This window comes from Malaclemys terrapin, chromosome 24 (genome assembly GCF_027887155.1).
Source record: "Malaclemys terrapin pileata isolate rMalTer1 chromosome 24, rMalTer1.hap1, whole genome shotgun sequence".
Classification (NCBI taxonomy): domain Eukaryota; kingdom Metazoa; phylum Chordata; order Testudines; family Emydidae; genus Malaclemys; species Malaclemys terrapin.
Window position 1 is genome coordinate 15,106,920 of NC_071528.1, and position 56,549 is coordinate 15,163,468.

Consider the following 56,549-nt stretch of genomic DNA (forward strand, 5'->3'; position numbering starts at 1 on the left):
GACTTTCACCAGCTAATTTACACACACTAACAAGGTTCTTTCTGGGAGTAGATGCATCTTCAGATCAGATAATTCAGGTGCTTGTTTCAAAGAAAGAGGAACAATTAATACTAAGCTTTTATCTAGTGCTTTTCATCCATAGATCTCCATGTTTAACAGAGACATAAGTATTTTCCCCATTTTACTGAGGCAGGAAGGTGAAGTGACTTACCCAAGGTCACAAAAGAAGTCAGAAGAGCTAGTAATAGACCCCAGGGTTTCTAGTCCCGTGTCCTAGCCAGCAGAGCATCTACATCACCAAATGGCATCTTTGACCAGATTCTACCTGTGATCAGGAAAACTATTTACTCATCTTCCTTTACCTGTACCCCATTCTATATGAAGTTTAATAACCGACACTGACCTCTCTACAGCAGTCTTTTGCTAAAGATATCTTGAAAATGGGCAATTCTTCCTAATATAGCTTTACAGCCGATTTTTCACTTTCAAGAACTCAACTATAGTTCTCAAATGATTAACAGTTTAATAGCAGTAATTCACTTACAACTAGTTGTTACTCTAGTTAATGACTGTTTTCTTACAGACTTAAGAGCCTCTGGCTTCACCTCAGGCTATTCAGAACCTTATAGTTATCTACTGAGGATGGCAGATCCTTCTGAAGTTATACTTTAACCCACATTTATTTGGGTTCTCCAACTTGTGCTATTTCATTTGTGTTGGCATCAGAGTTTAAAGTAGTCTTTAGCACAAGAAGTGTTACACCATCTAGCGCAGTTTATTTAAAGAAAGGTGTAGAGTCCTTTGCTACCCTGCTTTATCAGAACTTTGCTCAGTCTAACAGTAAGAGGCTGTGACCTCTGGAGCCTAAAGGCATGTGCTCTAATAGAGCTCTCATTAAGACTGTTTGGTCCATTTTACTTTAATAACACGACATTCTGCATGTCAAAGGTTAAGTGTAAAAAGCTAATATGGGAAGGTAAGCTGCCTAATCCTAACCAAAGAAATGACCCACAGCAATTGAAGAGAGTGCCTGGCTGCCCTATTCATGAAGTTATATCAGCACGACAGGCCTCGGTGCAGCTCTTGGTGAACAGGCTGCAGTAACACAAACAGAATTTGCCTGCATGTAAACTGGGATGTGTTAGGCAAACATCTAACTACTGATAACTACCCCTTGCAGCTCATCCACATGGACACTAATGATACTGCAAGGTACGATCCTGAGCAGATCTGTAGAGATAACAGGGGTCTGGGAGTGATTGTGAAGGACTCAGGGACACAGATTGTGTTCTCATCCATCCTCCCAGGATTCCCTTAGTCTCGTTGCTTCAGATGAATGGAGAGAGTGAAAGGGGACAGCCCAAAAACACATTGGGCAGTCCACCTCGCTTACAACACACTGAAACCTTGTATTATACAATCAAGGAAAGCATAGCCATGTTAGGAGAACCTTGTTAGCTTAGGCATCACCCAGGTTAACAGGCCCTAGAGTTGCCTTCATAATAAAGTTTTGTACCCAATTTTGAGCAGCTGCACCAGTGCTATTGTGTAAATGCCAGCATAGACCAGGCTCAGGCATTTTTAGCATCCTGTCATGAAACCCCAGGTTCACACCCTGAGACAGGAACCCTCAACAGCAGCAAAATGAGGGGCAGCATCACATTGAGCAGCCCTCCACCTCCACGCATAGTGCTGCTCTGGTCCTGCTCCCTGCATGCTGCCACATCACCTCTTTGCATGTACGGGGCTGGGGTCCTGCTGGGGCATGGCTCTCTGAACAGTGTTTTGTCCCAAAGCAGCCGCACCTTAAACAACTTTCAACAGCAGATCCTGAGGATGGGTTGAGTCACCACCTCCATAGAAGAGGCCTTAGTAGTCAGTTACCTACAACGAATGGAATTAGCATTTTACAAGTTACTAAAATTAAAGGTCAGATTAAACTTTATTAAAAATTCTTCTAATATAGAAAACGAGAGGAACCAAACGCAACAAACTAATGCCTAAAGTTACGTCTCCTTACATCAGTTACTGTATTTACAGTGTTAGATGAAAGTAGTAGTCCTGGTATTTAGGGAGAACTACAAACACAAATACATTGTACAAACCCAATCTATCATTAACATTTCACTGCAGCAAATAATTCGAATCACTTGCTCAGACAGACAGCAGAACAGCACAGACAAATAATACTTCACTTTGTTGTTTTCACCAAAGGTTTTTCTGTACAGACTGAAATACTGGTCAGCTCCCTGCTCCACCCCTCTGACACCAAAGGGCTTCCAGAATTGTGGCATGAATGCCATATATTAGAAATGCTAATCAGGTTAATTTAGTGTGAGATGTAGTTTTGTCAGCACCGCTGTACATTAAAGCAAGATGGTATACGAATCAGAATTTGTCATAAAAGAAAATTAACTATCCATTCTCTAGGTAAATTGAGAAACTGAAATCAAAGAGGTAAAACAACAGTGCTCAACTGCATATGTCTATAGATAGCATAACAACTTAAGGCTCTAACACTGTTGTACCATCATACATTTCTGCTTGTGTACACGCACACGCACACCCCAGGGGAATAAAGTTCCTATCTACTTTTTCAAGAAACCGTGAGCTAATTTAAATGGTCTTTCCCAAGTATGAAATTTATTAGCTGAAACCTCTCTGAAGTCTGTACTGCAGGAAATGAAAATAGAATAGGCAAACACTGTTTCAGATTGCGATGTCTATACATATTGAAGTTTTTACACTATCTACATGACAATGATTAAATGTTTCTTTATAAGTTTTACTACTCATTTAAAAATGCTAAAGAAACTGTACAGTTTTTTTAAGAAGTTCATAAAAACGACTTTGTGGATGTTTCATATAAAGGGAATTAAGGGACAGGAGTCTGAAGACTAGAAATACGCAGTGTTGATCAAATCAATTTAAAGTCCGATCAAGCATTTAACCAAAAAATATTTCTAAAATGTAAATCCCTAGTTTTCTGTTCATCTTGACGTACAGATGACCAAAGATACTATGCATTTTAAAATTAGGAAGAATTTAAGTTATGAGACCCTTATTTTAATCTGCGCTACATACAAAATGTATTGAAAAGCAAATATAACTATTAAATAATTTAATACACAAGTGTAGTCAAAAAGCATTGTACATTGTAGCAAATGTACATTGAGTTTCAGAGATACAAAATTACCAGGTTAATTCAAATTTACACAGTTTGTGAAATTCTGCGCACGGGAAGAAGGCAGGAGAAAGGGAAGGGAGTTTGAAGTCAACTAGAGGGACCTATGGTGGATGATAGGTCAGTTGTCAAAAGATATAAACAAGCATGCCATTCTGTCCAGAGAAGATTGGAAATGCAGCACCACCCTCCTATGTAGAAGCAAGTGTTGGCTAGTCAGGTAATAGGTGAAATTCCCATGATTATTTTCTATCGCTTTACAACAAGCTTTCTATAATTTCTACCGATAGAACAAATCAATCCATATGTGCCATGGTATTGCCAACAAGAAGCTAGAAAATCACCTCTGCAAACTGAAGAACTGCACAGAGGATAATACACGGCCTCTTCATCACCCATAGCCTTGAAAACCACTTTCAAGACTTTGGGGCACAATAACTTCCCCTGAAAGCTTGAAGGCAGTAATGCCACAGGAGGCAACGTACCTGTGTAGACTCAAGTAAACATGCCTGGCTTGTCTGGAGACCCTTCGTGTGAACCATCCCTAATGGTTTTGTTTCCTCCCCTCCACACTGCTTCACAGAAGAGGCATTTGACTAACATTTATAATGGATTTCTTTCAGTTGAATGGGAACATGATAGGTGAATAAAGAGCTTAGGGTAGATGACAAGAAGGCAGGCAAAGGAACAGTGCTTGTGAATAGGCCGATCTTTGAAGGGAATTATTTAAAAATATTTGTATTAATTTGAATATTACATTACAGAACAAGAATGTTCCCTATCAGCGAGAAACCAAGACAGAGAGAGAGACACTCCCACCCCATTTTGTAAAGGCTCCATTCTTTAACACACATCCAAATTATAAACACTTTTAAACCAAGATTCTTTCATAGGATTTTCAAATGACCAGCACCCAGAACTGGAGGCATATTTTTAAGACAAGTCAGCAACCAGAAGTTGAGAACCATGAGGGTGGGGTGGGGTGCTGACCACCACTGACAATATGGCCACTTTCCATAAGTGTTTCAATGGGAGGTGGTGTCTGTTCAGCACTTTTGGAAACCCGGCCATAGATGTATGAGAAAGACTAATTGCTTCATGCTCCAGAGTAAAGAAGGGATGTCCTAAGACAGGGGTCTGGATGGCACATGGAATATGGCACCATTCACCTGAACATCATGGGCTGAAATCCAAAGTGACTGCAGTGACAGCTGCTTGATTGCCAGCGTGAAAAGTCTACTGCGCCAGTGCCCTTCCTAGTGGCAGATATCCATACCACAATCTGGCACCTTTACTGGCAGTCCCATCAGAGGCCAGCGACAGAATCCACCTGTTGAGAACTGAGGCCACAATGGTACTGTGGTACAAGCTTGCAGTGGTCTTATGAGGAGAGAGGATTTCTGTCCCCAGAGCTGTCAATCTGGGACCCTTCATGGGAATGCTGCACTGTGCTAAGTGTCAGTGATATAATTCAAAGGAACTCAGCAAAGTATACTCTAGGTAGCATTCCTCATGATCAACTGGCACAACTCTTCTTGGGTACAAGAACGGCATTCCAGTCTGGGCCACAAAAAAACCAGACGACATACACTGGAGATAGTGTCTCTTCTTTTAAATCAACACAATCACAAATGTTGTTTCTATTTGTATAATGATGAGAAACAAGGGATGCTTGTTTGCATAAAAGTACCCATAAAGTCCTGTCAGCTCACAAAGATGCTGTTATCTTCCGAGTTCTGGAAAAAAACTAAGTTTATGCTGCATCAATTACTGCTCTGCAGGCCTGAAATTGAAGCATCTCCCCCCTATCAGTTTTGGAGACAACCATCTTCCCCCTACTGTGCATCTAACGAAGCCTAAAATTACCATGGCTTGTGCATCAGCACAGCTCTGAGAACAGAGGTTAAACAGCTGCAGTGCAGCAAGCAGAAGGATCACATAACCCCATCGTTACATGGACAAAACAAATTTTTGTCCCATTTTAAAAAAAAATACATATATCGCTCAATGATCAAGTAGTAGACTTTGATTTCTAGAAGGCAAGTAATATGCAATCAGGCAGATGCCAGATTGCTAAATAGGAGAACCACCACTCCAAGAGACAAGTTTCAAATACACTCCTGCTAGACTCAACAATTTTAAGGTCAGAAAGTTGCCCCAAACATAAGATTAGCATTTCTTTAAAAAAACCTACCAGTATTACTGGAATACCAGCAGTACTCCTTTGATTAGAAATCTTAAGTATTTTTCTCATAAATTTGCAGAATTAAATAGGTTTCAAAAAGAGGAAACACATTTAACCCTGTCTGATGACCTTTACACCACTCTGCACTTGACACGCTGGAATCCCCGCTCTGAGCTGTTGACACTGCTCCACAGAATTCACAACTGCCAAACTCGACTCTGCAAAATGGAAATGACTGAGTTGTGACATCTTTCCTATTTTGGCAGGCAGCTGGACAGCATACAGAGAAACACAGTAACTTCACAGCAGCAGGGTTCCAAAATTTGAGGTACAAAACAGAAAAGTTGCCCAGCAGATGGAAAATCATTTGGAAACGCAAGATTTCCCAGGTGCATGTGTTATTCTGTTGTAAGCCTCTTCTATGCAGATATTCATGTCAGATTTGGGAACTGTCTACCCTAAACCACACACTTTGTTTTGCTTCTCTCTTCAACAGTCTACCTAGTAAATGAGCTAATTTTTACCTTCATGATGGGATTCCAATACTTTTGCCATTCTCAAAGCCTTGATACAGAAGAAGAAGAAAAGATGCCACTTCATGAACCAACTTCTGAAGCTTGTTGTAACCTATGGCTAGTCATGATTCTATCCAATTATTCCCAGGGAGTGGAGAGCACAGAAAACAATAAAAGCAGACATGCATCATTTCAGGTAGGGTTTAAATATTTAGATTATGATCACTGCTCCAATCTGAATACATTCTTCATTTTCTGGTATTGTCTTTTTTAAAAACAAACATCTAGCCAATTTAAGGAACAAGTGTTCCTCTTTGTCTAAACCTTAATTCTGGACAAGAGGAAAACAAGTTAAAACCAGATTGTGAGTATACACACAAACTAGCTGTATGTTCACACAGGTTACATAAAAGCAGCTTAAAATGCCCTTCTCGCTTTGTAAGTCTATGAAATGTACATGATGTGATTATCAATCCATTTCCTACGAGGCCCTTGCTAGAAGAGGAATTTGCTTTTTCTTCTTTGCAGAAAAGGTTGTGGGAAAATGTTCTGTTCCCCCCGCATTTTGGCTACATTTTTTAAGCATTGTCCTGGTAGTTTCTCTTTCACAGGAGACTGGCCAGGCTGGTGGTGGGTCCATTCTGAGCCTGGAACTGTACAGGAGGCGGTCCATCTGTCCACTGAAAGATAACATACAATATGAAAAACCTATATTCACTACATGGGAGGGGGAAAAAATCACAGCAAGGTCAGAAATGAAGAGTTGGCCACATAATATTCACCACATTGAGATAATTAAAATCAGGGTATCAAAAGTAGTTGAGAACCAGAATGTTTGATTTTTTTTTATCAGCCAGAAGTCCATTACTAGAAAACACCACAGAAACAAAATGCTGCTATTCAAACTGCCAGTCATTCCTGAGTCCAATTTAATTTCAGACATTGGTCTCTTATTTCATTTGACCTAGGATTGACAGGCTACTGAGTGAATGCATTTCCTGTTCCTTCCCATAAGAATGTGAAGGTCCAATCCTGAAACCACTCACACAAGTACAGATTTGATGGATAGGGCCCCAAGTTGAGTTTGTCTGTACAAGTCAATTAAAATGTTCAAGCTACAACCAAAATTAAATTAAATAAAGGCCTGTTCCTCACCCATCTTAATACATTTGGGTGTTTTACATTTTACAAAGTCTGCTGAGACAGAAAATTCATTTTTGTAATACATTTTTTCCAATCCACACTATCTAGCCTATGCAATCAGAACATGGATTATGAAAAGCTCAGCAATGCAGGTCGACATCAAACTGAAGTCATTAGCACAGCACTATCACTGAAATCTGTGTCCTCTGGGATTGCAGGTTTTATACACATGCTCCTGGAAATCACACAATTGCTGTGGGCATCTTTGTAAACAAGAGGTTATATCTCAAGCATTCCCACCCCTGGGAAATCTCTAAAGGGACCTACTGCAGACTAAGCAATTAAATGATTTCTTTCCATTCTCCCTCTCATTTAGTCCCCAGAAAGTTAAGACATTTAAATTATTAATAATTAAAAAACAAATTGGATTGATTTCTTTACCTCTTCAAAACAATTCGAGTGTCAAAACATTTTGACACTGATACAGTCAAAGTTAGGGAGTCAGAGGTTAAGGTAATTATCTGGATTCCAAATTAAGACGCTGTATTTAGTTCTGTTAGAAGTGAATCTAAGTGGCTTCAGAAGATCAGCACATTCAAAGGGGTGAAAAAAAAAAATCAGTTTATGGCAAGGTCTGTCTAGATACAAAATGTGAAATTAAACCAAAGACATTTCTATTTAGGCACAGAAAATGTCAACAGTAGTGGATATTTCTTGCACTGTACAAGACAATATCACTCTCAGATTGAAGACCTGGGTGCACTACCGTAACCTAATATATCCAGAACATAAGTGGTTTCTTGCTTTTGAAAGCAAGAACTGTAAGTAAAATGAACCAGATGATGGGTTACAAAAACCACTTTGCTCATGCAATAATCATGCGACACTCAGGGAAAAGCACACTTGAGAAATAAAGACATCACCAACCTAACAGCCTGTACCAAAGTTAACTCATTAATTTGATCTCCATTTCTCTTTCCTGTTATCAGTCCATTATAAATATTAGGAAGCAGCCTGAAGTTTGGTGACTTACTGAGATGCTTGTGTGTTGGGGAAAGGGGTGGCAGACAAGAGAAGAGATCAGTGTGTTGCTTTACACACACCGCACGGTGGAAGAGGAAGACTACCTACCGTAATTAGGTTGTGTTCTGGAAGACTACAAGCTTCAATATGGTCCTGAAGAAGCTGCTGTGAAAAGTTCTGATGCATCTGTGCAGCCTCATGAGCATCCATTGCGTTTCCACAGGCTTTGTTCAAATCTGAAAGAGAAAAAAGTGGAGTGTGTCACATTTTTGTACTGAGAGAAAGATTAAATGGCTGACAGTTCGGGCAGATGGCATTTTTTAATTGCTTAAGAATGCCCCTTTGTATTGGCTGGAGGAAGAGGAGATCACTTGTGTAGCCCCATGTGGAACTTCCTTCCTGTCCCCTACTTTATAAAAAAAAAAAAGTCATTTTCAAGGGACACTGAATCCAAAGTTTTTTAAATTGATCATTCCCCCCCACCCCCAAAAAGTCTGCCCTTTAAATAGTATGCTCTGATACTTTTATAGCAACTCCTCAGAGAAGTTTAATGGTGTTTCCGCTACACTAGGGATGTTTATGAAGTTATTTTCAGCAAGGGAGAACAATGAAAATAATGACACAGGGTTAGTCTACACTAGAAATACTGCAGTGGCACCACTACGGCAGCACTGCCTTAGCACTTCAGTATTCACACTACCTACGCCAACGGGAAGGGTTCTCCTGTCAGCATAGGTAAACACCTCCCCGAGAGGCAGTAGTTAGGTTGAAAAAATAATTATTCCATTTACCTAGCACTGCCTACACTGGAGATTAGATCGGCTTAACTATGTCCCTCGGGGTATGGATTTTTCATACCCCTGAGTGATGTAGCTGGGTGGACCTAACTTTTAGTGTAGACCAGGCCAAAGGCTGGAATTTTCAAAGGGATCCAAGTGCTTTTACCTCAGCTACTTAATAGAAAGGCAAAATCAGACAGAACTGGACCAAAATGGCCAAAAGTTACATTTGGTGCTAACTTCTACCCTCACAGGCGCTCCCGCCCAGTGTCTTCAGTAGGAACTGCACACTTGCATCTGAGGGCAGATTAATCTTAGATATTGTATAAAATAAAAAATATTTAACAAAATATGCCTAAAATACTTGATGCTATTACACCAGCCACATCTCATATTCCCCACTATTGCACTGTTCTATTCTGCACAATGAGAGGGCAGAAGAAAGTTTCACTTTTGCTGAACGGTCTGTATCTTTCCCTGTTTCAAAACTTTTATTTGTGCTCAGCTCAACATTTATTCTCTTTTTATTTTCAACCTCTATGGACAATACGCCAGTAACTCCACAAGGACCAATAATTTTTACTTGAACAGAAAATATCTGCTTGTTGTCAACCTTTGACAGTGTGTCTAGGTTACAGTGCCATCTATTGGGAAAAAAAGCACGCTACTGCATGTCTTGGTAATTACAAGGAATTATATTAACCTGACAGTAGTGCTGATTTTAATAGAAGTTGAGTTATAATTTTCTATTACAAAACTCAAATTTTGTGGAGCTTTAAAACTGCGCTGTTTTAATTCACTACAGGCTGAAACTTGACATCACAGTCTTACCGTATGTAATGTTTGCTCATTTAAACTCGTTCATCCCTTTTTAGCTCAGACTTGCGCCAAAAGAGCCTCACAACACAATTCTCGCTCTCACATTATGAAGCGCTGTCTGGTGGAGGACAGTAGCACTTTGCATACAGGAGTCACAGTGCCTAGTGCCCCTTCTAGTAGCTTTGTCTCCCTCCACATTTGTCATTAACATCTTTTTGGCATTGCTTGGGGAAAGCAGTCATAGCTGCCTTCACTTCACATCCCAGGCATTACCCAGTTTGGATTCTGCCCTTCCCGAGATCAGTTTCTGCCAAAGATGCTTGCCAGTCTTCCCCTCAACCCCAAACAGCATACACAATCCGTTTGATTTTGCAGGCTGCTCTAATATTAGGTGACTGAAGAACTTAGTTTCAACACTAAATATCTCCATTTATACAGAAAATTCTTATCACTATGACACTCTTAAGCAGGATGGAAGTTGGTGCACACACAGAATAGGTTCTCAGTGTAGTGTTTCAATAGGTAGTTTCAGCTAAACCATATTCCACTTCCAAAGTTAAAATACATCTGAAGTTAACTGAATCTTTGTTCACAAGAGAAAAATATAAGTTTTCAAATGCAATTTGAAGACAGATGGAGAATCAGGGAAGCCCAAAAATACAGAATGGCTGTTCCCAATGTGAGGAACTGCAGTGAAGAAGGCTCTCACCCCAAACAGAGGTAACATCGTGAAAAGTGATGAAGAGGAGGCCCATGCTAGATAAGCTGAGGAAGTAGTGTAGAAAAAAAGGTCAAAGGTAGACAGGAGCACTGCAGTGTTAATAGTTGTGTGAAATTTCAAAACGCCATGCAGAGCAAAGTGGAAGGGACAGCTCTTAAGGGTGCCAATCTGCCCATAATACTTCCATTTTGCCAGGGTACTCTCAGTGACTAGTAGCCAAGTGCTTTTTCATCAGCAATTCTATGATGCGAACACAGGAGGAATTTATGAAGTAAAGTTGCATTTTTTTGTGGTCCAAAAGGGAAACCAGGGCTAAATAGGTAGCTATCATTATGCACAAATAATCTTCAGTTAAGCAAAAAGAAGAATTCTTATATCTTCTATTATCAGAAACCTGAAGCAGTGCTATCCTGCAGTGAATATGATACTTATTAGAAATCAAACTCTCCCTTAAGCATCTTGTTTAAAAAAAAAATAATAGTATTACCAGGATGACAGTGCCAAGATAAAGAGCCTCTGGTGTGGTGTATTTTGCCATCATACTGATTTGACTCCTAAATATTTTGTCACATTCTAGTGTACTAACGCAGGGCTGTTTTTTTAGTATGAGCAATTCCACAAACTGTCCATGTGCATGGCTCTCTCATCCCCCATTACTGAAGAGCTTTAATCTATTTCAAGGTGACTGCCATTTCCTTGAAAGAAACTTTATGAAAGACCTGTAATCACATACAAGAACTGCAGACAAGAGGAAAATCTTAATCCAGGTGACTAGTGTCTGACAAATGGTACTATCAGATGGCTGACTGTTCAGCAATCTATTTGCAGTAAATTAGTGGGTCACAGGCTAGTTACTAGTGGACAAGTAACCACATCAAGAAACAAGTGGACCTCTTGTAGGCAGTCCCAGCAGGTAACAGCCATTGAGACAGAGTTCCCCTCTCCACTCGAGGTCTCTCCAAGGCCTGGATAAGGCACATTGATGGGACAGTGTGGGGGAAGCTTATATTGCACCCGGACTGTGGATAAATCGAGGGTGTCGGTCTCCAGGGCTATCAATGCACCTCACACAAGAGCGACACTCACCTACAAATTAGAAAAATATTTCAATTGCCCAGAAGACATTTTTAACCAAAGCAGCAGGAAAACAGGAGAATGTAAGTCTGGCCTTTCTTGCCTGCAGCGCTTAATGTGCAGCACAGTTTTCGTAGTAACATGACTATTTATATTAAATTGAAGCTGCAGGGTAAGTCAACTGTAGCATTAACACTGTCTGCCAAGAAACTAGTCAACATAGAAAGCATCCTGGGTCTTGTGGGAGTCAAATTAAATGATATTTATGTATGATGTGGTATAACAGTCTCCCCCGCCCTATTTATGAACGCTCTGACAGCAGCAGAAACTATGAAGTGAAACAATCAATGCTTGCAGTATCCAGGACACAGGACAGGGTGAAGCACAGAGCATAATGTTGAAAAAGGGATACTTTGTGAGAGAATCAACTACATACAAGGAGAAAACATCCTCTAGAATCCTGCCTATTCATTCACCCTGGCAGCAGGCTAACCTGCCTTTCTAGTCAAGAACTAGATCAACCTCTCTGTGGATTAATTTAACGCTGCTCTTGTGCTAGCCACATGGGATTGCTAGAGAGCAATACAAGATTCTCTCCCACCCCTTTTGCAAGGTGTTCATGAAGAGACACTGAACTGCAGGCATTAGTGATTCTACTGCTGTAGCAAAACATGCAGGGATGACCTTGGCATCCAAAAAATCTGGGGCTGGTGTCAAGGTTAAAGATTCAATAGGCTCCCGGAACAGCCAGTAGCTACCATCTGGTATTTTCTTGGGGTTTCCTTTTTTTGTTTTCCCACTTGACCACCATCTCTCCCTCCAGGTTTAATTTCCTTTCCTTTCTTTCACCTTGAACCCTACTGCTGAACTAGAAAAGGTGACGTTAAGATTTGAGACTACCACTTCTGCTATCAGGCACTGAAAAGCCACTCAGCCATTTCCCCCCTCTTTTTCAGACTGCTGCACCGGCTCATAACTGTCCCCACTGTCAGCCAATGTATCCTGATCTTTTTCTCCTCTGGGAATCGCACCTCTTTAGTGACTAACAGGTGGTGTTATTACTAGGCAAACAAGATCAGCATACAAGTTGGCTGATAGTGGGAACAGTTAGGAGCTAGTGCATTAGTCTGAAAAAGTGGGAGAAAAATGTCTTAAAAATTACAGGCTTCCAATGATACACCAAAGGCCAAGGTTTAAAAAGTGACTAGTGATTTTGGGTGCCCACCTGAAGACACTATGTGGGGCTGATATTCAGAGGATGGTTCTCAGAACTTTCTGAAAGTCAAGCCCCTTTAAGGTGGCAAGTTGGACATTCAAAATCAATCTGTCCCTTTTGAAAATCTTGGCCAAGATCATTCTGCCCAAAATCAGGCCATCAAGTGTGCACAGCTGCAAATGAGAGGCGACATTAGCATATGCGAGTTGCTGCACAGCAAGACTGATAGTCAGGATTTTTGACACTCAAGTGACTGGAAGAAGCACCTGATTTCCACACACTTTAAATATAGCATATCTGGTCATAAAATTAACATTTCTTGTCTTCGAGACACACACACACACTCCTAAAAAAACTGAGTACATAAAATGTTTATGCCACTAGCTTCTTGGTAAGCATTAGAACCGAAAAGCATGGTCTTTTCCCTCTCCCCAATCCTGAGAACTCAACTTGCTACTTGTCTTGTACACAGACATATAGGAGCAACACTTTGACTAACTTACCTCGCAGCAGAGCTGAAGACCATAGTTGCACAGACATGTCTGGGATCTTGCTAGCAAGTTGCATGGCTGGTACCACCATGTTATTACTTTCCTAGTCAAGAATGCATATTAAGGTCAAACACTCATTGTAGCCACAGATATTTTTCTTTAAGGTATAAAAATGTCCCATAAAATGTACATAATAAGTGTCACAATGGAATGCTCACAGTCCCCCAGCTCTCCCCCCCCCACCCAAAGATATCCACTGCCAGATAGAATATCTAGCTAACTCTTAACCCAAACACTGTTCTCGTGTATTAGTTAAGATCTACTAAGCAATTTTCACCTATGCAGTAACATGACAGACAGCGTCACTCCTGGGCTATTAGAACCAATCTCATGTGAGATTATAATTCTTCTATATAACTCCAGTTTTGTTATTTCATCAGTTACTGGATCTGCTAAAGCAAACTAAAGCCAAGCACCAGATATCAGGATTTATTTGGAAGAGAGTACAAACACCTGAACACACAGTCTATACATTGTGTATGACAGATTGACAGAGTACATATAGGAAGTTCAAAATTAAAGTTTACTGCTCCCTTATGCATAAGAAAAGCAAAGGAGGACTGAGAGATGGCAGATGTAGAGAAGGGCTACACTATACAAGGGGCCAATTAAAACTAGTAACTTTAAAGCAAGTGACCTATTAAGGATTTTGTTTCAATATATGAATCACCAATAATTACAAATATTAAGTTATTGCTGAAATTGAAACAACTTTGATAACCACAGAATGGCTGCCATGTTCCAACCCAGGAGGTGGCTGTGTTTATGAGGTAGGACGGTAACCCCTAAAATACAGTCTAAAGTGGTCTAGGATCTTTCAACACAATTGGAATTGGAGTACATCTACTGGGCACATCAGGGAAAACATGCTGTGGCATGCATCAGCTTGTCACAGCATGAGGATTTAAAAAAAAAATGAGGATCTGAATTCAGAATCCTTTCCAAAATAATCCAGTTTAAACCATTTCTCCTCTACTTTCAAGTGATTTTAAACATTACAAAAATACAATCTTCTGAAATAGATTGCAAATGTCACTGCTTTGTCAATGTACCATTAAACATGCAAATCACAAATTGAAAAGTCAATACGCTTCCCACTTTAGGTAGGATACTGCAATGTATGGAACTCTTAAAACAGATTAGTTTTACAAAACCCACTGATTTTTTTTTTTTTTTTGGCAAATAGTAAGTAAAACAAGGGTCTCAGTAGTAATACTGAAGACTGTAAAAGCTTACCCTGTGATTCCCTAACACATAGAATATATGACCCAGGAGTACAAGAGAACATGCTGTTAATCGGTTCAAGTCTTCTGCATTTGACATTTTCAGTGTCTCTCGCAAAAATCGTCTACCAAAACAGAACAAAAATAAAACATTTTATAAAACATTCTCTTTTCCTTCTAATATGTAACAAACGTGTCATAACCATAATCCAGAACAGAAAGACTAACTGTGGAAGTCAAGAGGCAAATACTGGGACTCGGGAGACCTAAGATCTACTCCCAGCTCTGACACTGGCTGGTTGCGACACCTGGGGCATGTCACGTCCCCTCTGTGTGCCTCAGTTTCCCTATCTGTAAAATGGGGATTACAATACAGACATTTGTAAAACAGTTTTGAGATCTACCAATGAAGAGTGCTAGATATTGTCATTAGTAGAAATTCAAAGATGTAGAGAAGAAAATCTAAAGGGGAATTTCCCTAAACTGTTTGTCAATCCTATTTAGACAAACAGCAAGTATTAAAATCAGCCTGGACAAATTCAAGGGGAGAAGGATTCTGGTAGGCTTGGAAGAGGCCCCTTTCGCTCACCCCTTCCAAAAGGCACTGACTTTGCACTCACTTTGCTTCATTGTATCTGCCTTGGAAGAAGGAGAACAGTCCTCGGATGTAGAAAGCAGCTGCTCGGAGACAGTGAGAGCTGGGGAGAAAGCGATAAACTTAAATCCAGGAGTTTTACCATCATTAGGTGCGTGATACAGGGTGATAGATTCTAGGAATTTATTTGCCAACATTTCATAATCAAAGCACAAGTCTTTGCGCCAATGACTGAAAAAACGGTAAGACCCCTTCCTTGACATCAAAGCTGTTCATTTGCTTTTCGTGCTATGCTTTTTTTTATTTTAAGAATTTTACAAGGCAAACACACCCTTGCAAAAATAGCATTTAGAAGATATCCAGAATCCTTACCTTACAGGGAAGTTGTGGTCTGGATTTATCCTTTCCAATAAACTGTAAAGCTGTAGTCAAGAAACAGAAATGGAAAAAAATTGTTTCTAACAAGCATTAGCTTACAATATGGGATACCAATGTTTTCATGGGAACAGTACATTAAGCAGAATGCTGTAAGTTATACAAAAAATAAAGTTACTGGCCAGAACACAGGATGGAACATTCCAACATTGGAAGGGTACCATCAGCTCAATATTGGCCCTAAAAAGCGGGTTTATAAAGAACAATTTTCTATTTTTTTTTTAGACTTTGTAAGTGTTAGCATGAAACTTCAAATTTAACTGGAAAGACTTTTAATGGAAACATATGACTGGAGTGCTTGAAATCCAAAAGCTGAATCATCTTGCTAACTAACAAGAACCAGAACCTGACACTAGCCAAAAATTAAGTTGACGAATTTTCATTCTCCAACTTCCCTTTTTAACGTGCTTTGGGCTTTTGCTTGTTCAAATTGACAATGTACCATTTGTCCACAAAAGACTTAGCATAACATTTGAAAGTACAGTACTGTTTCTGAAAAGAAGCTAAAGAACCCAATCGTAAGTGCTAGAGAGAATACACAAATGCTGCTGTACAAAATGATAAATACTTGATAGTTGATGTAAACTTCTTTGGGAAGAGGGTTGGTTGATCAGTCCTCTGTGGGTAACAATTAACACCTGCAAATGTCCATTTCCAAACACTTTGCCATTATTTAATTAATTCTCATTAAACTCCATGTAATGTAGATATTGCCCTTAGATACAGAGGGAAACTGAAATGGACAACTTAAGTGACTGGCTCAAGATCACAGAGGGAGTCAGTGACAGGCCTGAGATTAGGACTCAAGTTCCTGACTCCCACTGCTGTGCTCAGACATCTAAATCACACCTCTCTGTAGGATCCAAAATGCTCGTTTCCTTTAATGGTCTGCACTGGGCCAACTCATACCCTCAAGCCCCTGTAAGTATTATTATTAATAAATGACACTACTTTGATCAGATGGGTGGTTGCCCAACAAAGCACTTGTGGCAAAGCACACCAAGAATGAATAATCAAAGTGCTGTCCTAAAATTTGTTCCTCTTGCAAATACGCACCTTGTAAAGCCACAGATCAGAAGCAGCCAGACACATACCTCTTGATGTCTGTTGCCTTCCCTGATGTACACACTGGCCAGGTTTGTCACAATAAATGCCCACAATTCCTGATGTGTGGTGAGCTAAAATAGAAGAATATAAAACACAGACTAAAACCAGAAATAGCTAGAGTGGTATTCGTTACTAACCAGCCTGTTTACAGCCCTCACAAGACAAAGAAATAGCCCAGCCCAGAAGATCCAAACCATCTAGACACTCAAAAGTGCATTCGTACACAGAACTCATTTCTGAGAAGCTAATAAATGTTAAACCCAACAGCAGTCTGTAAAAGTCTCTAAAGCAAAATACATGACAGGCAGCATTTAAACACCACATTCCTGTGGGGCGGCTTTTTTGTTTGGTTTCATTATTCCAAGCTCCTTAAGAATTTGCTGCTTCGTCTTCGTTTCTCTTCTGTCTCTTCATATTAAAGTGCTCTCAGTGTTGATGAGACAGAACTGCTAAGCCAGCCCTTTGAGCACAGTGTGCTCTGATATTGCCACATTGTAGTAAAGAGAGATTGTTGCGAGCACAAATGAGAATATTAAAGTACTCAGGCTCTGCACCCCCCAAATCCTCCCCCTCTCAACAGGAATAGTGGAATGAACCATTCATATGTTTCACTGGGTAAGATAGCTTTGCCTTACCCAAGGAGATGTAAAGCAATACACATGGCTGCTTCATAAAAGGTTACTAGAGGATAGACCCTAGAGAAATCGAAGGTAAGTCTATTCTGTGCCCACTTCTACATTTAATAGAGCTACAGCAAGTAGTTTTAGCATTAAATCTTACCCGCAATGCTGTAGTAAACTGTGCTTCTGCATTGTCCATGCAATTAACAGAAATGCAGTAAAGCCCCTGTAAAAGAAAGTGCGTTTTAGACTAAGCATTCTAGTAATTGTAGCAAAATTGCAATTCTGCAAGTAAAGGAGATGATCGCAAGTCTGATCCACTAAATCCTGAAGTTATGAGGCATTAACAGGAAAACAATTTAATGTGTTATGCCAGACACCACCAAGCCTCAGTTTTGTTTGGTTCACTTGAGAAGATCAAGTAATTCCTGTATTGCCAACTTCTCATCATATTATTGTAAAGTTCATTTCTTCTTACAATCTGTTTCATATAAAACATTAAAAATACAAATTCTACATACAGTGAATCATCTGATGCTTATTCTGTTACCAAAATGCATTCCCTAAAGCATACAATATACCTTGTGGATGTTCACTTGCAAAGCTCCCAGACTTAAATGTGCTGTATTTTTAAAGGAGAAGCGTTTAAATAGTTAACAGTTCTACGGCTATTACAAAATGCTTGGTGTTTGCTTCAAAGACAGATTGAGGCAATTCACAAGATTTCTAGAAAATGATTAAATGATCTTGCTTGGTGCAAGTCTAAAAAACGGGCTGAGGTTTGCATCACTATAACAGTTATCTGTAATGATGAAGGTGGAACTCTAGGTATGGTGCCCTGTGTAGGCCAAAATTCAACAGTAATAGTGTGTACTCACTAGGAGAGTATGCAGCTGTGCAGCATGATTAGAAAACAGTCTGGGAGATTGCTGGCAGAGTTGACAGACTTGTGAGATCTGTTAGAAGAAAATATTTTAAAAGGTTAAACCAATTATTTCTTTATTACATCTAGGCTGAGCCTGCCCCCACTTCCCAACTGCCTGACCTGTAAGAGCCATTCAGCTTATTGCTGTGCTTGACTCAAAATGAAGTTAAGCTGTGCCTTGCCCCTTTCAAGCAGAGCCCAGACACGCTGCAAGCTAAGCCTTACATAGACCGGTGTGCATACGCGCATCCCCATACTGGGATGCGTGCACCAGTTAGTTTTCAGAATTATTTGCTTTATGGTAGATTCTATCATGTGCTGGGCACTATCCACCAACATGAAGTCATGGGTCCTGTCCTGAAGAGCTCACAATCCAAGACAACATACAACAGACAAAAGATGGAAGAGAGGGACAAAACATTCAAAGGGTTAAAAAAAAAAACCACGCCATGAACTATCACCAACTGCTCCTTTATTTAGGCACTATTACTTGGCTAATTTTTTCTAAGCGCTGTGGTAGGCAGTGTTAAACAATTTGAAAGGTCAGTGGACCAATTCAGAAAGCATGTTTCATAAATAAGGGATGGAATGGAAGACAATGCCGACGTTTGGGGGAGGACTGGACAAAAGGGAAGCGGAGACCAGTATTACCATCAGAGGGGAGAAGGCGGTCGTGACTTAACAAGACAAAGATAAGTAGGGAAGGGCAGAGTTGTGAAGGGCTGGGAAAGCCTGTGCAATATGCCTGAGCTTGAGTCAAATAGAGAATGGGGAACCAGTGGAAGAATTCAAAAGGGGGATGACACATGATCAGAGGAACAAACAAGGAAAATGAATCTTCATCCTGATAGTTCATAAAAAATGCAGGTGGAGAGGAGAGCCTGGATGACAGTTTTAGCTGTCTGGATAGAAAGGAACAGTTGGATTTTATATATGCACAGTTTGAAGTGCCTCGTGGTGGACACTATGTGGAAGTAAGGGAAAGAAGAGTTGAAGACAACTCTAGTTATGGGTTTGAGTTAAGAGTGACAGAAAAGAGGATGAGGGGAAAAGTATCTGGAACTCAGCTCTGGCCACTAGCAAGCTATACTATTTTAAAACCCTGTGAGTAAAATCTCTGAAGTGCTCTCAAATGAGGTATGGATGGAAGTTTAATTTCAAGGCTTAAGAACCTTGTCAGTGTCTTAAGGATTCCCAGACACTGCTATGCATGTTAGTAGTTACACGAAGACTACTGGGATTCCAGTGAGGGTCTGAACATGTTATTTGGAAATTAAATTTCCATCTTTTTAAACTAACATTTATTGCCAAGACTCAAATATTCAGAAGATTAAACAAGCATGGAAAGACAGTTTTACCTCCTGCAGTGCTGTAGCTTTGTGCCCCGTGACAAGCCGACACATGATAATATGTTCCAACAAAATAACTTGGAAAGATGACAAAATAGGACTGCAGTCCAACACTAAGAGGGAAGCAAGGGTAGTTCAGGAAATAAAGTTATATAGCACTATAACATCCTAACCCCACAGCCTAGGCCCCAGATTTAAAAATTTTATTACGATGATGTTAAAATAAAAATAGTGAACAGAGTTTGAGCATAGAAGTTTCTGGTTATCAGGGAATAACACACCGATTATTGAGGGTGCAAAGTTTGGTTTAAGATAAGGTGGCATGAGGAATACATAATCTGCAATGTCCCCGATTGGGGGTAAAAAACTACTACAAAGCTAGCTTCCCTCATGCCAACGGTTCAACGTAACTTCAGCACAAAGACTTCTGAGCAGAAGTCTATATGAACTATGTGGCACTGGAGAAGCCTGCTTGCTCCCACCTACTGTTTCAGTTGCCACTGGAGAAGTGAGCCTATTTTTAAAACGAGACTTGTCTCTTGATCAGGGAAGAATGGCAATCCAAGCTTCACTTAGCGGAATCCCTGGGGATCATGACTTTGCTTCCAATAAGTGAGATCTTGAACAGTCCAGTGATTTGGATAGCCAAGATTCCACACATCAGTTTAAAAACTGCTAGAACTGATAAAGTAATCTTTTTGTACTCCCATAACTCAACAGGCTAACCAGTAAATATGTACGGGAAAGAATTCCTGTTCTGAACTCAGATCTTAATAAACCAACTTTCAGACCAGAGCAAAATTCTTACAGCTGAGCAGTAAATCCTCATACATAGGCTTATGGAAGTAACCCTGAACAGATCAATAGCATTAGAGGTGCCTGTTCTTGCAAGTAGATTGCATTTTTTGGTATTTTTATGTTAGCACCAGATAAAGGTGCCTTGCAGCTCATCAAAAGTTTTAACCCCCATACTTACTTTTTAGCTTTTCTAGCTGCATGAGTGCTTTGTCGGTGTACTTTTGTGCCTTCTCCAGGTACCCTGCTTGCATGGAATGCATCACTGTCACCTGCCACAGAACAGAAGAAAGAGGGTCTGAAAGTCTAGAGCCACACTCCAGAACCAAGGTCAAAACAATTTAAATCGTCAAACTGAAATCTAGTCTAGTTAAGTATTTTCAGGCACATGGAGTCATATCTCCTTGCTTTGTTAAAAACATAAGCTTCTGCCATGGTCAGTCATGAAGAACCAACATAGCTCTAGGAGAATGAACTGGATTCTACTTGGCTCATGTAACTATGTCATTGTTAACTAAGTTTCATTTTCAGGGCTTCTTGTACAACTCCTTTAAATGGTGCCGTTACTGAAGGGAATAAAAAGTTGCGTAGGTGTCACAGACCAGAATTTGAAGCTAATGGTAGAAGTACAACAAAGCAACACGCAGCCTGAAAAACCTTTATTACCAGTGATTATGGACAAGCTAGAAAAAACAGCGTGACTTTCAGATCCCAGGTTTAGTTGGCAGGGATCATTGATCTGGAAATTAACACAATGATCATGATGCCATCTTTACAAAGTCAATTTCTAGAGCAAAACTCCATAGATTATTAAACTTCCATGTAAATTAACTGCTCTTCCAAGCTGAGTCTCCCACAATATAGGGCATCCACTGCTATTTAAAAGACCTTGATTGCCAACTGCAGCTTACCACGTGGTGACTTGGCCCACTAGGAACTAAATTTGAGAGTACCAGATTCGTGCTTACTTGTGACCACTCTGGTCTCGAGAAGCAAAAGGCTATTCCATTAAAAAACACTATTTAAAACACACTACAACAGGGTGCAGAACGGCAAGCTCTCCTAGCCAATTCTTTCAGACCATGTTTGCCATCTGTCGGTTGTTTTAAGCCACCATACTCTGACCCCAGTAAGTTTGAACTTACAGGATGAACTGCATCTTTTTGATCCCCGTGGAGAGCAAGGGTCAAGCATTAGATGAGAAGAACTATGTACATGTGGGAGGGCAGAAGTAAAAACTCTTTGCTCTGTGCTGTGCATTCAGTCCATACATAACAACGGCAAATTCCACACCCATTTAAAGAATTAAAGTGCTTGTACACTGGATCATACTCCGGATACAAGGTTCATCCTGACATGAAATGAGCACATTTATCCCACACCTCATCAGTTAACAATGGCCGCTTAAGTAAAACAAAGCTTCTCACCAGGTAGACCAGCACACACATGTGCTCCTTCGGCAGCCAGTGAAAGAGATCTGCTGGGTTGCTGGGTAGAATTTCATCGTCATGAAGAGTCGATATGGTCTGAATGCACTGCTGCAGCTGCTTCAGACATGGTTTCACACTTTTCACCTGTGAAAGTTGATTCATATCAGACACAGGTCATGCCATCGGGGACAACACCTGAATACGTATATAGTTCAGTAAACATGCCAACCAGTTAACAGTCCTTGCCTTAAGGAGTTTAGTCTTCTTTAAGGCATAAGCTGATGCAGTAATTTCACAACACACCACAGCCTTTTGGACAGGAATCTTTCCATGATTCACAAACATACAACTTTGCAGAATTATCATTCACATACCTGCCCAGCATCCAGGTAATGAGTCACCTGCAGCACCAAGAAGAATACACGCAATGATTCTTTCTGGATGGGATTTCCTTGCCAATTTTCAACTATCTGTCCGCACAAAGTAAGGAGTGGGTGCACTTCCTGCAGTTTCCGTTCCATTAGAAGAAGCTATAAGAAAAGCATTTCATGTATAAACAGTGCAGAGCAAACAGCTGAAATGCTCAGTGAAGCTGAGTCGAAGCTGTTGAGTGCTCTTCCCTTTTAAATGTCGAGCCTCATTTATTCAAGTTCCTAAATGTAGACTTAAGATGTTAACTTTAAAGGCACCCTTTTTTAAAAAAGAATTGGTCATTATATGTTACTGGACCTTTTATCTTGCATCACAAAAGGGCTTCTTCATGGATTATAATCAACTTCGTTAATCTGAGATATGCCTAACTAATGGTGCTTGATTTCTTCATGAAATTACTTGTGTGTTATGTGTATTATGAGCAGGCAAGACATTGAACTACATAAGAATCCTGAATGCCAAAGAGCAGATTTCAGGTGTATTTCAAACATCATGCTTGCTTACGGAAATGAAGCAGAATATGTTTGGCACAAGGAAGGCACACAACACACATTCAAACCAGACATAATTTCAAGACCAATAGTCTTATTTTGTCCCTATAAAGTGTATGAACTGAAGTAATAGTATTAACTTATTTGTTACTCTTAAATATATCCAACTTACCATCCCTTTACTTAGCAGAAACAGTGCCCTGAAATAAAACAAAACCGTGTCACAGCTCTAAGAAGGTACAACACTGAACAAGATATACTCATGAGAGAAAACTCAGGGTAAGAGACTGCTGCAGATCTTTTCAGCACAGACTATACAAGGCCGGAGGAAACAAGCTATTGGTATAGGCATCACACTTATAATGCTTAGACTGCCTGGGATGCTGGATCAAAAGTCTAGTACAGGGGTCGGCAACCTTTCAGAAGTTGTGTGCCAAGTCTTCATTTATTCACTCTAATTTAAGGTTTCACATGCCAGTAATACATTTTAACATTTTTAGAAGGTCTCTTTCTATAAGTCTATAATATATAACTAAACTATTGTTGTATGTAAAGTAAATAAGGTTTTTAAAATGTTTAAGAAGCTTCATTTAAAATTAAATTAAAATGCAGAGCCCTTCGGACCGGTGGCCAGGACCTGGGCCGTGTGAGTGCCACTGAAAATCAGCTCACGTGCCAAAGGTTGCCTACCCCTGGCCTAATAGAACCAACTCAGACTTTCACCCTTTCATGGTAAATGAAGTCCATGCAATCTATCATCTGAGGACCTTTGAAATGAGAACTTCCTAAAAGAGGTCCTGCCTGCTCTGCAAGGCCATCATCCCATGGTCCTATTTATCACAGCACAGGTGTCCTTGGTCAAATTTTGCCCTCCCCCATTACTGTGCACCATGCTGTGTGCACTGGCTGGGTGCAAACACCCCAGTGGTGGCAGCACAGACTTTAGCGTACCTCTGACGTAAAAGACACAACATAAGGTAAATTATAAGACAATATGTGGGGTGGGAAAAGAGGGGTTTAATCAAATGTTTGCTGTTTATGAACCAAACCACAGAAAACACCCATTGTCCTCCACTCAAAGCAGCAATAAGGGTCCTGCCAGAGCTAGAAGAGGAAGGCAAGTTTAAAGTTGGAAAAAGGAGTCCAAATCACAGTGCCAGGGAATTAAAGAGTCTGAGGCTTTAGGTCTGTATCTAGGCCTTGGAAGGTCCCCATTTGCAGGGGAACCAAAGGCTAAAGCCTACATGTTGGGAAGATTTGAGTAGATGAGGAAGGCAAACAAAATTCTGTTCAAGAATAAGGCTCTCCAGAGCTTTGGTCCAGAGTGCTGGTATTTATTTTCTGCTAAAAGCAGCCTTGGATAGGCGAGAGCAAGAGATTCAGATTTGAGAGCGAGAATACATGAGAAGCACTGGTTTGATTATGATGGATTTACAGAAGCTCATTTGCAACCAGTGTCTATGTAAATTAGAATAAATTAGGAGAGGTAGATGAAGGAAACATACCTGGTATATTCTGATCCTACTACCCGGGCATATTCTGCTCCAACTCCTAGAAGGTCACATGCAGATACCAAATCTTTTTCAAGTGTGTGAAGTTGCTGAAGAGAAAAAAAAATGGTTAGTTTTCAAGCTAGTGTTTTTAATGACTCAAACTTCCAGTTATGGTTTTTGTTTTGTTTTTTCCTTTTTTGCTCTAGGAACATAGTCCTGTTACAATAATTGGATATTTTGTTATGAAATTAAAGTTTGATACAACTGCTTAATAGGAGTTCTTTACATGTCACCTAAACATAACAGAAGGCCTTTTCAGGAAACCTTTCCTATTTCTCTTCTGGAAAAAGTCTTCAACATTTCAAAGAAAATCCCCTTCTAAACATTTTTTTTTTAACACTTATCCAAGTTATCATAAAGTAGAGGTGGTCTATTCTACATACAGCCTAATCTAAACCAAACCAAAGTCAATAGCAGTGGTTCCTTTGGCAGGGAAGGCACTATCACAAAGTCAGTGAGCACCACCTGATATTCAATGCTCCAGGCCAGGGAAGAAGAGTGAAGTAGGGTTTTTTTTGTTTGTTTTTTGTGATGCAGCCTTAGTTTTTGAAATTGGAATTTTCCCAATCTCCAGCCAAAAAGCCAATTCATCTCAGTGAAATGTGCAACAGAATAAAGAATTCAGGCCTTTTGATCAGAAAGAAGCTAGAACGAAACATGCCACAATACCAACAACATATTTGGGGGTTGTAAGAAGAATCCTTCACAGATGCACAGAATATAACTGGAGGTTAAGCTTCCTATAAGTACACATACAACTCACTGATAGGTAAACATTTGTCCCTTAATTAACAGAAGTGCAAGGCTCTCAAAATCTCAACTCAAATTACACAAACAAGTCATTTTCAAGGAAATAAGTTGTTGCTATTTGCTTGAGCCTATACAGAACAGGGGAAGAAGAGGAGTAAAGGTGAATGTTAACACATCCTTCAAGAGAATAGTTTGGCAAGCTTCCTTTGAAAGAAAGTGCCTCTAAAGATCAATTCCCTCAATTCTTATCAAACAGCCTTCATTGTATTCTGCATACCTAACAGGGCTGCTGAGAAAAGGCATATCTTGGAAGAGATATGGCTGAACAGTGCTCTCTTGACTGTGCAGGTCCAGCAGAGAGCATGACCTGCCTCTCTCACTGCGTGGTTAGCCTGTAAACTCTTTGGATGATATGATGTGCTTCTAATCTTAACAGGCTGGGATACCCTATAGATAGGTTAAGAAGTATCCTCTGAACACATGGACAACAAAAGTAAGGACAAAATGTCAAGTGCACCTCCTAATTCCAAGATTGTTCTCAGATGATGCCTAAAAACCAGTACTGTGTTAAACTTTCAACTGAAGCCATGCCTAAGAACATTTACGAAACAGAGACATTAACATTTCTGATGTTGACCTGAAGCCTTTGTAGTAATTCCACTTTCTAACCCAGTTCTGCTGTGGATGTTAGGGCAAGTGGAAAACAGTGGAACCCACACTTCTATCACACTTTCCTCAGGTAGGAAACTCGCTATTCTATCCAGTCAGACTTTATGGGGAGATTTTTGTTTTATGTACATTTTGAAGGGGATTCTTCCACCTTTTCTCAGGATTCTGTGTCCCTGCTAGAATCCTGAGGATCCCGCCCTTCCTTCTCCTGCTAGCCACATCATCACCCATGCAGGCAAGGAGGCCTGTACTAGACTCCATTTGAAGTCTAGCACAATAGTACAACATGAAGCACTCTCGACAATTCAGTCTATCCACTAGTCCCAGCCACTGGATGAAGAGACAGACACCCAAGCCTTGCTGTGTCTGCAGTAATACAGAAGTATTCTCTCCTCGTTGCAAAAATCTAGAAATTTACAAGTGCATTATACTTTCTTCCTACCATTTTCACAGTCCTTTTATGTAGCTTTATAAGGCACCTGAATAATACTTACGGCAAGCTGAAAAAGTAGTCTACAGTGCCAGTATGGAGTCTGCTGTGAAATCTGGATGGCTTTACGCAACAAAGGCTTTGCTGCATCAACTGAATTCTGAAATAAAAATATGTACCTTAAATTCAACAGTAAAACCAACCTATATAAGGAATCTTCAGCACTAAAAGCAGTGAGATTTAATGAAAGATATTCTGGTTTGGTCCCAATTTAAAAGTCTTAAGGCAAGAAAACAAACAAAACTGAAAACAAACACTGACATGAGTAATCACATTTGCAGTCCTCTAAAGATGTGCTGAACAATATTAGTAAAATCCATCCGTACACTCATATAACCCTTCAGACACGCACAAAAATGCATACTAGAGATCACAAATGGGCTTGCTTGCAAAAACTGAAGACCCCTTTTAAAAAACTTTTAATAAATCTAATCCAAAATATTCAAGGCACATAACAAAAGTATCTCAGGCAACTCCAAAAAAGTTAGCCTGTCTTTTCCTCCATGACTAAAGGAATAAATAAGGATAGTAAACTTATTTTATCACATGCATCCGAAGAAGTGAGGTTTTTACTCACGAAAGCTTATGCCCAAATAAATCTGTTAGTCTTTAAGGTGCCACCAGACTCTTTGTTGTTATTTTATCACAGAATTTCTTAATTGTAACAGTAATTGCAACCAGCATAACATGATATATTGAAACACCTTGGGACTTCCATATTACTTCACCATAAATTAAGCTTCCCTGCACCAGAGATCACCCATAATCTGGAGTATGTTGTAATAATGTGTGCACGTGTGGTTCTAATAAAAAACATACATATGTAAATTGTCAAAAACCCTCCATCCCCTCGATAGGGCATTTATGATCAGCAAAGTACCATATTTTTTAGGAGCAGCCTCAATACGCTTACCTCTTGACAGTACAGTTCAGACAGAAGGCTTGCTGCTTCAAATTTAACATCTTCAAACTGTGGAATCTAGCAGCCTCAGAGTTAAGTAAATATTAAACTTTGTTGCAATAAGTATTAATCCACCAATCAATGCTCAATATGCCAAGTCAAAGCTTACAAATTTAAGCAAGAAGCCCATGTCTGGAAATTGGCGAGAACTACCTACAAAATACTGAAACAGATTCACTCTGGCCAGTTACGTTTGCCGAAATATGTCACATTAAATCCAGACTCTAAAAGTGAGTTTTCAGCTGTTCAAGTTCTACTGTCAGATGGTCAGGAAAGGATACTTGTTGTGAGATCAACCACTGTAAGAGAAGACAACAGATTGCAGTAGTTAGTGCAGAGTCAACAATACTAAGGGGTTAATTTAAGAAACTGTCCCATGGCCACCCATTCTCTCACGCCACAATTTCTTTGGGAAACAGAACACGGCTTATGGGCCTCAAGCAAGGAGTCGGCACGGTCTCCCGCCACGGCATGAAACCTTTCACTCTCCCCACCCAAACAATCTCCCCACCAGCCTGCCCCCCCGGCTCAGCAGGGCACCAAGTCACGAGCTGGCTGGGGCAGAGCAGCTGGTCACCAGTGCAGGGAGAGCTGGGGTCAGTGGCGGGCAGCCCCTGCCCCAAGGGTCCTCCCCCAGCCCCCCCCTCACTCCCTGCCTCCTCTGGTGCCCGCTACCCCCCGGCCGGCGCCGCCGCTCACCGCCTTCTCGAGGTGCCCGCGGGCCTGGTCCCCGTTGCGGGTGTGGTGGTAGAGCACGGAGCCCAGCTGCAGGTGGGTGCGGGCCTCCATGCGGGCCGGCGGCTTGCGGGGCAGCACGGCCTGCAGGCAGTGCACGCACAGCCGCACCTTGGGCGGGCTCGACGTGCGGAAGTGCTCGGCCAGGCCCAGCAGCGCCAGGTACCACGACTCGCCGCCGCCGCCGCCGGGCCCGGCCCCGCCGCCCGCGCCCGCCCCGGCCCCAGCGCCGCCCCCGCCGGCCTCCCCGGAGCCCGAGCCCGCCGCGCCCCCCGCCGCCTGCTGCGGCGGCGGCTGCTGCTGAGGGGCCGCGCCGGCCGCCGAGCCCGAACCACCCGCCGCTACCGCCGCCATCTCAGGGCCGCCGCCACAACGCGGGGGCGGGAGCGGCTGCCCGCGCAAGGGCGCCTGGGAGATGGAGTCGCTAGCCTGCCTCACAGGCCCGGGCGGCCCCCGGCGCGCGTAGGTCACGCGAGAACTCGGAGCAAATCCCGCGCGCGGGCGCAGGGGAGCTGCACTCACTTCCGAGGAGGGCCTATTCTCCGCGAACAGACTCATGGGAAATGTTCCTCTGAAACATGGGAAATGTTGTTGTTCTCCTGCCCCGCCAAATCGCGCGAGAACTGCGCGCTCTCAACGGGACTTCCCGCGCGCCGTCTCCTGGGAGTCGTAGTCCCTGGCTTGAGCCCTGCCCGGGTGGCCAAATCCGGCCGTTGGGGCGAGGGTGGGATCTTGGGCCACATACGGAAGCGAGCTGGCCTTTAATCCTTCCAGCGTCCCCACCCCATCCGCCTCCCGCTTTCTAGATTTAGGACTACAACTCCCAGGCGCCTTTGCGGCGCATTAGCCCTCCTCCCCCCTCGTTCCATCCCATAAGCCCAGGTAGCCGCGTTGCATTGTGGGATAACGACATCAAAATGGACAACTCCCGGGATGCTCCAGGTACCAGTGTTGTTTCCGCAGCCTAGGCCCCCTCCCCCCCCCCTGTCTGAGGGAGAGGCCCTCCCCCAGCCCGGCCCCGATCCCCAGGAGCGGGAGCGGCCCCGTCTCCCAGGCAGGGCCCGGCCCGTCGCAGGGGGCTTAACGCCTCGCCTAGCCCAGGGGGTTCAGCCCCATTCGTCTCTCCCCAGGCTGGAGCCCGGCATCACGTCTAAAGGGGCCGCCCCTGCAGACCCGGCCTCTCGGCAGCAGGGCTGGCGGGGTGCCTGCGGGGGGTCTGCCCCCTGTCCCAGCCCAGCCCTGGAAGCGAAAAGCCTTTCTCCCTACTCCCCGCTAAGCCGATCAGCAGCCACCTTCCCGCCCTCGGGCTGCAAAGCTGTCATTGTCCACATGAGGGTGACTTTTAAAAAGTGATATTTTAAATGTCTGATTGATACATGCACGGCCAAGCCCTTCAGCGTGGGAGACAGCGCGGTCATCTCGTCTGGGAGAGTCTCTAGCCGAATAGAATAATGCGCTGTTTTTCTGGAACACCTTTTGTTTGAGGATTTCTAAAGCACTCCCAAAATGTAGGTCAAGTCTCACGGTTGTGTCCTGTTAGAGGGAGCAAATCCAAGGATTTGTCTACACTACAAGCACTGCAGCAAGGCTGCTGTAGTGCAGCTACTCCAGTGATGGAAGGGGTTTCTCCATTGCTGTGGTAAATCCACCCCCTCAAAAGGCAGTAGCTAGATTGATGGAAGAATTCTTCTGCATCTACAGTGGGGTTTGGGTTGACCTAACCATGTTGTACAGGATGTGAAATTGTTCACAGTCCTGAGCAGTGTAGCTAGGTCAAATTAAGTTTTAGATGTAGACCAAGTCTGAGGTAGAGATTAAAGGACTTAACAAATGTCCCCTAATCAGATGATGTAAAAGTCAGGAATAGTAGAAGTGGGAACGTGGCTTGTTTGCTTTTTCTCTCATGCCCCTCCAGTTATTTATAAGCACTCTAATAATTCTCTAGATGATCTCATAAAGGGAAGAAAAGGGTTTTAATTTTGATCCCACTTTGTTTCTCCAGGAAAAGCTAGCAGATGGTTTGGCGTTACGCCATCTAAATCTGTGAAGATGAATATGAATATCCTTCATCAAGAGGAATTGATAGCACAAAAGAAGAAAGAAATAGAGGCCAAAATGGAGCAGCAGGCAAAACGGAATCACTTGGCCACCCAACAACCCCCTCGACTCAATGAGTGTGTAAGAATCATGGGGTTTTGTCACTAAATTTTGTTTCAGAAACCATTTACATACATGACTGTGATTTAAAAAAAAAAAACACTTTAGTACAATTAAACATCTTTTTATGCTAGGCAGTTTTCAGTGTCTTCTCTCCTTTCTAAAATATTGTCCATGGTTGAGCAGCTAACAACAACAATAAACATGATTGTTGCTAGCAGAGTTCTAGCATGTTTTCCCTGGGACTTTCTGCCTGATACTTGTATTATGTAAACCTTGTTTTGGAAACTACTGTGGGATTAGTCTCTAGCATGGTTTGGTTAGTGCAGTTCTCTGAACAAATGCTGCTCAGGGAAATGATACAGAAACTCCGCTAGCAGCAGCCCTGTTTTAGTAGGGTGGGGAGGGAACTACATGGGATGCACAGATAATTCCATAATAAGCAAATTCTGTGGCTGTGAAGCTTTAGAAAACTTAGGGGCATTTTGTACAGTGAGAGAGACATCGTCCAAGCACTCGACTGGGAGTCAGAAACACCTGAATTCTCACTCCAGCTCTGACCATGACTCATTGCAGGTTTAAGTGACTTACTCAACTTCCTGTTTCACTTTCCAATCCATTAAGTAGGATTACTAATACCTAACGGGGATGTTGTGTAGATTAATTAGTATCTAATGTTTTGAAAATGCTATGTGATCGGGAAGTACTAAGACAGGTGGTCCCTTTCCACCTTGAGAGATTAGCAATTACTGGCATTTTATTTTGCTCTCTGAGCTACAAGGAAGGACATGAAGCATCTAACCTCGTTCTCTTCTTTTTTTCTATTTAGAGATGAAAGTGGTGAAAGCGAAGCCTCTGTTTCCAACAAATTTGCCAACGACGGCAGCTTTCTCCAGCAGTTTCTTAAGCTGCAGAAGGAAAAATCAAGTACTGGTAAGTTGACTCTTGAGCAACAGGAAATCCTCCCTCTTCTCCTTTGTGACACCAGCAGCATGAGAGCTGCTCTGAAGGTGTATTTACGCTAAAGAGCCCAATGTTAGGGAGTGCAAACTGTTTGCTAACATTGGTTACTTTAAATACTGAAATAGAAGTAGTCCCTCTAAATTGAGTTGAAGTTGACTTGGTGAGGCAGTATGTTGTACAGAAACTTGCATTGCTACCATCTGTATTTAACAAGATGTGTTCTCCAACTTGAAATGCATTTTCTTAACGTTTCCGGGAGATCCTAGTCTTCCTTAAACTCAGCTGCCTGGCTGAGTTTGGTGTTTACCAACAAATATCTGTAAACCTAAAATTAAACACAATCCACTGTGGTAACCATATTGGTGCCCTATGCAAACTACTCAGTTAAATCAGAAAGGATACACTGATTATTTCCCCCCCCCCCTTCTTTTCTAAGAAGCTTCCCCAAGTTCTGGCAACGTTTCTGCAAACACCTCTGCTTCAAGCACCGGAAAGAAACCCATTCTGCTCGGGAAACGTTCCAGCTTGGGCACGAGCAGCATGGTGAACCAAGTGAAGAATTACTCCCATTCCAAACAGATGCCAGTTGCTAACCGCCTCAGTGTGTTTCAGTCACCAGATGACGATGAAGAAGAGGATTATGAGCAATGGTTGGAAATTAAAAGTAAGTTACATCCTATTAAACTGAAATTCACCTCTTATTTATTTTGCATGTAGGTTCAGTTAGCCTATTAGTAAGGGTTCAAATGGGAAACAGCTTGGTTTAATGCTTCTTCAGACTTCAGTTTACAGTCTTTCTCATGGGGAAAAGTTCTTGCTTGATGCTTTCTCATTGGAAAGATCTTACTTTCTCGTGTGCTGTGATTTGGTAGTTCTCAGCCCAGATCCCAATTGCCAGGTATCTGCATCACAAATTAGAAACACTATAATTGACACTGATTGGCCCTCTTGTTGCCAGCTTCATGACTGGGGCTGAGGATTGAATTACTGGACCATGGAGAGTGAACTCCCGCCACACTCTTAGATACTGTTCCTCCAGTTTGGGGCTGATACACATTTGTTAGCCAGAGTGGGGGAAGCTCCCGCTATCATTGCCTGTGCTGTGAATAGAGGACTCTCTTCTCCAGGGCTGTCAAGCCAGCACCTTTCACCATTACAAAATTCACACTCTCTAAGGAGTAGGGAGGGGAAGGATGTGTTCTAATCTTTCCTCTACTTAGTTGAGCTTGGTTAGATGGTGGTAGTAGGAGCGTGTCTGCCTTTCTGCAGCTGGAAAGCAGGCTGGATGGTGCACAATTCTTTTTTAAAAATGTGGTCGTGAGACACATCTGGTTTGTTTTAATTGTTGAAAATGAAAGGCTCCCTCTTCAGGAGTGGCTGTCTGAACACTAAGCATGTTATGGAGATCAGACAGAAGTGAAGCCCTCCCATCTTTCCAGAGTTTCATTAGGAAATCACCATTTCAGACATCTTGACTGTGAGCTTCTTTCCTTACCCTTTAAATCAAGCTTGGATCCTTTTTTCTAAAAGAGAAGCTCTAGGAATTATTTTGGGAAAGTTTATGGCCTGTGTTATACAGGGTGTCAGACTAGATGATCAAATGTCCCCTTCTGGCCTTGGGATCTATGGGCTTGTCTACATTACCCGCTGGTAGTGATCAGTCCAGCGGAGGTTGATTTATCGCGTCTAGACGCGATAAATCAACCACTGAGTGCTCTCCCGTCGACTCCGGTACTCCACCAGGGTAAGAGGCGCAGGCAGAATCAACGGGAGAGCATCAGCCGTCGACTTACCGCAGTGAAGATACCGCGGTAAGTAGATCTAAGTATGTCAACTTCAGCTATGTTATTCACATAGCTGACGTTGCGTAACTTAGATCGATCACACACACACCCACCCCGTAGACCAGGTCTATGACTTCTTGATTAGGTTGGAATATCAAAGAGAATAAAGAATGCGGCAGCATATCAAATAACAGAAAGTCTCATTTAAATTTGGGACCAAGATGATCTTAGAGAAACTTATTGAGCCCTGCTTCCCAGCTAGTACATTGAATTTCCATTCCTGATGTGCACTAATGGTTTAGAAGCAGAGTCAATCTGGGCATATTTACAGACCTTTTAACTAGGCTTCGTGTTATGTGATTACATAAACTGTGAAATGGTCTTGGTGATGCATTAGAAAGACGACTTTTTGCTCTCTGGGATCAGCCTTATTGCTATTTCCAGCAGAAACTTAAGCAAAAAGCTCAGGCAGATCTGCACGTAACTGTGTAGAAACCAAGGCAGGAATTAAACATCCCTACAACAAGTGTGGGAGACCAACTGGCTAATGGGATTGGTGCTAGGATAATGGAGCTTTTTGGTCATTGGGTCAAATCTAGTCTAGGTCAGTGCTGACAAATCTGATAGCTGTTCAGTGGCCTATGTGAAATTTGTTTGGTCTCTATCTAGTTCCCAGTGAACATGTGTCCTTTATTGGACTTACTGTGATACTTGAGATTAATTGGCCCCTTGTTGGCAGACTCAGCGGAGAGGCCAAAGGGTAACTTCTCAGAGAGTCCGCTGTAATGGTCCTTAAGGCACACTGGCAGGTGCAGTGTGAGAAAGCGCATGCTCCCACTGCCCAGACTGTGCCTGGTATGTGGATAAAGAGTGACCTCTCAGGAGCTGAAATCCGCGCCCCTTCATGAACAATACATTCTTTTTAAAAACAGCCACGTTGTCCCCACCCCTTCATGTGTGTGTTAGAAATTGTTAGTAGCTAATTACATAGCAAATTGCAATTGAACCCTAAATTGGAAGGAACCCAAATCTTATATTTTCTCTCATAAAAGGTTCTAGTCAGATCATTCCTTTCCCACTGGGAGGGTAAGGCCTGAGAGTAACTCAGCTTTGTAACTTGTGCAGCTGTGTAAGACTGGCTCCCCATTTCATCATTTTTCTCCTCATCCCCATCCCACTCTTGTCTTACCGCTGTGGTTCTTAGAAGTAATGTGCCTGTTGGGTGTGTGAGTTGAACCCCAGTACTGACAGCCTGCTTAAAGTTTTACCCCCAGAGGCTGCAGAGACCCGGAAAGTGGTGGAAAAGCTGGCTAGGTTCGTGGCCGAAGGGGGACCAGAATTAGAAAAGGTCGCTATGGAAGACTACAAGGATAATCCAGCATTTTCGTAAGTTTGGGGGCAACCTTCATTTGCTAAAGCAGCATATTATATCTCTAGGTGAAGAACCTAGGCCCTGCATGCATAGAGCGGGGACTTTGTGATCTTCTGGAAGGAGTGGGGTTGGATCTTTATGGTGTCATTTCCTTCATATGTTTTCACAAAATACCATAAGAATACTCTGTGCATCTGGAGAGCCTTCTAGCCATGGATCTCAAAGCGCTTTACAAACACCAGTCAGTTATGTCTCACTATCTCCTTTGAGCTAGCTGAGTGTTATTGGCCTTGTTTTATAGATGGGGAAACTGAGGTATAGAGAGGAGACAACGTTGCTGAAGACACGTAGCAAATCAGTAGCAGTTAGGAGGAGAACCCAGGAGCTCTGACTCTATGCTATTGTGATCTAGCGGTTAAGAGTACTGGGCTGGGAGTCAGGAGACCATAGGTTCTCTCCTCTCTGCCTGCTGGGTGATCATTTCCCCATCTGTAAAATGGGCTGATGTTGCTTAACTCCCTGAAGTGCTGTGAGGTTTACAGGTATAAAGTGTTATATGCCAGGGGTTCTCAACCTTTTCTTTCTGAATACCCCCTCCCCCAACATGCTATAAAAGCTCCACGGCCCCCCTGTGCCCCATAACTGGTTTTCTGCAGGGCTGATGTTTGGGGAGTAAGCAGGGCAACTGTCTGGGGCCACAGGGACCCCTCAAAGTTACATTGCTCAGGCTTTGACTTCAGCCCTGGGTGGCAGAGCTCAGGGTCCTGGGCTTCAGCCCCATGCTGTGGGGCTTTGGCTTTCTCCCCTGGGCCTCAGCAAGTCTAACATTGGCCCTGCTTGACAGACCCCCTGAAACCTGCTCGCAGTCGTTCTTCCTCCCTCCCCCGCCAGGGGGTGCCAGACTCCTGGTTGAGAACCACTGTTATATGCTACACAATTTATAAATGGAGTCATTTAAGGTGTTTTCAGAGTAGTTTATCTTCTGATTTTATCTAGTCTAGTCTTTTTTTGTTTTGTGCCAAGTGAGCAGAAACATTAACAGATCAAAACATGCTTTAGTGACTTTTTTTTCTCCCGTCCACTCCAGATTTTTACATGATAAGAACAGCAGGGAATTCCTCTACTACAGAAAGAAAGTAGCAGAGATGAAAAAAGAGAATCAGAGTTTGCAGACGTCCTCTTGTCAGAAAGGTAAATGAGGGGGTCGGGAGCACAACCTGCCCATCATGAAGTGTAGATCATAAAGTCTTTGTCGGTGCTCTCTATAACTGCTCGTTAGACATTTTAAGAACCAATCCAAGTGGAAGATGCAGCAAGTTTAGTCTTGCTGTTGGTCTCTTGCTGCCTGTAAGTAAAGCACTGTCACAAAGGGAGTTGTATGATGTTTCCTGGCATCAATCTCCGATGCCACTATATTCATTTCCTGGGTCCATAACAGAACCTGATCTGGGAGCTCTCCATGTATGAAAGTCCCATTGAAATCAGGGCGAGTCCAACACACTGAGCGCATGCAGGATTGCTTCCTGTGGAGGAAGAGAATCCTAGTATTTCCCAAACATCTTAAAGAAAATGAGCTAGAAGGAAGAAGATTCTGCATTGTTTGGTCCTGAAAATGATGTTCCAACTCTGAAAGACAATAGATTTAGAATCTGTCTTGCTGCTCGGTTACTCTCATTTGCTTTATAACTTCACTCTACGTGAGTTAAGATGGAAACAGGATCTTTGTTTCTTCAACATTTATTCCTCTGTTTCTGCTGCTTATTCCCCATTGAAAGCCATTACATTCTGCTTGCATCATAATTCCATAGCCAACAGATGAGTTCTTGCAAATTGGGAATTGTGGCTTTAGGTGGAAAAGCAGCGGGAGCAGATGATCTGCCAGTGAATTAATGTCCTGGGCAGTGAAATGCAAAAAATTAAATATTTTGGGAAGGAGGGAGTGGCCTGGTGAGCTAAGCATGATTTCTGGGTCAAGAACATCTGCTTCTAATCCAGCCTCTGGCACAGAATTCCTGTGTGTCCATGGCAAATCACTTAACCTCTCTTCTCCATTTCTTCATCTGTAAAGAAAGGGATTAAAGCTGTTTACCAGTGCAGGGTGTTGAAGGTTTATTAGTTAACACACAGTAGCAATGATTTTTATAGAGCTTTTTAGGTCCACAGTGCTTTGAAAACCCCAATTAATTAATCCTGGCAGCACCCTAATAGTTAAGTGGTATTATCCACCCTTTGCAGATGGGATATTGAGGCAAGGAAATGTTTTGACGTGCCCAAGCCCATACAGTGAGTCAGGTCGCCTGGACACCTACTCCTGTGCTCTAACCATTCGGCCTTGTTGCCATGGTGCTCTGAGGTTGGGAAGTACCGTATAAAGCAGTTGTATGTAAATAAAATACTTTGTGATTGTTCATAAGGGGGAATTGCTCTGACAATGTTCGCGGTCAGAGCTTTCTCTGTACCGTTGGACTAGCGCTGCAGTAGCTCGCTCCGCCAGGTAAGAGTGGGACCAAGGCTGTGTGCGGAGCACTGCTTTCCTCTTTTCCCCCAGACTGGCCAGCAGAAGCACAACAACGAGAGTAACACAAACCGCTCTCTCTCCCATCTGCCCTGCCACCCTCATTTCTGAGGGCTGCAATCCTGGCAAAGCGCCCACTGACTTCCAAAGTTGGGGCCTTCTCTAGAGATGACCGATTGCATTGGGCAAATACCCAGCACAGGAGAACAAAACTAGCTGCCTTCCTAGGTGCGAGAGACAAATATGCGTTTTCGGAAGGGGAAAGCTACCTTGTGTATTAACCTACTCTCCCCTGCCCCCTGGCATGCAGAAACTCAGAGAGTGTTAGTCCTGGCCATTCCCCTGGATACAGAGCCATCGCGCTAGCCGATACCTCACCGCTTACCCCGAGATATGAACTCTTGACCGTTTGACTGTGTTTCTTTACATTATTCTTAAAAATAAACCCCTCCTCTTGCCCTTATTCCACTCTTGGGGTCCGTAGAACAGATAGGCTTTTGACTGTTGGGTGTGTGAGTTGGGCCCAGTACTGACAGCCTGCTTAAAGTTTCACCCCCAGAGGAGGAAGAGACCAAGAACTTTGCTGAGAAGCTGGCCAGGTTCATAGCAGACGGGGGTCCAGAGGTGGAAGCTATTGCCTTGCAGAACAACCGGGAGAACCATGCTTTCAGGTAAAGGAAGAAGCCTGCAGCTGAGTATACATGTTTGTTTGTTTGTTTGTTTTTAGCAGGGTTTACAGGGGACAAACCCTTGTGAATAAGACTTAGGATACAAGCTGCAGAATGATGATATTGCAAAGCTGGGTACAGAGCCCAGGAGTCCAACTTCGCAGTCCCCTGCTCCAACCACTTCACACCATCTTTCTGCATGTTAATGTGGTTTAGTTGTCCTGAAGTCTGACCTTTACTTTTTGCTATTTCCACTTTACCCCATCGATGCCCTGTGCATTCACTTCTGCAGCCGTCTCTGCGCTTCTGTTTCATGTTTCCCTGTGGCTGGAACACGCTTCCGGAATGTGTTACCCTCTCCTCATTCATATTGCTCCTTAGTCCCGCTGCTGCTTCAGTGGCTGCTAGAAATGAGTCAATATTTATTATTTCATCTTCTCTTGTATTAGATATCATGGCACTGGAGTCATGTGGTGCCATCACCTGATCCCTTGATGTGTATGTGGTATCCCTTTTCACTCCCTTTAGTCTGTTGTCGTTGTTGTCTTAGACTCAGATTCTCCTCTGAGCTCTGCATGGGGACAGGGGTCCCTCTGCACGAAGCTCATTGGAGGATCAGGGCATAGGATTGTAAATTTTGGGCGCTGGCGCTGTCTCCCCTCTCCGTCTTGTTCAGCACGTATTACGGTAGCACCCAAAATGTTGTATAAATAATGGACGCTGCTTTGTGCCAGGTAGGTCACCCCTTTTCCAGTGCAAGCACTCACAGCTGTCGTTCTTCTTATTTCCTGTTACAGGACACTCCTGTAGCTGACGAAGCCTAGAGCCCAAATCCCAGTCCAAGACTGCCATTTCTAAACAAACTGACTGGCATTTGTTGCTGTCTGATTTCCCTAATTGTGCATTCACTTTCTCCCTTCCATGACAATGCACTAGTATTGATTCTAATCTTTTACACCTTTCCCTGCAGCTCCCTTTCACCCATGACGTCTACCTGGTGCTGATACTCACTGCCACTTTGTAGGGTGCCTTAATTGAATTCCGGGAAGAGCCCGTCTTCCACCCTTCGGAAAATTTCTCATCCGTTTATCTGACAGACCCCATTCCTCACAACCCCCGCTGGGAACTGCCTAGTTTTTCTTCTCACCCAAGCAGCTCATTGTTTCTGCCATTACAAGGGATTACAATAGGTGTCCCGGGAGTGAAGCTAGACTCCCCAGTTTTTAATTAGCCTGTTCCTTCTTGAAATCTTGGCATTATATTGGCTGCCATCCTGCCCTCAGGAGCCCCCCGCTCCCTTGTGTCCAGTGGCATTTCAGACAGACGTGCCAGCGTCTGAGCCACTTTGTCATTTAACTCCCTTAAAGCCCTGCTGGGAGTCCCACCTGGGCCTGCTGCTTGGGTTAGTTCATGTATTGCTCATGGAGGGTCCGATCCTGCACTCCACTCTCTACCCTGAACCGATGCCCATTGAAGTGTGCAGCAGCTTTGTCTGAGTTAGGGAATGCGAGGTCACACCGCGGTGAATTTTAGAATACCGCAGAGACACGTGTGCATATGCCTGTGTAGAATCATGCAGTTATAGACGGAAAGGACCTATTACCTACCTGAGGATGTTCTCCTGCAAGAACACAACAGTCTCCTGATGAGAGGCTGTATCCAATAATAAACTGATCCTCTGAAGAGTGGGGGATGGGGAAGTTTGAAGGGAGTCAAGGTTTTATGTTAAAATGCTTAAATTGAAAAGGGGGTGAGGGAAGCAGTGGATAGATTTGTAACAAATCTGAGTGTGTCTAATCTGTGTGGCTGTTAGATTGCAGACACTTCCTAATCCTCCCACAGAGATTGAAATAGGATTTTCCCTCCACCCAAAAGGGAAGAGACATTATTTGTGCATGAGGTTACAGCCTCTGGCAGTGAGCTCTGGGTGTGGGGGGTTTACTTAAGATGACTCTTGGTGTCAGTAAGGTGTTATCTGGTGATCTGAATACTTGAGTGGGAGTGTGCTCTAACCACTAGTCCATTTTTCTCTTTTTGGTAAGGTGAAGACACGTCTGTGGTGAACTGGAACAGGCTGTGTGGAGTACAGTGGGTGGATGGGGGTGGAGGGGGGAATTTTCTGTTTCCACTTACAATGTGATCTTGTAAAGGCATCAGATACCTAACCAGAACAACCACCTTCTTATTCTCTAAAAAGAACAGGAGTACTTGTGGCACCTTAGAGACTAACAAATTTATTAGAGCATAAGCTTTCGTGGACTATAGCCCACTTCTTATCCGAAGACGTGGGCTATAGTCCACGAAAGCTTATGCTCTAATAAATTTGTTAGTCTCTAAGGTGCCACAAGTACTCCTGTTCTTTTTGCGGATACAGACTAACACGGCTTCTAGTCTGAAACCTTCTTATTCTCTGTATTTCTCTGGTATTATAACCATTAGCCATGGTGCATTTACAAACAGCAGATAAAGTCCCTGTCCTCTGCACCACAGGCAAATGAGGTACCAGAGGGGAGAGAAGTATCCAGGGGTGAAGTGGAAGAAGTGGGTTTGAAGAAGGCGGGAGGTATTTCCAAGCACATGTGGGGAGGAGAGTTCCTGGCCAGATCACTGTTAGACATATCTCTAAATTGAACTGTTGCACGCCAAACTTTTTCTTTTTTAAACTTAGGTTTTTATATGAACCAAACAGCAAAGGCTACAAGTATTACCGGCAGAAGCTGGAGGAGTTCCGTAAGGCCAAGAACAACTCCATAGGGACACCTCTTTTGCCAGAACCTAACCTGAAACACAAGAGTATTCCTGAGGCCACACCATCGTCGTCATCTTCTCCAGCTTCCTCTAAACAGCCGGCTGCAGCCGCTTCTAAAAAGAGGAGGAAGAGCAGATGGGGGCCAGAGGAGGAAAAGGTTGACTTGCCCCCCCCAGAGCTTGCCCAGCAGGAGCTGAACTCTTCTCCCTCCCCGTTGTCAGGTTAGTGGTTCTGTATTTGGGAATGACTGGATTTTTTTTTTTTTTTCCTGGTCGCTTGTGATCTGTCCTAACTCAGTTGGCTCTGTAAACAGGATACCCTGGGAGTCTATCTCTTGTTGTAATCTCCCCAGTCAGCAACCTTCTATCTCTCAGCTAAGTCTAGCAGCTAACTCTCCCGGGTGTGCAAATCCAGATAAACCACTTTATCTCATTGACACTGGGGATTGGAATCTTACCGCTTTCCAGTTATCTTTAAAACGCTGCTGAGCTGTAGCTCATTGTAGCCTCAGCCTCCATGCCATTTAGAGCTATTTCACTTCAGGAATAGAGACGGTCAGAAAACAAATAATGACATATGAACTCCGCTTATTCCCCATGGCAGGCTAACATCCTTGGGCAGCTCTTCTGTCCTCTCTTTGATGATGATGGGACATTAAAGTAACTAAACATAAACAGCTTTGCTCATGACACTAAGGCAGTGGCTCTCAACCTTTCCAGACTACTGTACCCCTTCAAGAGTCTGATTTGTGTTGTGTACCCCCAAGTTACCTCACTTAAAAACTTACAAAATCAGACACACAGATACAGAAGTCACAGCACACTATTACTGAAAAATTGCTTACTTTCTCATTTTTACCATATAATTATAAAATAAATCAATTGGAATATAAATATTGTACTTACATTTCAGTGTATAGTATACAGAACAGTAAACAAATCATTGTCTATGAAAGTTTAGTTTGTACTGACTTCGCTAGTGCTTTTTATGTAGCTTGTTGTAAAATTAGGCAAATCTCTAGATAAGTTGATGTACCCTCGGAAGTCCTCTGAATACCCCCAGAGGGACACGTACCCCTGGTTGAGAACCACTGCGCTAAGGGATGCAAGCAAAGCTGCCAGTTTCCAATGTTTGGTTTCCAGGGCCTGTTTCAAGTCATGGGACTGCACGCTGATCCAGGGTTGTGATTTCTCTCTGAGGACAGCATGCTGCAGGCCCCTTTAGGGGTGCAACTCACATCAGACACGAGAGGACTCTTTTTCCAATAGGGGCACTCTTCCTGTGCCTGCAAAATGTAAACGCTTATGTCCCATGTATGCATGTGTCATCTAGTGTGATGAGGGGAAAGGATGTGGATAGGACAGAAAAAAAGAGGAAGAAGAGAACAGAGATGAGGGAGGCAATGGAAAGAGACGAGCCAACAAACTACAGGAGGGGTATTGGTATGACTAAGTGTTGTACTCTTTGCAGGAGGCAATAATAGGGCAGATGAAGTGGTGAGGATAATAGAAAACAAGCTCTACTGTCTTTCTGAGCTGTGGAGTGAGTTCACAGGTGCATATGTTCTGCCTGTGGAATTCACTGCCACTGCAAGTCATTGGGTCATGTATTGTGGCTGGGTTTTAAGAGACTGGATAATTGCATGGCCATTAATAACATTGGATGGCCAAGATAAAGGGTAAGTGTAGTGTAGTGTCAGCTGATGGCCACAGGGATCAGGAATAGAGCTGGTCAGACATCCTTGTCAAAATGTTTTGATGAAAAACACTGTTTCCATTGAAATCTAAACATCTTGGAAAAAAATGTTGATTTCAACAAAAATTCCTGGAAGGGGGGATATTTTGAAACTACAAATGTTTCATTTTGGAAAACTTCATTTAGAATTTTATTTTATGGGTTTTTTTATTTTTACATTATTTTACAACGTCAGTAATAGTTGAGATTTTATTTTTAAAATCACGAAGGGCAGCTGCTACTTAGCACTCATTGACACATCTTATCTTTTCTAGATCAGTGTCTCCTGTTTGTGTTATAATGAAACAGTTTAGCACTGATACAGTTTGGAATTAAAACAAATTTTGAAATGTCAAAACTTCCCGCAAAATGGAAACTTTGAGTTTCAACCAGCTCTGTCTGGAGGGAGATGAGATACCAGGCTAAATGGACCACTGGTCTGATCTTATGTTCCTTTTGCAAGTGAGACAGAAATCTAACGTGTAAAAGCCAGGTTACGTGGGTTGTCACACCTTCGTTTATCTAATTTAATACATTTTTTTTTTTTTAAGTTAAAAAGCCAAAGCTGGGCAGATGCTGTCATAATAAAAGAAGTGAATTCCTGCCTTGCGCATCATGCTGCGCTTGGGGTCCGATAGACTCTTACAGCCGCACATTCCTTTGTGTCTTCCTGCTAAAATCATTTGCTTTTTCCTTTAACCTCCGTGTTAGCTTCCTCTTAATTAGACAGGTGGCATGCTCACATTCCACAGGGCGTTGTGTCAAGTAAAAGAAAAGACGGCAAACAATCTGCCAGTCATAAGAAATTGACCGTTAACACTGTGGTAATGCTCTGCAGGGAAAGTGTTTATTGGTTCAGATGAAATAATCCTCTTCTCGAATTAACATCTTTAACTTGACAGATGACTCGAATACCAAATTATAGCCATGGCTCTGCTGGCATTCGAGCCACAAAACATGCTTAAGATGATTCTTGTCCATGCCTCCCCAGCCCCGTCTTCTGAGTAAATGTTGCTGCTTTGGAGCCTTGGACAGTTAGGCAAGGACTGTTTATTATTTCTCAGGCCTGGTCTACACTGGAGGGGGATCGATCTAAGATACGCAACTTCAGCTACGAGAATAGTGTAGCAGCAGTCAATGTATCTTAGATCGACTTAGAATCACTTACTTCACGTCCTTGCGGCGGGGGATCGACGGCTGCTGCTCCCCCGTTGACTCCGCTTCTGCCTCTTGCCGTGGTGGAGTTCCGGAGTCGATGGCAGAGTGATCGGGGATCGATTTATCGCGTCTACACTGTATGCAATAGATCGATCACTACCCGCCGATCCGGCAGGTAGTTTAGACATACCCTCATTTGTTCCCTGTCAGGTTTCAGTCTTAAATCAGTATCCTGCAGAGTGGAGAGTGTAGTATGGCCCTTTTGGACCGATATGATGCTCCTCTTACATATATTGATGTTTAGACACTTAGCAGTTTGTATACTGCAGTGAGTGATGTATTCAAAATGCTGAATAGAACAGGGAGGCTATTAATTAGTAAAGTCTAGGGAAATACAGGAGAACTCCAGAGTGTTGTCTGGGCATGTCTGATGCTAACTTTGGATTGGGGGTGGAGCGCTGTTTTGGATCTGTCTAGTTGTAATTAATATGATCTTCAGAATATCGAGTCCAGTCAGGCAGCTAATGGCTCCCTTTGGCGGTAGAGTGATTGCACTTGTAGTGAAAGGAAGGAGACATCCTCTCCAGGCATGTGGGTAGGGGTAAACTTTCTGGCAGTCTTCTGCTAGATGCTGCAAATACAAATTGCACCATTAACCTTGTTGTGGCCAAAGCTAATGTTTTGCAAGACACGCTTTTCCTATGATGAAAGCAGGCTGAGGAGCAATTCCTCATCTTCTGCCTGTTTGCGTGGCACTAGTGAGCCCAGGATAACTCTTTAAGTCCCATGGTCCAGTTTTAGGTAAGTATGCTGACTTTTGCACTATGTGCAGATTGATACAAGTTGCCCAGGCAACTGTCTTGGCTTTCTTCTCCAGTAGTTTTCCCACCTGAACCCAAAGACTTTCTTCCTTCTGTCAACTTTGCCTGCATATAATATGTGTCACTTTGAGGGATTTTTTTAATTAGCCTTGGTGCACAGAGCTAAACACGAACAATAGGTCTTTCAGCATGTTATTGTCATGTTGGCCTGGAGCTGCAAGGTAATATGTTGGTTCCATGAAACCGGGTGTACAGTTTTAGTACAAAGAGGAGCAAAGACGTGTACTGTATGTCTGGGATGGAAATGAAGACACTCTGTCTCACCTTTCTCCTTTTAAGGCTGTCCCTGGAGGCTTGCCGACACATTGGCCTCCTGAGCTGTGTGGTGCTGTTAGTTCTAGATGGCATAAACTCTCAGGCTAAGTCAAACAGCTGCTGGCCTTCTCTGTGAAGGTCATACGGATTTCTTCAATGTAGCCAAAGAAAGGCTTTCTGTTCCTTGAGAAGGGGGCTGACCCTGTGTTTGAGGCTGCCACTAAAGTGCCCCAGTCTCCCGAAGGACATTTTGAACCTGATTCTCCTCTCACCAGTCTTCCCTCAGTGACTTCAGTGGAGCTGCTTCTGATTCTCACTGGTGTCCGTGAGAGAAGACTCATGGACTTTAAATAAAGGGCCTCTGTCCAATAATTTTATGCATAGGTTTGGTTTTTTATTTGCTATTATTTCATTGGGAATTGAGGGCGTACTCAGTACACCTCTACCGCGATATAATGCTGTCCTCAGGAGCCAAAAAATCTTACTGCTTTATAGGTGAAACCGCGTTATATCGACTTGCTTTGATCCGCTGGAGCGCGCAGCCCCGCTCCCTCAGAGCGCTGCTTTACTGCGTTCTATCCGAATTCATGTTCTATCAGGTCGCGTTATAGCGGGGTGGAGGTGACCTTCACAGGGCCTGGAGTGAGCCGGTTTATTTCGAATTCTCTCAGAAAATCTCTGCCATGTTTCTGCCTAACTCAATATACACAGTTTGCTCTTGAGACTGATTATATGAGTATCCAAGCGCTCTCGGCCATACGAGCATGAACTGCTGGACTGCTTTATGTTCTTGTTTGGAGGCAGTGCTAAGGAAGCCACTTTTCAGATCATGACATGACCGTGTGGGGAAGGGGATAAAGCGCTTTGATCAATTGCCCTAAGTGAGAGTGAGAGAACTGGAGAGATGACCCCTGGGACCTAATTACCATCTGCACAGACATTTGGTGTCATGAACAATGATCCTATTATTATCAGGCTTCATAATTAATTGATAGTGAATAATTAATGAAGCATCATTTAGCCATAGCCTGGCTTCTCATTAAATATGAGGTTCTTGTGGCCACTAGGAAAAAATCCTTCCCCCTTGTAATGAAAAACATAATGTACTTTCAAGTGCAGGGTTCGTGTGGGGTTTTTTGCAATCCTTTAAATATTTAACTGCAACTCTTAGATGTTTAAAACGGGAGCTGTCAGCCCAGTTAGTTAGAAATAGACGAGCCTTGAAAGTTGCTCTTCATTGTAAATCTTGGCTTCACTGCCTCAGGAATGTTTCTGTTTGTTGTTTTTATTGCTGCAGAAATATTTTTTAAAGAGAGAGCATTCTGCAATTTTCAAATGCCCCTATGAATGCACAGCACTGAATGGCCATTCAGAATCAGCAGGGCCCTGCCCTACTGATCTTAAAACTTAATTGCAGGGCCTTTCCAATACAACAGCAGGTAAAACAATTTCAAAACAGGAGCTTGAGACCCAGGTGAAGCAGAACAGGGATACACTAATGGAGACATCAAGCTGAGACTTAAAATATGTCTCCTCTTTGAAGGCAGGAGGTCTGATGTCCTTGGCTACGCCCCTTCTGAAATCTGTAGCTGAGGAATTAAACACGTAGTAGGGAGTGGTAATTTCCAAAAAAGGTGTGATCATTTATCATTCTGAATGACTGGTAGCTATTCACATAGTAAATGCAGTACAGTTACTGCATAGATGTACTGAGCAATACGCTGACAGGTCAAAATCTGCTGGGCACTTAATGCTGTATAATTAAATACCAGTTTCTTTGTGGTAGGGAGATTCATAAAGGAACTTACGGAGAAGAAATAAGCTTAAATTAAGAGAGGGTAATGTTGGCCTGCTTGGGAGGACAGACTTCCACAGACTTGGAGATCACACGATCAGGAATAGTTTCCCAAGGGAAGCTGGGGAATATCTGAAACTAGACAGAACAAAGCCCTAGAGAATATAAATATAGGGAACAGTTCTGAGTTGGCCAGGAGGTGGAGTGTTACCTAATGAGTCTTTTTCTTTTGAGAGTCTTTAAAGTTCTGCTGGGAGTTGTTGTGCAGCTTAGCATCTTAATGCTGGAGTTATGAAACAGACTGTAAGATTTTAACAGATAAGATGTTGGGATATGGTTCCTCTGTCTTGAACAGCTGGCTGTTTTTTGAAAATCTTTAACATTTGCTTATTTCAGTTCAGGACCTCAAGGGTCTTGGTTATGAAAAAGGGAAGCCGGTTGGCCTGGTGGGTGTGACAGAGCTCTCTGATGCACAGAAGAAACAGCTGAAGGAGCAGCAGGAGGTAATGCCAGGAAATGATTTCTAAGCTAATTTGTGCAGTAGCACATTGCACTGCAGCATGGTTGGGTTAGGGGAGGAAACAGGGGTGGAGATAGACAACGGAGATTTTCCCAGGGGCCGAACAAACAAAACCTCAGATGATGCTGTGGTCAGCAGAACTACCTTATTAGACCATAGGGGGACATGAGCAAAATCCAGCCAACCCATCTCCCCACTAAACAAAGAAGTGTTCTGCCTGTGAGCTCACCTTTCCTCCTGTATGCTATCCATGTGGGACTTAATTCCCCTTCCAACTAAAGCCCAATGTCTGTAAGGCTTATTGTGTCACTTCTCTTCCCTGCTGAGATTTGTGTTACTGTAGTTCAGGGGATCATAACTGGCCACAAAAAGGCAGCTACCTGCATTGTTAATATATGGGTGAAGCTCTCAAACATGCCAGCAGGTGATGCTCCTGTTTGACCTGAGCAGTAGGCTGCTTGCAGTTTGATTCAGCATTGCCTGCTGGGATTTGTAGTCTTCGTGGCCTGCATTTCTGTCTCCTAGATAAGGCAGCCATGTGCTATATTGCAGAACTTCGAGAGCTCTCTGTGTCCACTCTGCTGCCTACAGATTGGCTGCCTCACTGTGCAGGCTGCTGTTTTGCTTCCCTAGATGCAGCAGATGTATGACATGATCATGAAACACAAGCGAGCCATGCAGGATATGCAGGTGATGTGGGAAAAGGCGGTTCAGCAGCACCAGCATGATTACGACAGCGATGAGGAGGTAGACAATGAACTGGGGACATGGGAACATCAGCTTCGACGCATGGAAATGGACAAGACACGAGGTGGGTGGAAAAGCCACAGCACTGGATTTTCTCTTGTTCTGCTGCTGTGCTGCGATTTCCATGGAATGGAGTATGAGGTCTTGTGGCTAGAGCAGGGGATTAGAGTCAGGACATTCCCAGCTCTGCCGCTGACTCACTGAGTGCCCTTGGGCAAGTCATTTAACCTCTCCATGCCTCGGTTTCCCCACCCATAGAATGGAGATAACACCCACTTCACATGGGGTTGTGAAGCTTAATGCTTTGTAAAGCACTTTGAGATCCTGAGGTCAAAGTTGCTATAAAAGGACACTCTTGATCACTACTGTGTTTTGTTTTTTTTCTCCCCTCCATGTCTTGAGCAGAGTGGGCCGAGCAACTGACTCAGATGGGCAGAGGGAAGCATTTCATCGGAGACTTCCTGCCACCTGATGAGCTGGAGAAATTCATGGAGACATTCAAGGCATTAAAGGTGAAATGAGCGAAAGTTTCCTAGGCCACAGTGAAACTCCCCAGCAGAAATCTGACCTGTCTGGTAGCACTGAGGGAAACAACTCAAGCTTTTTCAACCATTTACCAGAGTAGGCTGCCTGTAGTTCTGTGAGACACTTACTAGTATAGCTTCTTTGCAAGTGAGTTTTTGGTTGTTGTTGTTTTTTAATACTTTAAGCCTGTACAGGCTTCCCATCCACTTGCAGAAATGTCTGCACTTGGTGCTAAACTTCTTGGCATCAGCCTTTGGACAGAGCTGGTGTCCTGATTCAGCACAGCCATGCGATGCTGGTGTTCTTCCACCACTGGCGACTAAAGGAAAAACAACTCCATCCCCCAAGGGTCTTGTCACTGGTCTATTGTGATTCACGGGGAAGCCTGGCTGAGCTGAGTGACAAAACAGCACGTCAGCAAGGGGGACAGGGCACTAGTGACATTACAGTGAAACAGACGAAGTCTGCAGTTCCACTGTCAGAGCAGGATAAGCAATCACTAAAACCAGGCAGGGAAAATTGGAATTTTTAGCCAGACAAGTGTAATAAGGCAAAACTATAAAGCCTATGCAGAGCCCTTGGTTCCTGCCAACTCATAGTGGTACAACTTGCTGCTGGCGTCCTTGATAGTGTTCCTTTGTAGCCAGCCCTGGACCTGGGGCCTGAGGTAAGAGCTCTTTTTAAATAAGAGCCATCTTTGGAGCCGGTCCAGTGAGCAGCTTTCAATTCAGAACCCTACTATTTCTCAATTTAATCTCAGAGCTGCACTCCCTGCATCTTGCAGATTACATTTTGGACTCTGGGTGGCTCTGCTGTGCTGTATGGCTTACCTGTTTCCTCCCCTGTGGTGCACTAGCAATGGAATCCCAAGAAGTTTTGTTAAAATTATGAATTGTCCCGGTTTGCCAGGCCTACACTCATCTCCCCTACGTGGTGCTTTCTCTGCTCCCCTCCTCCTGGAGTAATGCAGTGTAACTCGTATTGCCTTTTGTTGCCCTGCAGGAAGGTCGCGAACCAGATTATTCTGAGTACAAGGAATTCAAACTGACCGTGGAGAATATAGGTTACCAAATGCTGATGAAGATGGGCTGGAAGGAGGGTGATGGGCTTGGCTCCGATGGACAGGGGATTAAAAATCCAGTCAGCAAGTAAGCAAAATGCTGTATTTTCCTTCTGTTGATTCAGTCCTTTTCTGTCAGGTAGGTGTTGATGCTCCCATCCCAGCTTGTTGGAAGTAGCTAGAACAAATGTGGCTGTAGTCCATCATTTGGACGGTGCATAGAACCTTCTTAATAAAGAAAAAAAAAAAAATCTATAGAGGTTTTTTTGGTTCCAGAATTAGATTTGTTACTTTGCACAAGATAGATGATCTGTGATCTGAGCATGGGCCAAGAGCTTCTGAATTCTAACCTTGACTCTCACTGCCGTCCTCTGAGACATTTATTCTGTTCCTCAGTTTTCCCATCTTTAAAATGGGAGTAGTGCTTTCTTGCCGCACACAGGCTGTGTGAGGATTGATCAATGTTTGTAAAGTGCTATATGTGATTAAATATCCAATGCATGCCTTATGCAGCTGGAGAACTCTGATGCAGACTTGCTGCTCTCTGGTGTGCTGTTCCAGTAGATGGTACTGCTCCAACTGCTTTTAAAAGCCACGTCAGTCCCAAGCAGAAAGCTTGTGTGTGCATGCCATCCCTCTGGACATCAGTCTGTTTCCTTACTCGAGTGGTTTTGGGATAATAAAGAGTAATTGCATCCAAAGTGGATCAGAATGACCAGCTGTTTGTGGTGTATGCTGGACTACAGGGAAACTAAATATTGATGATGAAAGCAATTAAGAATGTTTCCTCTCCAGTGGGTCCTTTATAAACTACAGTTGTGCATATCTAGTGGAAAACACAGGCGAAGTGTCTCTACAAAGCATTTCAGCTCCTTTCTCTCAGGAATATCTATCTGGTGAAGTGGTGTCCCACTTAAATCAAGAGCTGTGGGGAGAGATTATTGTGTACACATTAATGCCCCTTTCCTGAATATGCTGCAGGGAGCAATCCTGCACTGCGCAGAGTTGGGCAAAATGTGACTTACTAGGCTCTGTCCTCTCTGAGGTCTATGACTTGGAAAGGCAAGGGAGCTGTCTGATGCACAGGGAAGAATACTGATTTATCTCCCAGTGACTCCCTTTTGGGGGTGCGAGGTAGCCACCTTCTGTTTAATGCTCATTCCTTAAATAAGCAAGGTTCAGATCATTGCATTTGGTCACCTTGTCTGCCAGAGGCTAAGAAACAGGGCAGGGGATCCTTCCTAGAGAGGCACTCAAAACATTGAGAATTATCCCTGTTACATGCTTAATTAACCCTTTGTTTAACTAGAACTGTATTTACACTGCAGCTTCTCACTACAGCAGGGGGGGTTTGCTGTTTGAAAGAATGAGATTGTAATGTTGTAACAGCACTGCACTGTTCTGAGGTCAAAACTAGCTACCCTGATTGCTGCAGGTCTGTCTTTGCCTGTGGGATGCAAACATAGTCCCTTAGTCTTGGTCTCTGTGCCCTGATTAGAGAGGGCAGATCGTATGAGGTGGTGGGTTCTTCTGATTCGCAGAAAGATGATCTGTTAGCATCTGCTTAACTGGAAAGGGGTGGTTGTTGTTGTTGTTTTAAAACAGGGGTACCACTGCTGTGGATGGAGCTGGGTTTGGCATTGATCGTCCCGCCGAGCTATCGAAGGAAGATGACGAGTATGAGGCATTCCGTAAAAGAATGATGTTGGCCTACAGGTTCCGACCCAACCCTTTGGTGAGGTGACTCCTAACACACTTCAGAAGCTTCAATAGTGTCTCTGCCTATATCCTATAAGGGGCCAGTATTAGTGCTCAACAGTATTTTACCTTTATGGCCAATTTTGCCTTGTGTAAAAAGAGAGAGGACACGGTATGGCCCTTCATCTTCAAAGTGCTTCCCAAATACCAGCTAATCTCCACAGCACCCCTCTGAGGCAGGCTCCAGCTAGCACAGGGACCTAGGAGTTGGGACTCCGGGGCCTTGTTCTCCTTTGTCCTGCCCATTGTGCAGCCATTTACATAGTATAAAGTGGGTGTAAAATAGTACCAAATGGGGTGTCGGGGTTTCCACTCCCTTGATAGTGATGTAAATAACTGCACAAGGGGCAGAGCCATGGAGATCCACACCCCAAGAGTTTATTCCCAGGTCTGCAGCTGGCTCACTCTGCAACCTGGGGCAAATCACCTGCCTGTATTGGTTTTCCTACCTGTAAAATAGAGCTGCTGAGTCTAACCTACCCCTTCGCCTCAGGAAAGGGTGTGTCGAATGTGAGACTCAATGTTTGTAAAGCACTTGAATCGTATCTTTTTATCAGAGGATATTCCTAAATGTCCCCAAGAGTTCCATTTTAATAGAACAAATAAAGTAACAGTCACAGGGAAATGACTGTAACAATTCACGGTAGGAGATTTTCCTTTTGGTTCTGTTCTTGTGTTGAATCAAATCATGAATACCACAACACCCCTGACAGTCAGCTCTCCTTGCTATTATTTTTAATACAAAAGTTCCTGCATTTAGCTGGAAGCTTTATGTGGCAAGTATAAACACTGCACACAAAAGAAGCTGATGGTTTGTCCTTGAATCCCAGCATGTTTTATGTTGAATAATCATTCTTCTTATGGCAAAAAGCTTATCAGTTTGCATGTGACTGCATTACATCCAACAGGCCAATCCACTTAGTGTTGTATTCCATTTGTAATTTTCCAGAGGAAACCTCAAGATTTCACCCCTCAAAACCTCCTATTTCAGTGGAGTCCTCCAATTAATATTAATTAAGCTCACATGGTCATTGTTCTGTTCAAGTTGCAATTTTAATTAATCTTCTGTTGTTGTTGTTCCCTTTTCTACAGAACAATCCGAGGCGACCTTACTACTGATAGTGTTTTCAGGACAAAGTATTTTCAATACTGTTGTAATTTTACTGTGAAATGTTACAAAACTGCATTATCATCCTTTTTTTTGCAAATATTGTAAAATCTATTAAAGTCACAGTGACCTCTTTCACCCAGAACAAAGGCCTAGAAGCCCACTCACTGCACACTTGAGTGCCATGACAACTGCATCATAACAAGGCCTGGGATGGTATCCCAAAGGAGAAGAGAGCAGGTGAGAATGGGGTTTTTTACACGGTGCTCTCCTGTACAGAAGGGTAGCGCCAAAGATACTAATGGGAATAGTTCAGGGACTCCGTTGGTTTATTGCTCAGTGCCATGTTACTTGCCAAGAAATACATCTTTTGTGTTTTTTGCATTCATTGCTCAGATATGCAGCCTGTGCTGCCTTGGCCGTAGCTTTATTAAAAATATATGAGGCAGCCCCCTTTATCCCAAAAGGTGAGTATCAGTTAGTTGACTAGGCTTTTCCCCTGAAGATCTGAGTTCAAATCCTGTATTACGTCACAAGTATAAAGAGTCTGGCCTCCAGCTGAAACTGCAATCCCAGTGCCTCTTTGTTTTATCTCTGCTTGGTAGAAGACACAGTCTTGAGCAATGCACAGAGTGGCACTGTGGGGGATTGAGGCCTGCTGGGGAAATTTGCTGAGTGCCAGTTCCATCAGTCTCTCACTTTCCTGAACACTAAATTCACACACAACTTTCAGCAAAACAAGAGGCCCACCGATCCTTTCTGTGGATGTGGGTGGCAGAGAACCAGGCCTTCAAACCCCAGTTATTAAAGGCCAGTGGATTTTTATTGGTCTGTGAAACACCGCTGCATTGCAACTCTCCTCTGCTCTGGCTGTAAACAAACTCTCACCCATCTGCCCCCCCCCCCCCCCCCCCCCCACAGCTTTTTATCACAGACTGATCAGAAACAGTGGCCTTGCCACAGGTTTTTGTGGGTGAACAAAAAGCCCCATGGTGGTATTCTTTCAAAACATCTCAAATTGTAAGATTTTTTCCCCCCTCCCAATGTTTGTTGTTTGTCCCTGATACCAAAATCTTACCATTTAGTATGTGATTCACTTTTTTGTTAACCTTTCTCAATGATGTAGAGTTAATGGCTTGGCTTTCAATAAAAAATAAAAACAGACTGGTCAATTTGATAGGAGTTCATCATGGGAAAATTAAAATGGATGGGCACCTCGGCAGCACAGGCAGTCCGGCTTGCAACTGAGAAATATGTGATCCATTCCTGGCAGTGATCTATGCCAGTGTAACAGGTGCGCTTATTACAGCTTGCACACGGGGGTATTGCAGCTGATGGGGCTAATCAGCGCATGGGCAATAACTATGAAACATTAGGTAATAAAGGTAGGAAATTTTGGCAGGCCACGGGTGAGGCTGAGCTTCTCCCAAAGCTATTAAGGCCGCTGTGACATTCAGGCTTTCCTGAGGAGTTTAGTTGATCCATTTAGTTTATGAGCCTCACAGTTTTGGGGTTGGGCTGATCTGTTGTCGCTTCTCCTCTCCACATGCCGGGTCTTTGGCCGTGAATGAAACAAAACAGAACTTCTTAACGTTTCCACATTTATGAAAGACCAAAAGCACCGCAGGGAACAGAGCTTGCCGCTCAAGTCACCTGGGCTTCGTATAGTTAACTTACAGCATTGAATTCCAGTGACTACCTATGTGGCCTGGAGGCCCAGTCCCATAGCCGTGGGGATGGCCGCTGGAGGCACGGGCACATTATCCGAATGTTCACTTCAAGTATAGGTGTAATAATATATTGAGAATCCCTCATAGCCAGCCATTAGGGATGTTTTTTTAAGGCAGTGCAGACTGGTGCTTCTGCAGGTTTCCTGTTTTAAACAGCTGGTGAAATATCTACAGCTAATCAAAGGCTGCAGAGACTGCCAAGTGTTTTCACTCTTCCATGGCTTGCAAATCTCTCTTGAAAAGTGAGTATACCCTGCTTTTCCTACCCCTCTTCTGTCGGCCGATGTTCTGTATTCCTCTTTTTCAATATACACCAATATGGCCATGGCCTTGTTTCTCAGAAGTACCCTCTACATTGGCACATGCTTTGTTTCTCTGCGTGGGCACGTCTGGCTCAACTTTTGTTTATTTCAATTTAAATAATTAAAAACACCAAATGCACCATTAACGCAACATCTATATCTCAGCAGCATCAAATGATCAATTCAACTGGAGCTCAGCCCGCCACCTCCACAAACACCTTTCTGTCCCTTTATCCTCTAGGAAACATGTCCTCCGCCTTCTTCCCAAATCCTACCATCCTGTCTTTTTAGTGTGCCCAGGTCTATTTCTAACCAAAGGAGAGCACGTTCCAGAGTCTTGAACCGCCACAGAGAATCCCTTGCCATACACCCCGTCTAGTTTATAAGGAGGGGATCTCCCTGCTGACCATAGCTGTGACCAATGGCATGGGGACAGAGACCTGTGAAACCACGTTTTTAGCGAGAGGTAGATGTATTGGTACTTTGATGTTCAAATGGATAATTAGAATACAGGAAAGATTCCTTACTTGTAATAGTAATTCTAAAGTGTGCTTACATTTGGAACCTAAGGTACATGCCTGTCCTCATTTTTTATTTTACTTTATTGTCCAGTACTTGTGGGAGCGGCCAGCGGTCACAGGCAGGATGCATGCCCCGTGCCAGTGGGCGCTGGACAATGACAGTCCCTTCCCTGAGGAGTTTACAGTCAGAAAGTAAAGTTACACACTTTAACCACTGGAAGGCCCAGGGAGCTCAAACTCCCTTCTCAGTCCCAGATGGGATCCCTCTGCCGTAACCCAGAGTGCATTGGTAGTGCAGAGCTGGGGGGATGCTTACATTTCTGTGCTTGTGTGGGAGCAAATGGGACTTTGGCCTCTGTGGCTGATAATCTAGTACCTTTCACAAGCACTAAAACCCCACAAATGTGTGAGATAGGGCAGAGCTGCATTCCCTCTGTGCACAGAGATGGTCGTGTCACGCCCACTGCTATTAATCAGTGCGTGTACAACTGCCTGTACTTTGAATTGTTGCTTAATAAGATGAATTCTCATCTCGGGGCATATGCAAAGTAACTTCCACTTCTGCTGCTGCATAACGAAGCAATGAAACAGTGCAGGGCAAAGTGCACCGCCACTCATTCATCCGTGGACTCTGAATCGTGATGGAGCGAAGGAATGACACAACGGCTCAGGTGGAAAGCTTTTGGAAGCAAGGTGAAAGGTCAGATGACAACAGTTTTGTTTTTGTGAAGGTCTGACAAACAGCACTTCGGTTCTTGGAATTTTTCTGGCACACACTAAGTGCTACCATTCAACCAGGTCCCTCCCCCAACATCTGGCATTGACTCTCAATGTCTGAAAAGAGAGGTTAAATGGAGAGGTCACAATCATGCTGGAAACAGCCTGCCTCAACAGAGACCTTGAAATACCTGCTCTCTCTCTGCTGATTAAAATTCTCTCAATGGCATGTAAAAAGTGGTGGCTTTCATGAGCTTTTTATTCTCTCTCAAAATCTGAAGATGTTTTTTTTCTCCTTCACCTGAGAAGGTTGTGAAGGCTAGGACTATAACAGAGTTTAAAAGAGAACTGGATAAATTCATGGTGGTTAAGTCCATTAAACCCCAAGAGTCATGAGATTAAATGAAGAAAAGCTGCATATTGGAGGAAAAACTTTCTAGATCGGTTTAGACTGTGGAAAGAGCTTCCCAGGGACAGAAGTACAGAGTCCAGCCCTGGATACTCGATGTGCAGTAAGGAGCAATCCTACACTGCCATGGCAAAGTGATTTCATCAGCTACTGAAATAGGTCTTTTTGTCTCCCTGATGGAGGACGTTGACCTTCGGGCTTTTTCTGACTTTTATGTTGGGTGGGAGCGGGTTATGTTCTTGAACCAAAGCTGCATTATCTCATTCACAGTCAGCAAAAGCCTGGGTTGCAGCGTACGCTGTCAGTAAAGTACTTACAGAGCAGTTACAGAGTAATGGAATGTAATCAGACTATGGGGGTCAGCAGGAAGATGTCAAGGGTGAAGAGATGCAATATTCTTGGCTGTCACGTCCATGGGAGAGAGCATTTAGGGAGCAGACAGGAACCCAAATGCATCCTTTTAAGAACCTAGAGGCATCTGTGACATAAACCCAGTGAAGTCAGAGTAGGAATAAATTGGGGCGAGAGAGAGAGGGTCTGTCAGATGTTCATCCTCGTGATTATGAAAGGGGGAAGTAGACCTGCCAGCCTGGATCAAACTCATGTTCCATCTAGTCCAATATCCACTCTCTTCAGAGGATGGTGCAGGAAGCCCCACAGTAGGCAGAGGTGGGGTAATTTCTTCCCATAAAGGTCCCATCCTGAATCCTAATAGAAATTGGCTGAACTCCTAATAAATGAGGTTTCATTGCCCTTCCAAAACTCTTTCCATTAGCATTAACTACCATTAACTCTGGTTATTCTCGTTACCAGATAAATATCCAAACCCTCTTTGAATTTTGCTAAGTTCTTTCTCTCAAAACCATCCTTCTGCAATAACTTCCACGGACTTAAGTTAGGAAATTTCTTTTGCTAAGGACAATCTTATGTAAGCAAAATCGGGGAAGCTCAACATTCTACATTGCAACCGCCTCTAGCGGGCACATTGTGCGATTGTATCTGAGCAATTTAGCCCTGCTGGAATGTCTTGGGAATAACAGGAAAATGTGGGTTTCCAGGGCACAGATACTGGTGCCCAGCGTTCTGGTCCCAGCAACCAGTCTCTCATTCCGAGCTGCAGTTGATCAGCTTGGAAGGGGAGAGCTCAGCTGAAAAGACACCGCCTCCCGAGATGTACGAGTGGTTCTGTTTGGTGAGAGGATGATGGTGCTTCCCACTTTGCTGGGAAGCTCTTTCTCCTTGTCAATTGTTCCGACAGTGTGGAGCGATGCTGCTGCCATCTTGGAAGAGAAAGAGTGTTATTGAAGGCATCAGTCTGCAACTTCCTCCATCGGCTCTGTGCTCTCAGCTT

The 56,549-nt window shown here is 43.2% G+C and overlaps 2 protein-coding genes across 3 annotated transcripts; one reads left to right on the forward strand and one right to left on the reverse strand.

Annotated features, from left to right (window-relative positions):
- Positions 1–1,918: 1,918 nt before the first annotated feature.
- MAU2 (MAU2 sister chromatid cohesion factor) lies at positions 1,919–28,148 on the reverse strand. Its single transcript, XM_054013358.1, has 19 exons — positions 27,735–28,148; positions 27,317–27,334; positions 26,988–27,053; positions 26,079–26,174; positions 24,118–24,212; positions 22,785–22,812; positions 22,064–22,219; positions 21,687–21,833; positions 20,441–20,531; positions 19,474–19,577; positions 18,069–18,146; positions 17,351–17,416; positions 16,558–16,641; positions 15,401–15,450; positions 15,054–15,131; positions 14,447–14,558; positions 13,163–13,253; positions 8,159–8,286; positions 1,919–6,564 (listed from the first exon to the last, which is right to left on the reverse strand). Exons 1-19 carry the CDS (start codon positions 28,122–28,124, stop codon positions 6,490–6,492), a joined length of 1,953 nt encoding a protein of 650 aa, XP_053869333.1. The 5' UTR covers positions 28,125–28,148; the 3' UTR covers positions 1,919–6,489.
- A 507-nt stretch (positions 28,149–28,655) lies between these two features.
- Positions 28,656–52,683, forward strand: SUGP1 (SURP and G-patch domain containing 1). Of its 2 annotated transcripts, none has more exons than XM_054013496.1 (14): positions 28,656–28,712; positions 29,773–29,944; positions 30,757–30,860; positions 31,327–31,554; positions 33,937–34,060; positions 35,134–35,237; positions 37,109–37,232; positions 39,898–40,199; positions 46,198–46,304; positions 46,955–47,132; positions 47,474–47,580; positions 48,596–48,741; positions 50,259–50,388; positions 51,504–52,683. In XM_054013496.1, the coding sequence occupies exons 1-14, from the start codon at positions 28,688–28,690 to the stop codon at positions 51,528–51,530; spliced, it is 1,878 nt and encodes a 625-aa protein (XP_053869471.1). In that variant the 5' UTR covers positions 28,656–28,687; the 3' UTR covers positions 51,531–52,683. The 2 variants fall into 2 exon arrangements, with proteins under 2 accessions (XP_053869471.1, XP_053869472.1); XM_054013497.1 differs by having other exon boundaries at positions 31,330–31,554.
- The last annotated feature ends 3,866 nt before the right edge of the window (positions 52,684–56,549 follow it).

Excerpts from the sequence above, each read along its gene's own strand:
- MAU2 (XM_054013358.1), bottom strand. The coding sequence starts at position 28,124 with ATGGCGGCGGTAGCGGCGGGTGGTTCGGGCTCGGCGGCCGGCGCGGCC. Across the intron at positions 15,132-15,400 it reads GACCACAACTTCCCTGTAAG|CTCTCACTGTCTCCGAGCAG; the intron begins GTAAGGATTCTG and ends CTTTCTCCCCAG. Across the intron at positions 13,254-14,446 it reads ATGTGTTAGGGAATCACAGG|GAAAGTAATAACATGGTGGT; the intron begins GTAAGCTTTTAC and ends ATTCTTGACTAG.
- SUGP1 (XM_054013496.1), top strand. The coding sequence starts at position 28,688 with ATGGACAACTCCCGGGATGCTCCAG. Across the intron at positions 47,133-47,473 it reads GGAAATGGACAAGACACGAG|AGTGGGCCGAGCAACTGACT; the intron begins GTGGGTGGAAAA and ends TGTCTTGAGCAG. Across the intron at positions 47,581-48,595 it reads AGACATTCAAGGCATTAAAG|GAAGGTCGCGAACCAGATTA; the intron begins GTGAAATGAGCG and ends GTTGCCCTGCAG.